General features: G+C 30.6%; 2 protein-coding genes across 3 annotated transcripts; one reads left to right on the plus strand and one right to left on the minus strand.

Annotated features, from left to right (window-relative positions):
* Positions 1–20,735: 20,735 nt before the first annotated feature.
* LOC130955608 (protein EMBRYONIC FLOWER 1-like) lies at positions 20,736–27,288 on the minus strand. 2 transcript variants are annotated; one of them, XM_057882504.1, is made up of 8 exons: positions 27,026–27,288; positions 26,509–26,678; positions 25,783–26,006; positions 25,040–25,425; positions 24,875–24,946; positions 23,405–24,753; positions 21,233–22,881; positions 20,736–21,129 (listed from the first exon to the last, which is right to left on the minus strand). In XM_057882504.1, the coding sequence occupies exons 3-7, from the start codon at positions 25,881–25,883 to the stop codon at positions 21,256–21,258; spliced, it is 3,534 nt and encodes a 1,177-aa protein (XP_057738487.1). In that variant the 5' UTR covers positions 25,884–26,006; positions 26,509–26,678; positions 27,026–27,288; the 3' UTR covers positions 20,736–21,129; positions 21,233–21,255. The 2 variants fall into 2 exon arrangements, with proteins under 2 accessions (XP_057738487.1, XP_057738486.1); XM_057882503.1 differs by having other exon boundaries at positions 25,037–25,425.
* A 16,140-nt stretch (positions 27,289–43,428) lies between these two features.
* Positions 43,429–43,761, plus strand: LOC130957554 (uncharacterized). Its single transcript, XM_057884400.1, has one exon. The coding sequence runs from the start codon at positions 43,429–43,431 to the stop codon at positions 43,759–43,761; it is 333 nt and encodes a 110-aa protein (XP_057740383.1).
* The last annotated feature ends 28,328 nt before the right edge of the window (positions 43,762–72,089 follow it).

Consider the following 72,089-nt stretch of genomic DNA (forward strand, 5'->3'; position numbering starts at 1 on the left):
AAAATTAACAAAATGCACCCAAAAATATTACTTACATTTTGGGTTATTTCCTTGTAGGTTCCTCTGAGTCTTCTTCCGACTCAGACTCAGAGGATACATCAACATCAGTCTCTGATGAATCATTCTCAAAGGAAGAACTTGGTTTTTTTTTTTGTTTTTTTTTTTCTTCTTTCTTTTCCTTTTCTTTCATTTTTTTTAGTTTCTTTTTTGTCTCCGCCATCTTGACGATGCCCTGAAATAGTAGAAATGTTAATTTATAGCATCTAGATAAATAAAACACACAAAATAGAGAACATATTCTGTTTGCTTACCATATGGCCATCTATCTCAGCTCTAATTCTTGCAACCAGCTGCTCTCTATTCCAGTTGCTAACCCAAGGCACTACAGCTCTTTCCTCTCTTTTCTTCTCCTTATTTTTAGAGAGATGGAAATATATTATCATCAAGGCATAGAGGTACTCGTCGATTGATTTTTTTCTTTTTTAGACGGAAATTTGTTATGCCTTTAATGATGAAATTCAGCATATGGGCTCTCCAGTTGCCCTCTGTTATTTTATCCATCTTAAAAATTAGAGCTATGTGCGCAGGTGATAGTTTGGTTATTGTACTTGACAGCAAGAACGCCATTTGAATATAAAGGATGAAAATCCTCTTAAACATCAGCTGATCTTGTTCATTTTCAACACCGATGCTCATTATCTCATCGGTCAACTGCTTCAGAGTGTTGCCCTGGAACCTTCTAAAAATGAGTTGGTTTTCTTCGGAGAGATTCTTATAACTCACTTTTTGAGGGAATAGATCTCCTACAAAAAAAAATAATTTATTACTTGAAATGCACCCAAATATGATTCATATGAACTCAAATATCACTCGTGTGCACCCAAATATCACTCAAATACACCCCAAATATCACTCATGTGCACCCCAAATATCACTCATATGCATCTAAATCTATTACTTGATTACATGAGATCAGAATAAGATATTGCGAAGAATATATTACAGATAATGGAACTATAGAGGTTTTCTGTAATCAGTTACTTGATGCATTGAGGCCAAGGGCATCGCCTATTGTTTTTGGTGTAATCTTAAAGGAACCATAGCTAGTTTCTAGTGTGCTTTTCCCCAATTTAAAGGAGTTAGCTAACTCCTTTAAAAGTTTGTGAGGCACATTCATAGGCGGGATGTGCATGAGTCCCCCAAATCCTAGTTCACGAACAATTGCTTTCTTCGGTTCACTTATCTTTTCAAATTTTTCGCTCAGTAGTCTGGTAGCACACTTCAAGTCTTTGGTTTGCTGTAAACAAAGCAAAATTAGAGTCATTTAAATAACCTATATTTGTATTAGAAAAAATTGACTTGTTGTAAGATATATATATATATATATATATATATATATTCACTTACGTTGTATTTTTTCCACTTTGGTTTTTGGTTGTCATTTTTACTACAAGAAAAAAGAAATACTATTAATAGATAAAAAATGTACCCAAATACCCGAGCTATACACCTAAAAACCAGTCACGTGCACCCAAATTCCAGCCATAAACACCCAAATCCAGTCTTATACACATTTTATTTTTTTCAATTAAACAAAATTAAATGAGTTCAAAATCACATTCAACTCAACCAAACAAGTAAAATCACAAATTAAACGATTTCAGAATGATATTTGGGTTCAAAATGTCACTAGAAGCACCAGTCACATTCTATACTGACATATACACCCAGAAATGCTCCATACACAGTTTATATGTATACAAACCTACTTAAAAGGCCTCCTAACATTCACAAAACAGAGTTTATATGTAAACACCCAAATATCATTTCACTAGAACTACGTAAAATAGCATAAATGAGTTGAACAGTTTCATTAGAATATTAATATGAGATTTAAACCAAGAACAGTGAAACGGAGAGAAAAATACCACGATATAGTACTTCGATTTCGAAAACTGAAACAGAAATGTGAAAAATCTAGAAGAAAATGAAATAGTACCTTAAATGATGTTTGTTCATTCTTTTTGGTATTTTTTGATGGAGATTTCAATATTTGCTTCTTGATTTGTTGTACTTTTTGCGATGACTTGGACAGTTTCTTCAGAGGTTTTTTTTTTGTTTTGAATGTCGCTTGAATCTCGAGGGTTTGTGTATAGATCGAGGAAGAAGAGCAAGAGTTTTTCATTATGAGCGCACTTTGGAGCAAGTGAAACAGCTGAGTAGCGCGTGTGGTTTTCACGTTCGAGTGTGGAGAGAGTGGGTGTGCATCGTTTTTTGTTGGGCTTGGGCAACTTGTATAACTTGTAAGGCAAAAAGGCTTGTATGTGTAGCAGGCCTGTTTAGATTATTATTATCATTATGGTTACTATATATGTATGTACATATAATATATGAAAAAAAACGTAATGTTGTATGTATTCTATAAATAGATGTAATAAAATATTTAATAGAATAATAGTTTAACCAGAAAAACAAAGGATCACCTCCATTTTACTTTATTTATAAGGTGTTATTAGATAGGTTAGACATATTTGTTTGATGTATGTAGAATAATATATTAAAGTAATGTTTTGGTCCCTAATCCGCGATGATAGGAGACTCGAACCCACAACCTCTTAAGCAAGTATGGTGAGATTATGACATCTAAGCTCTAGTTCATTGGCTGGTCTCTAACATTTTAATCGTCATATTTTTATCTCAAAACATTTAAAATGGCATTAATATTATCCCACCATCACTAACAATTAACGGAATTGATGTACTATTAATAATATTTTGTTAAAGCTACGCCCTTCTCCTATCTTCACCCTCTCAATAAGTCCAAATCTCATTCCCTGTTTTCTTTCGCACTTTTAGTTCTCCAAGTGGGGTTTGAGGAAGAACAAGAAAGGAGTAAGAGAATATGATTTGGACTTGTTGAAAGGGCGAAGGTGGGAGAGAGGCGTTGAACAAATGTAACTTTAACAAAAATATTATTAATAATACATCAATTTCATTAAGTATTAACGAAGAATTTGACTGTGAGATAACATTGATGTCATCTTAAACGTTTTTGGATAAAAATAGGACGATTAAAATATTAGAAACTAAAATATGATTCACCCTAAATATTACTTTACCCTAATATATTTTTATTATAGTTTGATAAGATTAAATTAAATTTTTGTATTTTTCAAGAAGATTACGTGTAGTTCAAAAGTACTCTATCTTTAATCATATTTAAAATGTCACAAAAAAATCATATTTAAAAATAAAAAATATTTGATCATTGAAAAAACTTACTTAAAATTAGTATAAATTTATTTTATTTAACAATAATTAATAAATATTAAATAAGATGAATTTTAAATTTTTTTTATCTATTTATTATTACTGTGTAAAAATATTTCTCTTCCTTAGATGCTGTATTTAGCATTATGAATGATGTATATATGAAATTCAAACAAAGCTTGCATATATAACTTTGTTTGCAACCATAGTTAGATCTGAGGCCTATGAATTTATTATTTAAATCAATGGCTCATTGACGTCATTGCCGCCCTTCTTTTGGTACTATTTTTTTATATAATAAAACATTATTTTAATTTTATTTTTGTTCAAATATTTTATTTTATCTTATAATTGATTATTTTTTTTAGAATAACAAAAATAATTATGAAAGAACAAGTTAAAGACAATAGGAATATTAGATACCGCTGTAAAAATGCTTAAATCAAGTTAATGTACTTTTAAAAAAATTATTGTTGTTGTTCACAATAAGATTAATTTCTCGTTGAATAATATATATTAAAGTACTTCATCTTCATATTTAAAAATATTTCTCATCTTTAACTGTTGTATTTATTATTATCCAGTAGATGTAAAATTTAAACAAAAACTTATATACATAAGTTTGTTTGCAGTGATAGGTAGATCTAAAAACTCCAAATTTACTAATTAAATCAATAATTTATTGACGATGTTGATATCCCTATTTTAGTATTATTAATTTTTTATAATAAAATATTATTTTAATTTTTAATATTTAAAATAATTTATTTTTATTCTAAATATTTTATTTTCCTTTGTTTTTATTCTCAGATCACGATTAAGTTTTTTCTTACAAATATGTTTTCTATTGTTATCTTTTTATTTTTCTAATTATGATTTTATTACTACTTAAAAATTTATAATAAAAAAATATTTTTTAAAGAATTTTTACTTTTGAATAAAGAACTAAAATAAAATTAAATAAGATTTTTGGAATAAAATAAAACATTTTAAATATTAAAGATAAAATTTAACCTAAATATTGCGAATTGGATAAGTACTTTATCCTTTTTTCTATTCCCAATCATTTGAATTGAATGTTGTAACTTTAAACCAATAATGAAAGTATTCAACAGTTTTCTTTGTATGTTAAGTTGAAAAATGACTCTCTATGTTAAGTTGAAAAATAGCACATTACCAAATTAGAAGCCTAATCATTTTGCCATAAGGTTGTCTTGTGTAAGCTACATCCTCCTTGAACTTCTAAATTAATATTAGAGGATCCACGCTTTTCAAGACTCAAATTAAACTTGCCACTTTGAGTACTATCAAGTTAGTGAAAAGAGCCCATAGGTGAAAACTAAAACTTAGGCTGCGTTTGGTTTGTGTATCTATTAAGACATAGACATTAAGACATAGACACTTGAGACATAGACATAAAATATTTGTATTTGTGTATAGTGTTTGGATATAATAGACATGACATTAAAATAATGTCTAATATTGTGTTTGTTATTAAGAACAAGACACTACATAATTAATAAAAGACCATTTTCTCCTTATAATTTAAATTAAAAATTAAATAGTTAAAAAAAACTACTTCAGGAACCCAAATTGGCTTCGAGGGTTTCTCCCCCTTCACCCCTACCCCCCAAAAATCTCCTCTTTTGGCCTCCTCCTTCTTCTTCGTTGGGTGGATCTTCTCTAGGCGCATCTCTGTGTGGTTCTCCTCCTCCTCCTCCTCCTCCTCCTTCTTATTCTCCTCCTTCTTCTTCTTCCTCTTAATTGTTGTGCGTGTTTGCAGGTCCATTTAGCCAGCGGTACTCACAGAGCACTGCTCATCGATGGAAAGCGCCGATGTTGATATTTGGTTTATTCATACATCGAAATACTCTGGAGGTTTCCATTGTCTTTCTAAATTCATATCAATATTTTTTGTTACTTCTACAGAGCATGATAAGTTCTGGTACCATGAAAGTGAATTAGTTACAAAGTTAATAATTCTCATTGCTTCTCAAAGTGTAATGGATAAATATCCTGACAAGGGTGAAAACTTAAAATGCTATTGCGTCTTGTATGACCCATTTAGGGTGGATACTACAAAATTCAATAAGATTTTTTACAATTAGCTGAAATTCATTACAAATAATGTTCAAAATTAATTAACTTCTGTCCTAGGACTTCTTTAAGCATATAACTCTTATTTTATATGCGTGTGAGTGTGATCCTTGCCACTATCCCATTCTTGAAGATTAATATAGTCCCAGAAGCATTCCAAGGACCATAACCAAGAATCTGGCAAGGTAACCAAATTTCATAGTACAATCTTCGAACTCTACAATTTTATATATATGGCAAAGTGATCCTTACATCAATAGTGAAGATTAAGCTTAAATTCTTACAATCATCTTTGTAACAAGCTAGGTTGATTTTGAATTCAAGGCCCAAGTTCTTGTTACCGCTCGGAGTATCTACAAGGCTCACCACTAATGGTGAAGACAGTGCTAACATCTGAAGAATCAAAGGGTGACCTGAAAAGTGGAAGAGGGAAGAGGGGAGAGATTGGATGCAGAGGAAAGTTGCAGGGTGGTTGGTGTGGCAAAAGTTGATCTGTTAATGATTTTCTCATGAATTCTTTCCTTGCCTTCCAACTGAGTGCCTCACTGGCCTCAATGCTGTGATCTCAATTTCTGCCTATTTTAATTCATTTCATAATCCAAGTTGAAAATATTGAGTAAAGGCTTCAGTGAATTACTCATACTATTAGTAAAGAAATTGCTTTATCTTTATAAAGTACTGAAGGTAATTGAACTTTATTTTTTTCTTTTGTTATTGAATTCTTTAGTTGTGAACTGTTCAATTTGTTGTATTACTTTTATCTCATTTCAGATAATTGAACTTGGATTATGCTCCTTATTGAATCCTTTGTTTGCTCCTTATGCATTCTTGAAGTCATATTTATCTGAAATGAGATAAAAGTAATACAACAAATTGAACGGTTCACAACTAAAGAATTCAATAACAAAAGAAAAAAATAAAGTTCAATTACCTTCAGTACTTTATAAAGATAAAGCAATTTCTTTACTAATAGTATGAGTAATTCACTGAAGCCTTTACTCAATATTTTCAACTTGGATTATGAAATGAATTAAAATAGGCAGAAATTGAGATCACAGCATTGAGGCCAGTGAGGCACTCAGTTGGAAGGCAAGGAAAGAATTCATGAGAAAATCATTAACAGATCAACTTTTGCCACACCAACCACCCTGCAACTTCCCTCTGCATCCAATCTCTCCCCTCTTCCCTCTTCCACTTTTCAGGTCACCCTTTGATTCTTCAGATGTTAGCACTGTCTTCACCATTAGTGGTGGAGCCTTGTAGATACTCCGAGCGGTAAACAAGAACTTGGGCCTTGAATTCAAAATCAACCTAGCTTGTTACAAAGATGATTGTAAGAATTTAAGCTTAATCTTCACTATTGATGTAAGGATCACTTTGCCATATATATAAAATTGTAGAGTTCGAAGATTGTACTATGAAATTAAATTGGTTACCTTGCCAGATTCTTGGTTAATGGTCCTTGGAATGCTTCTGGGACTATATTAATCTTCAAGAATGGGATAGTGGCAAGGATCACACTCACACGCATATATAAAATAAGAGTTATATGCTTAAAGAAGTCCTAGGAGTACAGAAGTTAATTAATTTTGAACATTATTTGTAATGAATTTCAGCTAATTGTAAAAAAATCTTATTGAATTTTGTAGTATCCACCCTAAATGGGTCATACAAGACGCAATAGCATTTTAAGTTTTCAACCCTTGTCAGGATATATTATCCATTACACTTTGAGAAGCAATGAGAAATTATTAACTTTGTAACTAATTCACTTTCATGGTACCAAGAACTTATCACATGCTCTGTAGAAAGTAACAAAAAAACATTGATATGAATTTAGAGAAAGACAATGGAAACCTCCAGAGTATTTCGATGGTAATGAATAAAACCAAATATCAACATACGGCGCTTTCCATCGATGAGCAGTGCTCTGTGAGTACCGCTGGCTAAATGGACCTGCAAACACACGCACAACAATTAAGAAGAGGAAGAAGAAGAAGGAGGAGAATAAGAAGGAGGAGGAGGAGGAGGAGGAGGAGGAGGAGGAGGAGAACCACACAGAGATGCGCCTAGAGAAGATCCACCCAACGAAGAAGAAGGAGGAGGCCAAAAGAGGAGATTTTTGGGGGGTAGGGGTGAAGGGGGAGAAACCCTCGAAGCCAATTTGGGGTTCCTGAAGTAGTTTTTTTTAACTATTTAATTTTTAATTTAAATTATAAGGAGAAAATGGTCTTTTATTAATTATGTAGTGTCTTGTTCTTAATAACAAACACAATATTAGACATTATTTTAATGTCATGTCTATTATATCCAAACACTATACACAAACACAAATATTTTATGTCTATGTCTCAAGTGTCTATGTCTTAATGTCTATGTCTTAATAGATACACAAACCAAACGCAGCCTTAGTGACTTCTTTTGGGATCAGAAAACTTCAAATTCAAAGGACAGTTGGGATGGACCCAAATTGTTCATCCTCAAATTATTTCCATCAAATGAAAGAGAGTAGTGAACAGGCTTTCTTTTGCAAGTCTTTAAATTCTCTCTTTCTACCATGTTATGTTTCTTAGGTATTCCATGGGATTTATCTTTCTGCCTCTCTTTTAATAATTTTACCCTTGTTTCATGCTTGGCAATGGCAGAAGTTATCTGTGCTTTTCTTCTAAGAGTTGATTTTTCCAACTTAGAGCTTCTATTTTCAATGTCAGGATCGGAAGACACCTCTCATATTGATTCTTTGCCATAAGTTCCACAATTTCCATCCGAATAGCATTCGGTGTTCCGAGCTCGGATAACTCTGTTGTCTTTTCACTGTATCTTTTCATACTACCTAGATTATCTGCAACTTTCTCTTTTTTGTGTTTTGGTATACGATTAGTCTTTTGATGTACATATTCATGTGTATTTTGGCAAATACTCATACTTATATTCATTATAGTATATTAATTTGGTATTGGCATATCATCTATGTTATGATAACAAGTGTAATAACCTGTACCATGCACGGGATAAGATTAAAATTATAATTTTAAGTTGTATTAAAATTAATTTGAATTATAATTTTTTTAATTAATAAAAAATAACATGTTATGTATTTTTTTTTTTCTTAATATAGTGTTAATTGTATTAACCGTAAAATAGTTATTAATCGATATTAGTAATTTACTTTTTTCAATAAATCAGATATATATACTCAATGTGACTATAAATAATCTAGTAATACTTAAATCCACCAACAAAATTTTATATGTTGGTTTACTATGAAATAAGAACATATCAAAATCAGCTCAAAATGAACAACAAATTAATAAAGAATTCTAATGCAGAAAGTTCTGCAATAAACAATAAATAATTTAAACCCACTGAATATCAACTCAACACTATCCTTTGATGTCGGTAAAATATATACCTGAAACAATATTATATCAATGTTAGTATATAAAATTATATGATTAACGTAATTATAAAATTGTTTATCAGGAGAATAAAATAATACGGATTTTTATGATAATTTTAATATTCTCAAGCTATTAATGTACAATAAGAATGCATTATCCATGAGCACCTAGAATTTGTTAATTTTTTAATAGATAGTAATAAATTTTAATAAATAAATAAATTTAAGTTAGAGATTTCGTTATTACCTTTTCGTTATAGGCTCTCAAAAACTTCTCTATATACGACATTCATCGTGCAGTTATCTTCCAAGTGCCCGTGATCTTGCAACAAAACTCGCAGACCATCTTTACTCGTTACTCTTGATAACGTAACATATAATTGACCATGGGTGAAAACTGGCCTTGGAAGGTATATTCCAACTTTCGATAGAGTTTGTCCCTGAGACTTATTTATTGTCATTGCAAATGACATAATAATTGGTAATTGTCTTTTTTGAAACCTGACCGGTAATGTTTTATTATTTGGAATTAAATTCAGTCTTGGGATAAGAACAATACTTCCAATTTTGTTACCGGTTAAAGTCTTGTATTCTATCACATGATTTTCCATTCTTCTAACTTGCATTCTCGTCCCATTGCACAAACCATTAGTTTAGTCAATATTCCGCAGCAATATAATAGGAGCGCCAACCTTCACAACCAACTTGTGTGGTGGTAGACCTGAATAATTTATTCTATTTAGAATCTCCGGCGAGAAAGCATCTAACTCAAATTCCATATTTTTCTCCTCAGCACACACAGAGTCAGAACTTAAGTAGACTCTTTCTTGTCCAAGTAACCCTACAGTCATCTTGTTGTTGACATCAGTGACAGAATCCAGAGTTGGTGCAAGAATTGCTCTATCCTTAAAATATTTTTCAATGGATAAATTGGATAACATATCTGGATACACAAAATCAATGATGTTATCCAAAACTGTCTCAGAGTTCTTAACCAAAATGTCAGATGGTATATGAACGATCGATTCACCATCTGTTGTATCACCAGCCAAATCATCACCAATTTTGAGTAGCCATTCTGCAAAATTTTTGAGTTCTTGTATATTGTTGTTTTCACCCAGTGACAATCTCATATTTTTTGTAAGCTTCAGAACCTTACAGTTATGCTACAAATATGAAAATTTAATAGAAGGCTGAATTATATCTTACCTTGAGCCTCTGGAAATCATAGGTAAAATTTGTTTAAAATCTCCTCTGAGAACAACAACTTTTCCTCCAAATGGCAAATGAGCATTATACGAATATGAGCACCTCAAGATGTCTCTGAGGCATTTATCTAAAGCTTCGTAACAATATTTACTTATCATTGGAGCTTCATCCCATATGATTAATTTAGCTTTAGTTATTCCTTGTAAGAGGACTTCCCTGTTTAATGCTACACAAAGAATCTTTATTTATGGTCAAAGAAATTTAAAATCTTGAATGCACAGTTCTTCCATTAGACAACAAAAGTGCAGCAATCCCACTCGAAACAACATTTAAAACTATACCTCCTTTAAACCTAATTGAACATGATATAGTTGACCATAAGAATATTTTTCCACAACCACCTTGAATATATAAAAAGAAAAGTCCACCCATATTACCGCTAACAGCACCAATTATTTGATCGTATGTAAGTTTTTGCTCATCAGTTAGCTTTTCTAAATACCTACCGAGTTCACTCGCAAGAGCATTAACGTCAAAGTTCAACTCTTCCATTATAATTCTGTCTTTTAAGCTGGACATCAAATTTTCTGGAGGATATGGCATTCCACAATATTCTTTCAATGACTTGCCATTTGACTAGAGCAAATCTTCAATTTTTGCAAGTGCAATATCTTTTATTTGGACTTCTGACATCATCAAATCTGTATTTTTTCAATTTAAAATAACATAAGTATTTAAAAAATTATTAAATAAGTCTCTGACAAAAAAAGTCTGAAATGTATTGTTGAATGATAAATAAGACTCTTTATTTTTGGTTTAAAAAATACTTCATTAGTAACATGTCCTTTTAAAAATTATTGTTGTGATTAACATGGATATCAAAATCAAGTAAGTGGATTTAGTTACTATATATATATATATATATATATAGTCTAATATAAGATAAAAAAGCAGGATGACCGTGTTCTATATCTCCATGAATCTAGGAACTTTTGCTTTTTATACAAAAAATTTTTTGAATTTCTCCTAGAAATTGATTCTCTGCCCCACTGTCTGTGGTAAGTCAATCAGGGTTTCTGACTCGTGTAAAGGAACTATTTCTTCTTTCACCTGCCAGGCAAGCTGCGATCACACTAGAGGTTCCCGAAAATATTAGATTCTTTATCTAAACTGGCAGGTACTTGTGGATTCAAAGGTACACGAAGGGGAACACCATTTGCCGCCCAAACCGCAGCAGGAAATGTTATTTGAACAGTAGCGATATACTCCAATTTTTGAGTAATAGGTTTGAATATATTTAGTTTTGTTATATTTTTTAAATATTATCAGAAAAAGAGAAAAAGTTAAAGTGAACACCAATAAACAATTTTGTCATATGTACGATAATTTTACTCCTAAGAAAAACATTTTGTTAAAGAACATCACTCTTAACATTCTTTATTCAATGTTTTTGTCATAATTATAAGCTAAATTGAATTCTACCATGGACATAAAAATTTATAATAGACTATAATTACCTTCTATTTGCAGTAATCTTCTTTGTTCATATAGTACATCATCAGAGAAAAAATTTAAAGTCTTTTGCCAAATAAAATCTGGTCTACTCATGTTATTTGATGTTAATAAAATAACAAAAAATTTCCTTAAAAAAGTTGTAGAGTGCCATGTTCCTGCTTCAAAGATTGCATCAACGAATTCTTTGTCATCCTGCAACAATTCTAGTGCATAGCATGCATCTTTGAAGAAGTCATAAACCACACCATCAATTATTGTTAGATCACTGAAACTCGTGCATCTCTTTTGAATGTTCAAAAGTAACTTTAGATAGTAATCTTTTTTATTCATTGGTGGTATATAAGATATCCTTCCTATGGCATAGCCTTGCTTTCTGAGTCCACATATGATGCTCTGCATTCCAAACAAATTATGTTGAAAACTCAAAATAAGTCAGATTTCTTGTATCATTATGGGCTTCATTTGCTTTGAATAATCCAATCAGCATAGATTTCTTGAAAAAAGAAGTCTCAACAACTGACTAAATTGTATCAGTATCTTTGTAAACAATTGACATATCATCAAAAAGATGGAATGACAATCTTATTACTGCTGGTTCCTTCATTTGAATAGGATAACCAAATAATCTCCATGCAGCTTCACATGCTAATATATATCTACAATCATAATAATTACGTATTTCATCTACCTGAGATACATTGTTTTGATAAAATGCAGCTGTCACCCTATCATTACTCTTGTGAAGATACTTGAACAGATATTTGATTGTTGAAGTTTGGCAAGTATACTCAACATTGATGTGATATCCAAATTTTAGAAAAAGACCGGCATTGTATGGAACTGTGAAGGAGTTGTCAACCTTGACAGTTTTTTTTTTTTGACACAGTTTGCCCATCATCTCTTCTTTGATATCTTGAAAAGCCTGCTTCGTCAATAATTGTCCTATCTCTGAATGCTTTGGGAAAAAACTTTGAGCATTTACCATTGTTCATGCATTAGCTCTTACTATTTAAATGACCGCATGGACCATGATTGAGTAGATAATTGGATAAGTATGTATTTAGTTACTTCGTGATCACGTAGATAATTGAGTAATTGAGTTTCAAATTGATCCCACAGTGTGCATCTTATTTTTTCCTCATTTCTAAATAAAAGCAAAAATTAAGAAAAATAAGTAGTAATATATAATAAAAAAATAAAAATTTTGCATATGAATAGATAATTGTTATAAAATAAATTCTAATTGTAAAATTTTAAATCTTCACATACTGCAAATCATAGAGATCAATCACAATGTAATGGCCACTTTTTTCTACTTTTGACCATGATATAAGTTATCTTTTTTCGGTCAAGAGTCCAATAACATTTAATTGAAAAAAAAAAAGAATTAAAAGCATAAAATTAAGGACAAATAAATGAACAACACAATAATAACAATACAAATTAACTACGTACCAAATAAGTTAAATTTTTCATTTGTTTGTCTCAATATATCAGCATGATTGAGAAAATTGAAATAATTGTTAGGAATTTTATGGTTAAAAATATTTTCAATTGATAATTAATAAGTAGTTTAATAATATATTAAATATTGATCTGATATAATTATAATATAATTATATTACTTAAAGATATTTTTTAAATTTTAAAGAGAAAATAATGCAATTATTTTAAAGAAAAAATGGATTCACCAAGACACATAATTATTATATATTTTCAAAAATGATATTTCTCTAAAATATTATATTAGTATATATTTTTCTTCCTTGGGAATAAGATTATAAAATTTATATAATATAAAATTTATAACATATATCGTTTAGTAATATATAAATAAAAATATCTGATCGAAATATTTGTTAAAATTAATAAATATCTTGATAAATATCTTTGACATTTAATGTGGTTAAAATTATAGTTATTACGTGATATATTTTATAACCCGATTATTTGTAATATATCATGAAAGGTTATATTTTAATTAAAGGTTTAAAATATATCACGTGAAAGATAAAAAAATAAAGGTTATATTTTATTAATATTATTATAATTTAAATATATTTTTCTTAAATATTTTTTGATAAATATTTATTAGTATCACTTGATATTAATGATATAATTATTTTAGGTTAAAAATTTTAACATGTTTCATTCAAAAGGTTATTAGTTTTTTTTATATTAATTAGTTTTAATAATCTACATTTTTAATAAATCATACATATTATTATTATTATTATTATTATTATTATTATTATTATTATTATTATAAATAAAATAATTAAAAAATTTTGCAATTGATAATTGATAAATAATTTAATAATACATTAAATATTGATTTGATATAATTATAATAAAGATAATTTATTAAATTAGTATAATTATGTATCATTCATTAAATACTAATTATAATATAATTATATTAATTAAAGATATTTTTTTAAAATAAATTTAGAAGAAAAAATAGTACAATTATTTTGGAGAAAAAATGAATTCACGAAGAAGTAACACCTCACCATCATAAATTGGGAAAAATCTAATTATAATATATTAAGTAGATGTCTAAAATTATTAATAAATAAAATAAATAAAAATCGTTCAAAGAAAATATATATCGTAATAAATTTTTGGTTCACGTATATTATTTATTATATTGCATGGCTATGTATTTTTTTTATTTTAGCAAATACCCATATTTCCTATATGGATATGTTTTGAGTACATATTAGGCATACAGTTAGATTTTTTTATTTTAAATTTTTTATTTTAAAACTATTTATATGTGTAGTTTCAGATATTAATTTAACTAGTTTAAACTATTTTGATATTATATCTAACAAAAACATATATTTTATTAGTTAAAATCATTATTTGTTGAGTATATCTCCAAATTAGTCTTTTGACAAATTTTATATCAAACATTTTGGTTCTTAACAAATTTTATATCAAATATTTTAGTCTTTAATAATTTTTTATTATTTTTTTCATACAATTTAATTTTTCTATCACTTAATATTTTTAATAAAATTTATTACAAAGTCACCAAAAAAAAATTATTACAAGATAATTTACCCTTATTTCAAGAAAATTTCTAACAATTTGTCTAAATTCTCCAAAAATGATGGCTTCAAACTCCTATTTTTGAATAGTGTCTATCTTAGGAGATTTTGAGCCATTTGCGCCCCTATTCACCTATGTTTTGCAAAAAAAAACATTTGCTATTTAAATTGTATTACATTATTCTAAAATTTCTTAAATACTCGAACAGTTTCCGACTCTCCGCAATTGCAGCAGCAACAGTACGAACCTAAAATTGCCAGGAATATGAAAAAATCAAATTTGGGTCAGAGTTCAGTATTCAAAGTATGAAAAAATAGGGGTGATCGAATTTCTGATTAATAAAAAACCTAAACAGATTAAATTGAAGAGAAATTCACTACATTCACAATAGCGGTGATAAAATGGTGATCGGAATTCTGAGGGAGAAGAAATCGTAAAGCGCGGTGGTGAGAGAAAGTGAGAGGATAGAGAGAGAAAGGAAGATGGGGGGAGGGCGCGGATTTAGATTCGGATTCTCCCCTTACCCGACGGCTTTAGCGAAAATTGAAATGTTTCACACTTATATTTACTGATAGCTTAAATCACAACGTTACAAACTTACAATCATTTATTTATAAATTAAATTTAATATTATTTTATTAAATTAAACCTGCCAAGGTATATATAATACGGTAAATTCTACGGTACTTATAACTTAGTGTTTAACTTATTTTTTTGATAATTTTTAAATATTTAATAATTTTTATTTTTATATTTTTAAAATTAAATATTAATTTTTAATCTTTTTTAATAAATTAGTCAAACACTTTAGTATCTAACTTATTTTTATAATAATTTTTAAATATTTAATAATTTTTATTTTTATATTTTTAAAATTAAATATTAATTTTTAATTTTTAATTTTTTTTAATAAATTAGCAAACACTTTAGACATCGTCACAATGACCATATAATATTTTATTAACGCCACAGTATCTTCTCCGTCGGTAATATTCTTGTTTCAAATGGCGCCAAGGTCGCGTCAAAACGTCGGTAACCGTCAGTGAACTAAATCCGCCAAAAAAAAATAACAACCTACTAATGTTCCGACGTCTTCGAGATTTACGTAGCCGCCAGTAACCTCCGCCTCCAAAATGGCCATCGGGGCTTCTGTCAGTAATCAAACAGTGTGTAATAATGATAACCGTGTTTTATCTAAGAAAATTTGTATCTCTTATAAGTATCTGTCTTCATGCAACTTAGGTTACCTACCAAAATCCAAAAATGCCTTCAACATATCGCTCAATTTAGCTCGCAAGAGGACTACACCAATACACCTATGATGAAGTGCAGCAGAGTATTATATTACTATTTCTGAAGCCGAAACACCACAACTTCACAAGACAAGGACACATCTATGTTGACCCATCCTAATTATCATTATTAGGCTGTGTTTGGTTTGGTGTTTCCAAATCATAAATACAGAATTAGAAATAGTAGATATAAAAAGTTGAAAAATACTATTTGTACATTAAAATTAGTCACTAAAATCAGTCATTAATGAATTTGTGTATAAATAAATGTATAATTTAATTTATTTTCAATATGTATTTATTTTTCAAAATATATTTTATACTGATAATTTATTTTAGTAACTGAATTGAGTGTACATATAATATTATTCTAAAAAGTTATTGGCCAATCTTTTTAGAAGTGGACAAAGATAAGGGTTTAACTAGATTTTATGATAAAATTTTATACGTACATAAACCTAATAATATTTAGATTTGTGATTTTAAAATAATAAAAATTTTATATACACAAGTATGATTTTTAGACTTTTGATTTAAACAAAAATGATAAACACAATTTTGACATTAAAATTTCTTATATCCAAATTTAACTTTTAGATTTTTTTAATTATCTTTTATAATTTCGTGATATACCTCTCGTTTTTATAATACAGCAAAAAATATATTTTTTTAATATTAAAAATAAAAAGTGTAAATTTATTCAATTATTAAAAATGAGGACATAAACTTTTTTTTAGATATTCATTCATTTTATATTTTTTACGTAGTTATCAAAAACAAACCGATAATTAATCTAGTCAGGATATTGGGTCACTAGTTGAACCGTCGGTTCAATTATAATTAAATAATTATATAAAATTTTAATTTTTTTATAATAAGTATTTTTTAATTATTTTAAATGTTAATAATTTATCAGTTAGTTTATACTTGTTATATTTTTAGTACTATAATTATTTATTGAAAAGATAATATTACTATACATCATATAATAAAAAAATAAATTGTGAATAATAAAAGGATTATTTATTTATTTTTTAATTTATTAGTATTTAATAAAATTTATATTTATATTTATATTGATAATTATATACAATTAAAATTAAAATAAAATAAAAAATTTATGTAATATAACTGAATGTTTGCAATATATATGTTAATTAGCACTTATAGTAATAACAAGCAATATAATTCAATAGCAAAAGAGTATCTCATTTAGATAAGATCCTTGATTCAAACCTTGGCCACCCCATTTTGAATTTATTTTTTATTGGCCCACTGCTACATCAGCGTCTCTTCCAAGCTTCTGCTGAGGCGCCGGTGTACCTAGACCCGGACGGGCCGGGTCAGAACGGATCCGGTTCATTTGAGTTTGACCGATTTTTGTTCGGTCATATCGGGTTTGACCGATTCAATAGCAAGAACGGTTTTTAGTTTAGATCGAATCAGTTGGGGTTCGGTTAGATAAGATCCTTGGTTCTAACTTTGGCCACCCCATTTTGGATTTATTTTCTACTGCGCTACTACTACATCAGCGTCTCTTCCACGCTTCTGCTGAGGCGCCGGTGCACCTATACCTGGGCGGGTCAGAACAGGTCTGGTTCATCTGAGTTTGACCCGTTTTCGTTCGGTCATACCGGATTTGACCAATTCAATAGCAAAAACGGTCTTTAGTTTGGATCGGATCAGTTGGGGTTCGGTTTACCGATTTTTCGATCAAACTGGTCAGTCTGGTCCGAGTTTGATAATTATGATTTTATAAGAATAAAATACAAAATAAGTTTTTTTATAATTTTAAAAAATGAATATTTTCTAAGAAAAAATACAAAACAAGTATTAAGTAAAAACTTACATATCGTTGTCTTTATATAAAGTTGATAGTTAAGAATCATTAAATAATTTGATTTCTTTGACTAAATTGTCATATAATATTTTTAACTATCAATTTTAGACAAAAATATTGAGAGCGACTTAGAATAAAGATGCTTAAAACATCTTTATAATAATTAAAATTTAACATATATAATCGATTAAACTGTATTATTTTTGTCAAAATTAGACTAGACAAATCGGTTTGACCGAGAAATCAGTAAACCAAACTTTGAATCGATATAAATTAATAATTTTTTAATAAAAAATTACTACAATACTCTTATTATAAAAAATAACTAAAATATCTCTATTATATATATTAATTTTAAAAATCTTATTTTAATCATTTTCTATAATAGGGATATTGTATTTTTTTATTAAAAAAATATTAATTTAGACCTGTTCAAAGTTTGGTTTGTCATTTTTTTAGCCAAACTAATTTATTCGGTCTAATTTTAACAAAAATAATATAATTTTATCGATTACATATATTAAATTTTTTAGATCACTTTATGCATATTAGTGGCTCCCAAAAATATTTGGATGTAAATTTTTATTAGTATTAGATACGATTACTCATTAAAATTTTTCACGTAAATATGATAAATATTATATTAAACAATTTAATGTAATATATTAAACTATTTAACCGTTACAAAATGATCATTTTTATGTGAAATGTTATTCTTTAAACGGCTTTTAAATCTAATAATTTAATTACAATAAATTTTTAATCACTAATTTTTCGATTCTTTAGGAAATTGTATTTATTAAGATTTAGTTTAATTTTTATATCCCTTAATTCTCTCTCATTTTTTAATTTTTTAAACTCTTATTAGTTATTTTATCTTGAAACGTTAAAAACACATTTTTTTAGAAAAAAAATATCTCAAACCAATTAACACATCACTATCTTTTTATATGTATTTGGCTTTATAGAATTTTTATTTATTTATTTTTTTTCTATTAAATATTGTTAGATACACATTTAAAATAATAAATAATAAATAAAATATTTTTAAAACACATCTAAAAATATATATAATATAATTTTGATGGTAAAATTAAATAAACACATCACATCTAAAATAACAAATAACAAACTAAATATTTTATAAACACATTTAAAATTATCAAAAATCATAAAAAGATGGTTGCTATCAAGCGTAAAGATAATAGTTCCTATATTTATTTAGCTATGATAGCTTCAAAATCATTCTCACAAGAATGAAGCTTTCTCCCTCAAATACAAATAAAAACATAGATTTAAAAAGATAGAATCTTTTATCATAAGAGGCCGAAAAAGTGTTATTTATAGTTTTTTAGTGGTGTCTTTTGTAAAAAATGATTTGATTTATAGTATAATTTTTAATTATATTCAAGACACATCCAAAATAATAAATAATAAATAAAATATTTTTAAAACACATCCGAAAATATATATATATATATATATATTATAAATTTTTTTGGTGAAATTAAATAAACACATCTAAAATAACAAATAACAAATCAAATATTTTGTAAACACAACTAAAATTATCAAAAATATAAAAAGATGGACGTGAAAATAACAGTTATTATATTTATTTAGCTATGATAGTTTTAAAGTCATTCTTACAAGAACAAAAATTTTTCTCTCAAATACAAACAAAATATATACGTTAGAAAGATAGAATCTTTTATTAGAGGAGGAATAACACATTATATATCCAAATTCCGACAGAAAATTAGAGCACGACGAAGATGGAAGGAGCACGGGATGAGGGAAGAGCACAGCTTGAGGAGGAGGAGTTTGAATAGGAGTGTTAATGAATCGGATCCGATTCGTATATCTGCGGTATTTATCCGAATTCAATCCGAAAATTGCAGATATAAATCTAATCCGCAAGGCTATGAATTCGATCCGCATACTAATCGAATCATATTGCCGATTTTGTACCGATCTCCGCATATCTGTAAAAATAAAAAAATAAATAAGTAAATATTCTTTTTATGTTTTATTTCAAATTTTTAACTAATATCATATATGTTGTATTATTTAAGAAAAAAGTATGTTTAATATCATTTTAAGAGTAACCATATTTAAAAGAATAAAAAAATAAATTTTATTGATATTGTTTAATAAAAATAAACTTTTAAAAAATTTTTATATTTTGCAGATATATTCGATAAGATCAAATCCAAATTTAAAAACTGTAAATATTAAATCTGATAATTTTAGTGCGAATCGAATCGAAATTTGAGCCATATCCGATCCTATCCGCGTTCACCCGTACATGTGAGGCGCTGCTAGATTTTACTGATACATAGATACATAGTCACATGGATGCAGAGACAGAGAGGGTAAGAGAGAATAGAGATTGTTACACAACATAACACAAAAGAAAGCATGAAACCCCATCAACCAAAGTTGAAGACGCAACTCTTCTCCTGCGCTTCTTCTGCCACTGTGCCCAAACCATTCTCAGCCCCACCGGCAACACCCTCCGCCCGCCACACCTCCGCATCACGCCACCACCATCTCACAACCTTCGCAACTCATGTGAGTCCTCCACCTCCTCTTCTTCCTCCACAACCTCCCAAAGGTTCACCAAATGGAGGTTCTCTCTCCCCACAACACCACCCTCCACCGCCACTGCCACCACCACTCCTCCGGCACAACAACCACCACCACGAACACCACTTCTTTTACTTCCCAACAACCTCGAAGAACTGTTCCACCTCTCCGAGCTTCAACTAACAACAGGCTCCGAATCCCCCAGCGCCGCAGCCATCCCCTTCTAGAATGTTCTCTCGTCCCAAGCCCTCCTCAGGACCAACCACCAAGATCCTCTTCGCTTAAGAATATATTACGATTAATTAGATTATTCTAACAATTTAACTAGCCACCTTAAGCCTTCACATACATGGAAAAATAAGTTAAACGACCTATTTTGATCAACATGGAATAAATTTAGGAAATAGGAAACTTCATAGAGATGGTCAAATTGGATCCAAGAGAGGAGTTACAAGTTCATTAAAAGGAATTCATATCTAAACAACAAATTATATCATTTAACTTGGTTTTTAGCACTCGTGTAAATGTAACCAGAGTATTACAAGTCTCAAAGGGGCTACTTTCCCCTTAAACTTTATGGCAGCAAAATGACTTTAACTCCCATAAATTTTATGACAAGAAACATAATACACCAACACATCTTTAGCTCACATCAAAACTAATTACAACAGGTTAATTATATATAGATTCTTGATATTGCCTTGGATTGTTTAATCATATATCACTTAGCCTTTCAACTTTTTCTGGCCAAGTCCGCTCAAATCGATGAATTTCAGTATCCGAGTCGAATATCAGCTGCTTCTACATTGAAAATGGTATCCATTTATGTTGTTGCATGAAAGGGCTCCACCTATTTGAAACTAATCAAGGCAGATAAAAGGAAAAGAAAGCACTGGTATCAATAAAAGATGTGCAATAAATTCAGAATTTTATAAAAATATTAAGGAAACTCTAGAAAGCTACCATATTGAGGACTAATGGCAGGTTTAATGGTTTGACAGCTCTTTCATTTTAGTACCCTTTGAATTCTTCTGCTGCTTGAATCCATGTGAAGTAGAGATGTGAGGTTTATTCTTAAGAATACTTTTCTCAAATTTCAGATCTTCTCCTCTGATCATGTAGACATTTCCAGTTGGCATGGTGAAATCAGCTGGGTTTTTGTTAACCATACACAAATTTCCAGAAATGATTTTCGGTGGCACTGGAGTTTCTTGAGCACTATGAACATCTATTTTACATTTCAGTGGAGTTTCTGTTTCAAAGCGAGGCCAGCTAAACGGTTTAGTAAACTGATTCTGCAGCATTGGGTTGGGACTCTTGATCTTTTCTTTCCTTCCTGACTTTGTTGAATTTTGACCATTGAATCCAGCAGCTTTTAATATTTTAGTATCATGCTGGGTTGATGAAGATGCACCAAAGGTAGGAGAGCCAAGAAAACAACTATGTGGTTTCTCTGACAAATAATTTTTTCTCAAATAATCAGAGGATTGCCTTTTCTGAATACTATGGGCCTTTGATGTACCTATCTCCAACGTAGTATTGCAATCACCAGGACAAGGGGATCTTTTAAGCATTTCACCATTTATACCACTGACATTGAATGGTGTACGTGACTGCATGCCTGCATCCATGAGGCTAAGTAAATGCATCGCAGGTATTGTTTCATTGGAATACAAATCAAGAGATCCCCTCAAATTTTGATGATGATCCATTCCCTTGTGTTTGCAAGGATATGGATATTCACCATTTATTCTGCTGAAAGTTCCAGCACTTCTATTCCTATTCAGCTTTTCTAGACTAGCAACATTCAGATTTATATAGTTAAGATCAACATCTCTCTTCATGTTCTGCTTATGAAGTGAATTAGATCTGAGTGAAGCCATGTCCATGTTACTACTGGTAGCCTGAGAAACAACCTTTTTGGGCACATCATATCCTAGGGAGATATGGTTCGGAGTCAAAGATGCCCAAATACGAGAAACCTCACCATCTTGCTGTAAGATTGTCTTGTGTAAGCTACATCCTCCCTGTCCTTCCAAATTAGAGGATCCACGCTCTTCAAGACTCGAATTAAACTTGCCACTTCGAGTACTATCAAGTTGGTGAGAAGGACCCATAGGTGAAAACTGGAATCCACTTGGTGACTTCTTTTGGGATTGGGAAACTTCAAATTCAAAGGGCAGTTGAGGTGGACACAGATTATTCATACTCAAATTGCTTCCATCAAATGGAAAAGAGTAGTGAACAGGCTTTCTTTTGCAAGGCTTCAAATTCTCTCTTTCTACCATGTTATGTTTCTTAGGTATTCCATGAGATTTATCCTTCTGACTCTCTTTTAACAACCTCACCCCCATCTCATGCATGGCACTGCCAGAAGTCATCTGTGCTTTCCTTCTAGCAGTCGATTTTTCCAACTTGGAGCTCCTATTTTCAACATCAGGAAGACACCTCTCATATTGATTCTTTGCCATAAGTTCCACAATTTCCATCGGTATATCATCCAGTGTTCCAGGCTCGGATAACTCTGTTGTCTTTTCACCGTATCTTTTCATACTACCTAGATTCTCTACACCTTCACCAGGTTTCTCTTTGATTCTTGCACCTGCGATTTCCTGAAAAGAATTGATAATCTTCTCATAAACATGTTTGCTATGAATACTTGATTGTCTCAAGATTCCAACTATTAGACATCCATGCATGTTGCACACAATGTGACATCTAAAAAAAACGAAAAGAATATATACTATAATAGAAAAGAAAGAAAGAAAGATATTTAGGTATTAATAACAAATACAATAAGAAAGTCTTATCTCCCTAGGAGGAGTCACCTACATAAATCAAATGACACCATTATGCACAATCATGAACCATATTTATACTCAGTTCATTTATACTTAAATCTCTTTTGATGAGCTCATTCAGAGTTTTATTGGGTAGTAACAATTCATTTCCAAAAATAAATAAATAGTTATAAAATAACTGCAGAAGAAATATTTAGTTATTTACAAGAAAACATCTCAGAGATTATTCAGAATGATAATAAATTAGCATAACATATGATTCATTTTCAGTTATGCTCATTTGACAGAATATGAAATCAAAAAGCATTCTGTGGGGATTTAACTAGCTACTTACTTCAAGATGAGCTCCTTTTCCTGCAGAGATAGAATTTGTGTGTTTAGAAGGAATGCTAGGCCCTCCAAAAGCATTGATTTCACTGTCTTTCCTTTTAAGCTGATGTATATTTGAAGTGCCTTCTTGTATTGTCAATGAGAGAGGTAGACGATTTTCAATTTGATGGATACATTTTGTGCTGTAAACCTGTGCTGCCAAATAGTTATTAAAAGAAAGATGAACTCCCTCTTCCAGTCCTTGGGAAGTCTGTCTACCATGGTGTAAAGGAACTGGAATATCACCAGGAATATTTGGAATGATTTTTCCCCCTGAAAAGGGATATGAATCTTCTAGAAGCATGTCAGTTTTCCGACAAAATAAGGGATCCAGCTCTGCTGCAGTTTGGGGTATCTTGCCTTTACCTTTGGAAAAATTGGAAAAATTAAACCCATTTTCAAATCTTACGCCATCATGGAAAGGAAAATTATCCATTCCTTTTCCTGTGAAAGCGCGAGGTGATAATTTTGAAGAAATAGTTTTAGATGCATATGCCTTGTATGCATCCACTGGATCATCATCTTCTCTATGGTGTCCCTGCTGTTGCTCAGGAATCAAGTGTTTATCAGTGACTTGAATTCTTCTATGCTTCTTCTTGCCCATTATATGACTTCTTTCAGTTTCATGTTTACTCCAGCAGGCCTTGGTGGCATCTTGCAAACCTATTCCTTGCAGTACATCTTTGGAATTGGCTCCACCATCCAGAACAGCATTATTTGTTTCTGCATCACGCTCTAAGTTTTGAACTTCAGTGTCAACCCTCTGTTCGCACATATCTGCAGGTCTCCGCCCCTCATCAGGGGGAAGCTTCCTTTTTTTCTGACCCAAATTATTTGTCAAACCTTGCATATCCACCTTCCCTGGGAAAATTAAGCGAGAATCAGATGCAGCAGAAGCTTTGGAAATACCATGGGAAGGGGATCCTTGTGTAGCAGTTTGCCCAATCTTCAGCTCACCATTTTCACTTAATAAGTCACTCATTAAGCGCACCTTCCGTGGTCTCCTACGGGACAATCCAGTGGACTTTTCTAAATGGTGATCATGATCCTGAAAATCATTTTCAACAATATTTTCCATACTAGCTGGCACAATATGATCACTATCAGCCAACTCTATATGATCTCCAACTGTGTCATTGTCTGCCTCCATTGTTGATGTGCCTTCCCTCAAAATTGTACAAGCTCCTTGTAATTCTTTCTGGCGTTGACTATCAACAGAAGATGGACCGCCATTGCAAATCTCAGCAGAACTATTCTCCATATATTTGAGATTGACAGTAGGATCAACATCAGAAACTTGTTCGCATTCAAAGCCTGTCACAGAGAAAGTTTTAATTTACAAAAGTTGATATATATATGAAATAATAAGGGATTACTACTACAATATACACAAAGCTATCAATAATACAAAAGTACTACTTGACAGTAGTAGTACCTCTTTTAGCTAGATGAAATTCTTGTACCAGGCCAAGCTGATTGGGATTATCATCCAAGCCAATCTCAAGGTCTAGATGACAAATTAATTAAAAAATAATAATTAGACCACATACAAAATACTGAACACAATATCGCATCATAGAGATGATACTGAATTTACCACCTATCATTCTGCTGAGTGAAAATCCGGGTTGCTTCTCTCTCTCGTTAGTAATGGGTAGGCAATCATTGACACAGTTGAGATTAGTATTAAGATCAATCTCCACTCTCTCAGAGATGTCAGGCATGGGATCTTGCTGAACACCAGACTTGACAGCTGCTTTACCACAGTTTGTATCAGATTTGCAACCGCTACTGCAACAATTAAAGTCTGTTTGGCCATCTTTATCCATGTCCTTAGTTACACTTTCTTGATGACAGCTCTCACAACCAAAACATCTGTATGTTGGTACATCAAGTGGTGGAAGTGATGGATTTTCCTCAGACTCATTTACTGGAAATGGCCAACATTTTTTCCAGTCTTTCTTTCTTATTTCAGATACATAACCACTGCAGCAACACCAAATCAGATATTATGGTGTTATGGGTTCTGAAAGGGAAGTAAAGAATTATTTCTGATTTCTAGAAAGGTTCATTAAATTTTGAAAGAAAATGATGAGAGTTATCAAAGTTAATTACTAAACAGTCTCAAACATAGTTGTGTTAACCACAAATTTCTATACTTAGATATGAACCGCTTAATTCAACCTATCCTTGTTGCCATTTATTAACCAGCCATTAATTAATTTGCTTCCAACTTTAAAATGTTATGAATAAAATTAAATCACACTACGATATCATCTAATAGCCTCAAGTTCCGAAACTTTCTTCCTGAGAAAATAAGATGGTATAAGCATCAATGCTTACCGTATCGAGAAGTGTTGGCAATTTCTAGACGATGCCTTATCCCCAATAGCATCGGCAAGATCTATGGAGATTGAGTTAACTTGGACGAAAGACCCCATCATTAACTCGATAACAGCAATACTACTAGGATATACTTTGAAATGTGCCCCGACAACCAGCCATTCACGCAAGCACACTAAAAAACCAAGAATTTCAAGAAGCAAGAGCAACAAATCCAATGTACCCTATTCACACAAAGCAAATCCAAATCAAATTTTGAAATAGTGAAAAAGAATATAAGAACTAAATGAAGCCATTATTTATCACATAAGAGTCACGGACTTCCATACATTTAAGGAAAACACCAGAAATAACATATATATATATATATATATATATATATATATATATATATATATATATATATATGATGTGATAACATCATACCCATGTTCTTTAATGAACTATTAGTTAGGGTTCATGCAAATCTACCTACTAACTTAAGTGAAAGACAACTAAAACAATGCCAAAATCAAACATAAAGTAAGCCACTACCAACAAAAGCTCCATACACAGTGAATAGTCACATAAAATAACAACCTCCAATATCCCGAGAGACACAAACCCTAGCTTTCAACTCAACAAAGCAACACAAACAGAAGCTCATAACCAAGAATTGAATGATAGAAGCACAACGCAAGAAACAAAACACATGAACACGAAGCTCATAAGACAAAAGCAAATTACCTAGGGTTTTCACAAGAAGTTCAACCATCGCAAGATTCACCACCATAACCAGCTTGTTTGGGAAGTGGTTCAAGAAAATCACCCCGAAAACACGCCAAAGAGCAAACAAGAAAGAAAAATTGACCCCAAACAACCAGCGAATTGGGAACATTAGGGCTCAGAAGCGCAACCTGCAATCACGCATTAAACATAATTAGCTCAAATTAATCAGTAATCAGAAAATTAAAGTACACATAACAGTGGGAGAGAAGATAATTAGAAAAAGCGCGAAACGACAACAATAAAGTAAAACCAGAAAATGGAAAAATAAAAAATTAAAAAAAGAAACGGTCGGGAGCTGAAGTGGACACAGCATAAACAGTACAGTCAAGTTAATATCTCAAACCCGAATTCGAAAAACGCGGTTGTCAGTAACTGAAAAACCGGGTCAAGATCGACCCGGAATAATGAACCGAAAATGAAGCGATAAGAAAGGGGGTAATAGAACCACGACGAAGAATGGCGCACGCGAACTCACCTGAAGGCAACGGCACTCGATCTCGCTCTCTAGCGAAGCTGGTCATCGATTCTTCAACGGCTAAGCCATAAAACGACGCCGTTTGATAGAGCGCTACTCCGATAAGGCACCGAGCTGAGCTGGGCGATGCGATTCGCAGCTCAGAGAGAAGAATTTGAGTGCGAAAATCACGAAAACCCTAGAGAGAGAAAGTGAGGAGAGAGAAGGAGTGAGAAATAAAAGATGGGGCTTTCGATTGTTTCGGGATGTGAGAGAGAGAAAGAGTGCGTGTCTGAAAGTGTGAGAGTTGGAGAGAGAATTTTTCTCTTTTTTTTACTGTCTTCTTAGTCTTTGGGACAAAGGATCCTTGTTGTCCCTATATTAAAAAATTAAGAGGAAAAATATTATAAAATAAATTGAGAATATTGTAATAGGTAAAAGAATTTAATTTTGAAGTATTGATAATTTAAAATTATTTAATTTGCGTATTTAATTACATAATACTACATTAATAAAAATAATTATTTTTTATACCATCAATACATTAAAATTAAATTCTATGCAAAAAATAAAGTATATTTTTTATATCAAAAGTTATAATTTTTTTAAAAAATATATTTAATTTAATATATTTAAAATAAATTTTAATTTTATTTATATCATCAATTATTTTTTTAAAAATATTAAAGAATTAATTAATTATTAATATTAAAAAATTAAAAATATTTTATTAAATTATTACATTAAAATAATTAAATTAATATATAAAAATAATGACTAAAAATAATAATTTTTAATTATTTTAAAATATTTTTTATTTTTTTAATAATTATTTAATTTTTTTAATTATTTTTTATATTTAAAATAAAAAAATTCAAATAAAATTATTTTTATATAAAATTAATAATTTAAAATTATTAAATAAATTAATAAATTTAACTAAATTATTATCTAAATATTTTTATCGTTTAAAATAAATTTTATATTTCATTATCTTTTATCATCATTATTCTAATATTCTCCTTCTATTGTCATTGACATTATCCCCCACCCAATAGCTGCTGTTATTACCTCAACCTCAAACCACCGCCACTGCCACTGCCACTCCAACCACACAACCTACGTTCTATCGAAAAAAACTGACAGCCGCCACCACAATCCCAAACCCACAACTACCAAAACTAGAAAAAGGCCAGTATACCACTTAATATAACTAACAAATAGAACCAATTTCAAAAGGAAAAAAAAAAAAAAAAAAAAAAACTCAAAACAGGATACAGCACGAAAAGCAAACCAAAATCAAAACCAGTAATTGGCAAGCAGGAAAATGATTCATACATAAGAGAAAAAAATTAGAAAAAAATAAAAGAATGAAGAACAAACTAAAATCCAGGAAATCAAGTAAAAGGAAGAGAGGAGGGAGCAAAGCAAAAAAGAAAAAGCCAGAAAGATGGAGACATGGGAAGAACGAGAAGAACAAAGGAGGCGCAATAGGGCACAGAAATAGCGGTGCTTGGCAAATTAAACTTGCAGAAAGAAGACCATGGCAAGATAAGGATTGACACAAAAACGACAATGATAATGACGACAAGTTAGGAACAAATAGCTAGAATGCTCGACAAACGTGAGATGAAGACAAAGGTGCTGGATGAAGGGGTGGTGATTATTGTTGTTGTTGGGGGTAGCCACGGCAGCGATAGATGGCGTTGACGGCGGTTGTTGTTGATGTTGTATTGGTAGTGTTTGTGATTGTGAATGTGTTTTGAGAGGTGAGAGAAGAGAGGAGTAAGAACGATTGAGAATGATGGCAATCATGGTTTAGGGTTAGGAGGGTAAATTTGAAAAAAAGTTTTGACTAAATGTTGACTACAAAAAATTGATATAGATAAAATTAAAACTTATATGGATTGTTAAAGAGAATATTACATTACTAATGAATTACGGTTCAAATGGCATCGTCTTTTTATATTTACTTAAATGGATTGGAGTTTCCTTATCTTTTGATTAAAAAAAGATAATATTAAATTAAATTAAATATTGTTAAGGATTTTTCTTTTAAATTATTGGATAATTTTAAGTATAAAAAGTATACTTTTTGATACTCCACAAATTATAGAAGAGAGTTGTTTTGTTTACTTCGAAAGTTTACATCCTTTAACTTTAGTCCATTTTCGGTGTTCTCCTTTACTAAATAGACTATTGTAAGTGTCTCTATAAGTCTTTGATATATCCTTAAAGTCACAGCTGGTTGAGAACTATCCTTGAATATGTTGTTGCGAACTACCATAGAGTATATATAGACCAGCAAAACAAAATTTGATTGTAAATTTTTTCAAGAATTTTTATTGCATTCTGATCCTAAGGTCCGAAACTCAACAAAAATGAATGTAGTATACAAAGTATGGAAATTGAAAGTATATAAACCTTATTTTGGATGTTGTTTCATGGGTCTTTATTGCTTTCAAACTCTAAACTATACTCAGAATTCATGTTAGACTGACGATATATATGTATACGGTAAGATCACAAGAATGCATAAGATATATACAAATCTAGAAACAACACGAGAACACAAAAATTATGCAAATAGCTAGAAAAATAACGAATAATGTATATGAAAAAGGTAGTAAATAATGCCTACATATAAGATATGCAAAATTGAAAATTGTAGCCAATACCAAATCTTTTTTATTATTGATGAATTTGAGCAACAAATTTTTTCCATCAGTAATTAGTGATAAACTTAGTCTAAATAGTGACGAAAATTTTGGAAATTTTTTTTTTCTAGAATTTAGCAACAGATAAACTGTTTTGTTGCAAAATTCGTTATTATATTCTTGCACCGTATGGTGGGAATTGTTTGCAGACATTTTACTTAGCGGTTGTATTTAAATTAAATTAGTAAACTCAAACGACATCGGTATGTTCATGGTAGCAACGTTTTTGTTTTAAAAGTCCATTGCAAATTAGCTTTTGACAAAAAACGCATTTCAATAAAAAATTAAAGACGACATTTTTCAATAGTGATGAATTTTATTAAACAATTTGTTACTGTTTTTATTACAAATTAGTAACTGACTTTAAATTTGACGCAAACTATTAGCAAAATCACTTTTAAGTTTTAATAATGGATTTTATGTGTTATTATTTTTGTCACTAATAACTAATTCCCTGCTAAACTTAAAAAAAATGGCCCTAAAACCTATCGCTAATTCGAAAAATTCTAGGACTGGCATATATGCAAAATCATAAACAAAAAACGCACGATTATATAAAAAGATAAAACAACTAACGTCCATAAATAAGATATTATAGAACCAAAAATAGTTATATACATCCACACAGCACACACATATATATAAACCAATTATACTGGGTCTAAGAGATACAGGTATTATAAATTATACATTATGTATAGGGTATAGTATACACAAAAGAAATAATAATAATCGCCCTAAAAAATTACGCATAGTCAAGGAGCCAATGAATATTTCCCATGTGTTCATAATAATTATATACCTAACGAAAAGCGGAAAAGGCAAATCCAATCTCTTTCTTAATTAAGTACGCATTTTTTTATTAATTAAAAAATAATTTAAATACACAATTAATTAATAATAATAGTATTTTCTAATATATATGCACACTGCAATCTATCTAATTAGATATCTCTTTTTGTATTATTATTGTGTCTCTTTATTTAATTGTTCTTTTCGTTTTGTACGTGGATATAAATTTGAAACTTATCAACGATAAAGAGAATGTATTTGTCATGTAGAAAAGAATATCTATATTCTATCATTACTTATTATGCCTCTTTTTGGTGCATAGTATTTGTTATATACTATTGTCGTATTTCAATGCAACATATATTGAACTAAAAATAAAATATTCATATTAAAACTAATTATTATATAACGACATTTTAGTAAATATAATTTGTGATTAATATTTTTATTTCAAATTTCGTAAATAGTGTGCAAGTGACAAACACTGTGAATTACGAAGGGAGAGAAAACAAGGTGTAAACTAATAAAATAGATTGTTATTTTGTCTAAAATTGAGACTTCTTAGATATTTATCTCAACTTTTCGTTTTAATCTAAAATGTGAAATTTTAAAATTGATAATCCAAGAGTTATTATTGATGTTACTTTCAATATATACATGTGAATATAAAAAGATACATATGACATCCTTTAATTTTAGTCTTAAAAAGATTCATGTAACATTAAAATTAATCCATGAAGGGAAAAAAGGGATCAAGTTGATCTCATCTTTTAAAATTAAATTGATGCGTTAGAAAGTTTATGAAGAATTAAAGTAAGAGAAATGTTAGGTGTCAAACAAATTTTATATTTTGTAGCCATTAATTAGTCATTATTAATTTTTAATGGTATGAGATTTAATTTTTTTTTTACTAATTAAGTATTGGCCAAATTTTAATAAAAGTACTACTCCTAAACTTTCTACATGAATAATAATTAAATTGTTATAACAAATTTTTCGAGACTAATTAATTCAATGATGTGTCCAGTAATTTTCAGGGATTATTTGCTAATTTGGCCTGTTTCCAACCTAATGAGACAGGGCCCTATGTTCATAAACATACAGGAAAGTGTCTGCATGGCCCATGTTGTCATATGAAATAAATGAAATCAATTATTATATGTATAATGAAAGGTGCTGCTACGATGAAAAAGAAAAACAATGAAAAAAATAAAAGTAAATTCTCTTTGATGGATGGATAAAAATAGTTATTACATAGAATATGTCATTTTATTTTTATTTATTTAAAATAAATTAAGTGTTATTTTTCATTTTATATATATACAAAATTTTCTTCCTCGTAAAAACGGCTATAATAAAATTAGTAAAAGGACGTACAAAAATTCACTTGTCCAAAACCATCCTTCCTCTCCACGTTCTACAATCATATCTTTATCCAAATAAAATGACGCATCTATATAACCCAAAAAAAGGTTTCATTTATTTATTCTATTTTAATATATAATATTAAATACTGAAATCTACTACTGCATATTAGTTTGAATATATGGGGAATAAATTTTGTCATGTAGGTAGACGAATATTAATCCGTTCACTGTTATTTGATGTAACAAATAAAGTAGCAGGTTATAAACTTTAATTTTGTGTTTTTTTTTTTGTGAAAAAAAAAAGCTAACCTAATTAGAGGTTATTTTTAAAATTTTAATTATTTATATAAAATATAATAAAATAAAAAATAAATTTATTTGATTAATAAATACAATATACTTTGTAAACAATTTTAAGAATGAACTCGGATTAAGCCTCCTACCTCCCAATGCAATAGTAAAAGAAAAATGTTAAAGAGTTATTAAATTTTATTATTTTTTATTAATAATTAATTATTAATATTTAAAAATATAGATTAAAATATATTGTTAGATTATTAAATTAAAAAAATTAATTCAATAGTTAAAAATAATGATTTAAAATAACAAATTTTAATAATTCTCTAATATTTTTCATCATAAAATTAAGATTAAAGATCTAATTTGATTTCTATTTATTTTTATAAAAGATAATGTAATTTCTTATAGGTGATACTTTTGGCCCCTAACATTATTATTTTGGAATAATATTAATTCTCTGTTGAAAAATTTATCATAACAAAAATTAATTTTGTAAAAAATTTTAACAGAAGATCAAAATTAAAAAATTTGTTACTATTTTATGGATTTTAAATAGATAATTCGTATTATCCTAAAAGAGTAAAGTATCGTTTTTATTCCCAACGTTTAAGATAAGTTTTATTTGTGTCTCTAACGTTTATAAAGTCCTATTTATATTCCTAACGTTTGTAAAAGTGATTCAATGTTATCCTACCATCAATTCCAGATCATGAGATTTAGCAGGAGTTCTGAAAATCTCTTCTTGAAGTTAGAATACAAATGTTTAGGACAGAATCGATAATCCACTCAGAATAATAGCTCATCAAAAATTAAAACTAATCCTTACAATATTTACATAATTCACCTTTTTAGGGATATAATTGAACCTGAACACAAATAGTGAGTATAATATTGAAATTGGACACATCAAAGCGAGACCTAATTGAGAATGAATACATTCAAGTGAGAATAATTGAAAAATACAAATATACAATCTGATCTGTTAGTGTAATTGAAGGTATGATAACATTGAATCACTTGTATAAACGTTAGGGATACAAATAGGACGATTTAAATGTTAAGGACACAAATAAAACTTACTCCAAACATTTGGGACAAAAACGATACTTTACTCTATCATAAAATAATAATATTAAAAGCTAAAATATCTATTTTTTAAATAAAAATTAAATTATCTTTAAATTTGTGCAAAATAGACTGGACCAGAATTGATATTTATTATAAAATTAAGAAAAAAAATCTTAAACGTCATTGACAATTATCTCGAAAGACAACGAGACCCTCAACAAAAAATATCTTTTTTGGAAAAATATCTTTTTTGGCTTCTGATTTTTATTTTTATGAGATTAATTAACTCTTCTATTAATATTTTCTCTTTGTATTAACGGAATAAGCCTACATAACATATTAAACTGCTGATTTATTTATTAAGAACTAACTAAAATTGACAAATTCTTTTTTTGTTGAAAGTCTCGTTATCTTTTAAAGATAATTGTCAATGCCGTTTAATTTTTTCTATATTTTTTGTTGATTTTAATCCACTTAAACAAGTGTAAGAATTTAAATTTTGTATTATATATACAGTAATTTATTGATTAAAAATATTTTTTATATTATTATTAATATTATTTTAATAATAAAATAATAATACAAAATAAATTTGTTATTATAATATATTTTATTTATTTTTAATCTTTTATCATTAATCATGAAATATATAAAAGTTTCAGATTAAATATTTTATATTATGTAATAATAATAATAATAATAATCATATATTTATTCTTAAAGTAATAAGTTATATTTATTTTTAATGTTTTATCATTAATCATGAAATATGTTAAAAATTTTAAATTAAATATCTTGTAAAAAGTTAAAATATTACAAATAAGTTAAATTTATTATATTAATAATAAATATATATTTTATATTATTATTACTAATATATAATTAAAATAATTATTTAAAAATAGTTTAGTTAAATAGATTAAAGTGTATATTATTTAATTATTATAAAAATTATATATTTTTTAAAAATAGAAAAAACGTGTTATTTAGACATTTTATGAGAATAAAAAATGTTATGTTCTCAAAAAATATATAGTAGTTCATTGTATCAAGAAACATTAAAACGATAATTACTTTAAAATAGGAGAAATTATTATTGTCAACTAATTAATTAAAGTGAGTTATATGATACAAATTTAAATTTACAAATTTTCGCAATACGTGTACAATTTTATCTTTATATTGGGGAAGCAGCTTGACAAGCTGCGGTAGTCTACAAAGCTAGCAGCTTAGGCGCAAGGAAGGGAAAGTCATTCATGTTGGACCCTTCTTTGTGTATGGGTTAGTCCTTGACTTCTTAGATTATTTTTTTTTTTTTCTTTAACGATCCTGAAAGAAAAATAAAAAAAGAGTTTTAATATCAATAATAATATTAATTAACTAAGACAAAAAGTATATTAATTAGTTAAAATATAAATTTAATTTTAATTGATGTAATTTTTTTAAAAAAATTAAAACATGGGCTTTTTAATTGATAAATAAATTTAGTAACTAATTTCATATATTATATATTAAAGAGATTTTTTTTTCTTGTATAATTCAAAAAAGAAAATTTTTATGTGACTTTCTTTAATTCATTTGTAAATTAATATTTTAAGAGAAATTTTTGGGATTAATAATTTTTAGTAGTTTTAGTTATTATTTAATTAGTATAAATACTAAATTATTTTTAACAAATAAATTTATTAATTTATATGTGTAAATTTTAAAAAATATGGATACAAATTATATTAATTCATATGTGTAAAATTCTAATAAATAATTAAATATAGATACAAACTATATATTTTTATATGTAAAATATCTATAAATATAAATGTAAATTATTACTAGTAAAAAATAATAATATTTACTAGCAGTCATATAACATTGCTCATATTCTAATTCAACTTACAATTTCTCTATCCATGATTCTATATTCTTTTTAATTACTTGCAAATATATTTTTTCATATATTTATATTGTGTCATATATATAATGCTTAAAATTGTTAATAATAATAATAACATTTTATTTATTCAATTATTAAGTATATTTAAAAATTGACATATTTTTAATTATTTACATACTTATTTAATTATTTTTTTATTAATATGTTAAAAGCTTCTAAATTCTAATAGTATTTAATTTATATACTGGTACATGTATTAAAATAGCTAAAAAACACAAACAACCAGAAATTTTATAAGAAAAGTCTAATTATATGTAATGTTTATATGTAAATGCACCTTGAGTTTGACACTGGTGAAATTGACTTGAATTTTTTTTTAATTCGTAATTAAGTAAAGTACTTACATGAGTGAATAAATTTGAAATAAAAAATTAAAGAGTTATGTATTTAAAATGTACATTGTCTTTGATTTTTAATTAGACTAAAAAGCACAATTCAACTCTTTTATAAATATGTTTTAGACTTTTTTAATTTTATTCTTGTATTGTTATTATGTAGAATATTCCTTTAATTATTTAGCTTTGATTTTACGGTAGAATTACATTAAAGTTAAATGATACTTTTTTAAATTTAAATATGACATTTTAAATATTAAGAACCAAAACAGAATTATATCCAAATGTAAGAGATCAATTTAATACTTTAATCTTTTTGAATTATATAAGAAAAAGCTCTCTTTGATTATAATATATAAAATTTAGTTACTAATTTTCTTCATCAATAAAAAATGTATATGCCATAATTTTTTTTAAAAATAATTATATCAATTAAAATTAAATCTATATTTTAGCTAATTAATATTTTTTTGTCTTAGCTAATTAATATTGTTATTGGTATTATTAAAACTCTTTTTTTATTTTTGTTGCAGACTCGTTAGGGAAAAAAATTTAAGGAATTAAAAACTAATTCATATACAAAGAAGGGTCCAACATGAATTGACTTCTTTTTCTTTATATGATATCTAATTAAATCACCAACTTTTCAAGCCACCCAGTTGCCAAACTGCTTTTCTAATATAAAAACAAAATACACATGTTAAAAGGAGAGCTAAATTATAAAAATATCTATAAATTTAAATCTAATCTGTAAATTTAAATCTGTATCGTAACATGACCCATTAATTAACACCCATTAATTCAAGAACGGTACATCTAATGAAGTCATCACTTTATATATAGTTATAGTGTCCGAGTCTCTTTTTCAATTGAAACAGCTCATTTGAGTAATAAATAATTGTGTTATAGGTAGATTATTCCGGAACATTGTCCCAGTGAGATACAAAGCAGATGAAAATCTTTATCCGATGTGGTATTTATACGTTGAGTCTGAGAATTTATTTACTTAGGTATTATCGCTAAAATTTTTTAGATTTATATTTATAAATTATAAATTATAAATTATTATTTGTTTAGATTATTATTTTCAAATTTTAAATTATTTATTTGGATTGTTATACTTAGATTGTTACTTTTTAAATTTTAAATTATTTTATTTAGATGGTTATTTTTAAATTTTAATACTATTTTTTAAAAATTTGTTGATTCTTTTTAATATAATTTTTTAAATTTTTGTAAATTATTTTAAAAATTACAACTACATACGTAAATTTAAATATATTTACGTTAATTTAGAATTTTAAAAATTGTTAATATATTTATTTACTCTGTAAATTAATTTAAATTTAGATTAAAGTCAATCAAATTTAAAAAATTTTAGCTATGAGTCAACTATAAAAGTATAAATTATGAGGAGGGATGACAAAATCCGAGAAGGCGGGTGTTTGCAGAAATTTACCTGCCGGGGCGGATATGGGGAGAAATTTTTACCTGCGGGGACGGAGGCGGGCCCGTATAATAAACGGGCGGAGTGGAGATAGTGGTCCCCGCCCTGTTGAGATCCATTTGATCCCCGCCTATGTAAAATAACTAAAATGTCCCTCTATAATAGAAATGAGGAGCTTTTGTGCTAACGTAGCGCTCATACGTTGAGTTTGGGAATTTATTTGTTTAGGTGTCGTCACTAGAAATTTTTAGATTTATATTTATATATTATAAATTATTATTTGCTTAGGTTGTTATTTTTAAATTTTAAATTATTTGTTTGAGTTATTTTACTTAGGTTGTTACTTTTTAAATTTTAAATTATTTTATTTAAGTTGTTATTTTTAAATTTTATATTGTTGTACTTAGGTTGTTATTTTTTTTAAATTTTAAATTATTTTACTTAGGTTGTTATTTTTTAAATTTTAACACTATTTTTTTAAAATTTATTAATTCTTTTTAACACTATTTTTTAATATTTTGTTGATTTTTTTTTAAATTGCAACTACAAACGTTCTTTACATATATTTTTTTTAAAAAATTACAGTTATATATGTTTTTTTATGTTAATTTAGAGTTTTAAAAATTGTTAATATATTTATTTACTTTATCTGTAAATTTAATTTAAATTTAAATTAAAATTAATCAAATTTAAAAAATTTTAGTTATGAGTCAATTATAAAAGTTATGAGATATATATAGTACCACAATTCAAAGTACATCAATCCATTTCTTTACCTATATCCAAAATCTCTTTACTTATTCCAATGGCTGGTATTTACAAAATTGCAGACATCAATCCTACAATCGACAATTTATGTATACGTATACGAGTGATACGGTTATAGACACTATCAAATTACGGAAATTCTCTATTGCCATACTCAATTGAGATGGTTTAGCTCGACGAAGATGTGAGTTTTCTATTAATATTTTTCTATTTTATTTTAAATTTATATTATTTATATTTTAAATTTATTTGTTTATTCCATCTAATTGTTCTTTAATTTTTGTTTATCAATTATAGGGAGGAAAAATACACGCTTCAGTTAAGATGACTCTTGTGTCTCGATTCGTAAATTTGCTAAAGGAAAAAATATCTTACCAAATAAGATATTTTAGTATTGGACTCAATCATGGTAACTTCAATACTACACATCATGAGTATGTGGTTAATTTAAACCAATGTACCAATGTGCACAGACTTTCAGAATCGTCAAGTATCCCACGATATGAATTTAATTTTAAGTTTTGACACTCTTAATGCTCTTAGATACGACTACACCTATTTAGTTAGTAAGTTTATTATTTTAGAAAAAGTATAATTTATTTATAAATTTATTTATTTTATTAATAATTTTAACTGTGTTTTTTTAACAAATTTATTGACAATAATTTTTTTATTTTAAATTATTTTAAATATTATTGAATATCTTATTGGAGTTAAAAATGAAAGAATTCTTGAAAAATATGACAAATTTACCAAATACACTATTATTAAATTAGAGATTAATAATAAATAATTATATATTTATTTTTATAAATATAAAATTTTGTTAATCTCATCTTTATAAATTGTGAAATTAACTTATTTTATTATAAATATTTTTATTAATATTATTAATAAGTAACAAATGTATCTTAATTAACATTAAGCTTACTTATATTTTTTAGATTCAAAGGCACCGTTTTTAAACGTCAAGTATTTGAATTTTTTGAAAAATCAAATTCGGATTGATTTTGAAAAAAAAAAAGTACTTTATTTTTTTAACAAAAATTTTTTAATAAAAAACATTCTTTCGGTAGTTTGTTTCTTATGAATTTAAAATAATTAATTAACTAATTATTAATTTTTTTTAAACTGTATTTGACATTTTAACTTTATTGATAATTTTTAAATTTTAAAAATATAATATATATATATATATATATATATATATATAATTTGATATTATTTTATTGGTAGTTATTTTTTTATTATAATTATTTTTTGTTTATTTTATTATAAAAAATATATTTAACATTAAAACATTCTATTTAACATAGAAAAATAATGGAATGTACACTTTTTGACAATTGTGCACATGAATTAAATATTTTTTTGGGATCCGACAATGAAAATGGAGCTGTTGTCGACTTTTCGTCTTACAATTTGTTAAGGTGAAGTTATATAACGGTAATATTTATCCATAATTTTTTAACAATATATTTTTATATGTGAGCTTTTACTCATTTTTTTTACGTGAATTTTTACTTATTTTGGATTAAATTAAATTTTTCAAAAAAGATTATTTTACAAAATTCTATGTATGGCACAAAGATGTTCTTCAATCTTAAAGATACAACTGTCATTCAATTTAAAAATAGGTGGATATATATTTTTTTAATTCTTTAGTTTAATACTATGTGTGTAGTATCTAACGTAGTTTTTTTTCGCTTTATTTATCTAGCTTTGTAAGATTTGAAGAACTTAGGGATAATATCGGCGGAATTCCAAATGAGACTGCATTCTTAAAAATTTATCAAGGCAAAACTATTGAGCAGTTAAAAGAATTAGATACGGTAATTTTCTTCTCTAAAAAAAAGTTGAAAAAAAAAAGAAAATTCGTTGTACATGGACTATTTTTTATTATTCATCTTATTTATTTAGGTATATCTTTTTAATTTAAAAACTCACCAAATTCATAAAATTTAAATCATTAATTTTTTTTCAAAATGCTGTTTGTGTTGTCTTGGCTACTATAAATCATATTATGGATATTCCAGATTAGTGGTACGGCCGATGTAAATGCAGCAGGTCCACATATACTTTTACAAAAACTTTCAAATGTTCAAGTTGTGGTCGTCTCCTTTTATCCATAATTCTAAGGTTATTTATTTATTTTTTTTAATATAAAGTCTATGTACATTGGATTAGATCGATATTGAATAAGTCTATATTTAACTTTTTTTATACTATTTTTTTATTAAACAGGTACCAAATAAAGCTTGGTGTCATTGATGACTCTAACTGTGCATGTTTCGTAGTCTTTGACAAGGAGACAAAATAAGTTTTGGGAAAGAGTTGTGTAGAGATACTTGATCTACTCTTGGTAAGTTCTAACCAATATTTATTTCTAAATACGTTAGTGAAGATATTTTTAATGGTAATTTTTATATTATTTATTATTAATATATTATATAATACTCTGCAGAAAGGAGATTTATCAGATACACCTACACTTTTACTCAACCTAATTGATAAGACCTTTCTCTTCATCGTTGAAATTCAAATATCTGATAATCCATATTTTTCACCTTCTTATAAAGTTAAGAAGATGACTGATAATGCGGACCTTATAAATAAATTCAAAGAGGCTCACCATATTCAAATTGTGAGTACATTTATAAGTGTACTTTCTATTAAAAATCTGTTTATTTTTTGCTTCCTTGGTCATTAGTAGTATCTAATTTATAAATAATAATTAACAACTAATTATAATTTTAGGATATTGACTACACCGGTAGTTTGCTTCCAACTTCAAAGACATCATCAATCATTGAAGGGGAGAAAGTAGAAGGTGCTAAGGTATTTGTTCAAAAAATGATTTTTTTTGTTTGTTTGTTCTCTCAAAATTAGATCTTAATTTTATTAAAAAAATATTATTGAGATAAAATCAAAGGTGAGAAAGAAGTCTTTAATTTTACGTGGTATTTTGTACAAAATTTGTTGCTTGAATTCTCCAATAAAGTTGCGGACAATGATGAATTCGAAGTGTTGGAAAATGCTATTACACCAACCAAGTGACTGTCCTCGGAGTCGGAAGATTCGAAAGTGGAAGGAGATACCTCAACTTGCAAGAAGATCAAGATTGAGAATAAAACTTGAGAATTTGGATGCACATGTTTTGGAATCCCTTTTAAAGTCTATCTAATAGAATAATGCCAAGCATATGTTTGTTTTGGTAAAAACATTGTCTTTTTTGAGTTGTTATTTTTTTTTGTTCTTTTTTAATTTTATTTTTGGAATTTATAATTTTTTTAAATATAATTTAAAGTTATTTAGTTATTACTTGTGATTTTATTTTTAATTTGATTCACACCGTTGATATTCTATTAATTTCTAATTTAGTATTTAATGTCATAAATTAATAAATTTCTTTTTTGAATTATTGTTAATATAATTAAGTTTGTTATTAATTTTTTATGTGTACTTATTTAAAAAAAATCTGATTATAATTTTTAATTAAAGTATTATGTTTAAAATTTTAAATTTAAATTCAAATATACTTTTTTTGAATTTTTAAGTAAGCAATTGAGTTTGAGAATATTTTTTAAAAATTTATATAATTTATAAGCTACTATGTTAGTTACAAAAGATTATATTAAAGTAAATAGAATTATCAATCTTATTAAAATGTGAGGTTATTTATACTATTTAAAAGAAAATTTTAATAGCAGACCAGAAAAGCAAACACTTTAAAGATAATATAAGAACTTATAATAACATATTTTGTTTCACGTCCCTGGGGAGTAAAATAGAGACTTCTATCAATGATGGGACAGGTTCTCTCCAGTTCATTGTGAGTGGACAAAACTACCATAGAATTGGAAGCTTGGTGCCAATTGAGGGACAAAAACCAAAATTCGTGCAGTTATATATTTATGATACAGAAAACGAGGTCTTAAACAGGATAGAAATTTTCAGGTTTATATCATACATTCTAAACTGATTAAAAACATATTAAAGTAGTTTGTACTTTGATTTTGGTTAATTATGAATACTAATATTTTTCAATTAATGTTTTATATAGTTCAAGAACAACCAACAACAACATTGACCAGTCCTTAATTCTAGACCTCAAGGATATGATCGATCAACATAATGTTCTTGCTCACATGTTTAGGATAGTGAGAAACTACCTGAATTAAGGACATATCACAAATATAAGGTTACAGTTGTACCGGAAAAGATCAAAAGACGCGAGAGTCTACAATTTACCAACTTTTAACAAGGTCACAGTTCTAATAGTAGGAGATTTTGATTCTGGAGATTCAGGGTGTGATATTATAGTTCAATTAAAGTCCGGATATCTGCAAAGGACTAAACATGACTGATGACGAATTGAAAAATCTCTGCCTTCCTTATTGAGATTAAGAAGATACTCAATAGCAATGCGAGATCTTTAAGAGACTATCAATCAATGTCATATCCTGAGATGTCTGATGTTTATCTTTTTCAGAATAAGCTAATAGAGGAGGAGTTAGCATATGATACAAATAAGTTGACTCATACAAACTTATATACGGAACAAAAGATAACTCATGAGCAAAGGTTAGTATTTGATGAGATACTCAATGCTGTTATTACAGATTCTGGTGGTTTTTACTTCGTTTATGGGCATGGTGGGGCTGGTAAGATATTTATTTGAAATGAACTTTCTTCTGCTATTCAGTCTAGAGAAAAGATTGTTTTAAATATCACATCCAGTGAAATTGCATCTTTACTCCTACCTGGTGGCAGAACGGCTCATTCTAGATTTTCAATACCCATTACACTTATTGATGAATCTACTTGCAACATCAAGCATGGCAGTTTGAAGGCTGAGCTGCTCATCTAAAGTAGCTTAATAATTTGAATGAAGCTCCAATGCTCAATAAAATGTGCTTTGAAGTACTTGATCGGACGCTCAGAGATATTGTATTAGTTACCGATCAACATAAGACACATCAACCATTTGGTGGTAAGGTTGTTGTTCTAGGAGGTGATTTCAGACATACTTTCAGTGATTTCGAAAGGAAGTAGACACAATATATTAGCATCCGCTATTAACTCATCCCATCTGAGTCATTTTGTAAGGTTTTGAAACTGCATACGAATATGAGGCTTCTAATGTCTTATTCGGATCAAGATGAAGGTGAAATGAAGAGATTTGATAATTGGATACTTGATGTTGGAAATTGAAATATTGGCTCTGTTGTTCGTGATGAATCAGAAATTAAAATTCTAGATGATTTATTGATTATAACTACTGATGACACTCTCTCTCATTTGGTAAACTTTGCATATCCAAATTTGTTGCAAAACATGTCAGATTACAGGTATTTTCAGAGTAGCGCAATTCTTGCACTAACGCTTGGGAGTGTCGAGAAGGTAAACAATTTTGTCTTGACAATCTTTCCAAGGATAGAAAAGGAGTATTTGAGTTCTGACACAACATGTCAAGCTGATGAGAATGAAGATATACAACAAGAGTGGTTCACACCAGAGTTCCTAAAGGACATCAAATATTCGGGACTACCCAATCACAAGTTGACTTTGAAGCCAGGAGTCGCTGTAATACTACTGTAAAACATAGACCATACTTCAGGTTTATGCAATGGGATAAGATTAATAGTTAACGAACTTGGCAGCAATGTAATTGGAGCGATGGTAGTGACCGGTAGAAATATTGGAGATAAAGTGTACATTTCAAGAATGAACTTGATCCCTTCAGATTCAGGATTGTCATTTAAGTTCCAACGGAGACAATTTCCATTAACAGTATGCTTTGTAATGACCATTAACAAGAGTCAGGGTCAATCATTATCACATGTAGGATTTTATTTGTCAAAATCAGTGTTCACCAATGGACAACTTCATGTTGCTTTGTCAAGAGTTAAGAGTCGCAGTGGCCTCAGGATTTTAATTCTAGTCAAAGACGGCATTCCAAAGTCATCAACAACAAATGTCGTGTTTAAAGAGGTTTTCAATAGTATTTAGATAAGAATAATATTGGTTTTTTATATAAATAAATATCATAAATATATTATTTCTCAAAATACGCATGAAGAGAAATAATTTTGAAAATGCGCAAGGCCAGATGGAGCACATGCGAATTGAATTTACACTCTAATTCAGGTATGGTGACCACAAAATAAAACTGACAGAAACAGGAGGCATTTCTGATTCAACACCCACGAAATAAGCGGGAAAGTCATTTTGTGGCTGACGCCCGTAAAATGGCCAATTCCGGTGGGACATCCACAAATTGGAGTCCAAGTCACTGGAACATACAAGAAAATAGATTATTAGATTATATACTATTGCTCTTCAAATTTTAAGAAAGGGATAAACTTAGTTATCATGATATGATTTAATGGTTAAATTATCACTCATTAAAAATTATTCAACAGATCATTGGTCTTCATCTATTTAATCATTATGATAATTATGTTATATGAACACGAAAAAATAATTACTAAATCAACCACTAATATTAAATAGAGAATACACATTCAAAATATATAAAATAATATATAAAAATATATAATAGTTAATATTTTTAACATATAATTTTTTTATTATAAAAATAAAAATTAGAGTTTTCATTTGTTTTTTTATCACCATTAATGTAAAATCATTTATACAATTAATTAATAGAATTTGAGAGGAAAAAAAATGCTAACAAAACATATATAAAGCTACATTTGATTATAAAGACAATGCAACACAAAGGATAAAGATATAAAATTTAGTGTTAATTTTTTTATATTTTATTTGATAATAAATTAAACATAAAAAACTAAATTATAAAAGTTTATTTATTATTTTTTTTCATACAAAAATTTAAAATATATATATAATGATAAAAAATATAATTACAAAAAATTGTTAAGAATAATAAAAAATTAAAACTAAGTTATATTCTTTATTAATATTTTGTGTCTTTTTTATTAAAACAAACATAAAATATATTAATTTATTTTAAATATAATATATATTTATATTCCATCTACTAAATATAATTTTATATTTTTATATTTTTGTTTTAATCTTATGTATCGGTAAACAAACATAGCTCAATAACTGATATTATAATAAATAGTCATTTTACTACAATTTTACACATTTTCTCAAATTTTATTGACTAATTAATAAAATAAACATACTGTTAACTTATTTATATATTTACAAAATTTATTATAAAGTTTAACTATTTAGGCCTGCGAAAGAGAAGGGAGACTCAAATAACTGCACTGCATGATTGGCTGAAAATATTTATTTTGTTTTCATTAATTTAAATTTTAAAATTGTTTCTCAATTTATGTTAAAACAATAAAAAAAATTTGGGGTACACAAATTAAAGTTTTCGATTTGGGTTTACAAAATAAAAAAAATTAGAATACATAAATCGAATGGTCCAATTTATTAAATCAATATTAAAAATATCACAGTAGTTCACAACTAAAAGAAACACCATTATTAGTCACCAAAAAAAGAAACACCATTATTAATTCAATATTAAAAATAAAAATTTGGAAATATAAAGTAAAAGTGTTTGATAATAGTCATTAAAGTTGGCCCAGGCAAAAAGAAAAAAGAAATCTTTGACTTCTGCTTGAACTCCAATTCGTGGATACCCTATTGGAATTGGCCATTTCATTGACACCGCCACAAAATAGTCTCTTCACCCATTTTGTGGGCGTCGAGCTAGAAATGCCTCCTACTCTTATCAGTCTTATTTAGTGACCACCACACATGAATTAGAGTATAAATTCAATTTGCATGCGCTTTGGCTGAAGTGGTCTTGCATATTTTTTGAACCATTTCTCTTTGTGCATATTTTGAAAAATAATATCTTTATGATATTTATTTATATAAAAAAGTCGAATAATATTTTTTTAATTTTAATATCATGTTATGATTTACACTTTTTTATAAATATTTACTGTAGATATAACTAATTTATCTATAACTCTGTTTTCAGATTTAAAATGAAATGTGTAACAAGGAGCACAACATCATATGCCAATTGCTTTTCTAATGAAGTTATTAAGATATTAGGTTGTCAATAAATTTTTACTAGACTTTTGATATAAAGTTTAATGTAAAATTGACATGCTATTATTTTCATGTCTCCCTCCTTATGGTTCAAGAATATTATAAACTTCAAACTCTTCTATTTACATTTTACTTTGAATAAAGATAAAACAGCATATTTAACACGTTTATTATATAATAACGATAATAATATTATACTGAACTTAAAAAATTTATGATTATAAAATATTATTTTTAATTTAACTTATCAAATTTAAATATAAGTTCGTGCATCCCACGGGATATATATATATATATACACACGACGAATTCTATTCTTTTTTTTAAATAACATGTAATTTATTTTTATGATGTGTTATTTTTTAATTAAATATTATTTTAACTTAATAATTAACTATATTTATAATTTGAATTATTTTAATTTAATAAAAATTAATATCTTAATTATAATTGAACTATTTTATAATTAAATTATTATTTAAAATAAATAATTATATAATTTATTAAAATATTAATAACTAAATTTATTTTTGTTTTTTCAAAATTCAAATCATTCTTTTTAAGAACGTACACTTCTAGTTTTTCTTATTTGAAAGTTCAAGTCATCAACACTCCTTACTTATTATGGGACTAAATTGTTATATCTTTTGGAAAAAAAAAATAGGCAAGGCCACCAATTTCACCACACATTTCACCTTCTTCATTAACACACCAAACGAAAGTTACAATTCAAATGACATCACATTCTATCTAGCTCAACCCAACTTTTCTCTTCCAACTCCAAGATTTGGCAGTAGCATTGGTCTCCTGTCACGTGCTCAAATGCAATTATTATTTCAATTATTATTAAAATAGAAGTTTAGATTCTTATCTATTTAAAATTAGTGAAGCAATTATTATTCTAATTATCTATTTGCATTTCAATTAACTCAATTTTAGAGAGAGGAGTGAAAGTCATTACGAAGAGAGAGTTAGGGTACCTAATTTGAAAAAAAAAATTGTTTAATTTTTTACCTTTTTGTTTTGTTAAGGAAAAAATTAAATTTAATTATTAAAATTCTAATAAATTATATAATTATTTATTTTAAATAATAATTTAATTATAAAATGGTCCAACTATAATTAAGATATTAACTCTTATTAAACTAAAATAAATTAAATTACAAGTATAGTTAGTTATTAAATTAGGATATTATTCAATTAGAAAGTGACACATCATAGAAGCTAAATTACATGTTATTTTAGAGAAAATTAGATAGAATTTATATATATACATAATTATTAAATACATATAAATATCTTTCATCAAATAGTTTACTTCTATTTAATTTATTTTAATTTTAGTTAAAAACTCACTCATTCTTAAATTAATTATATTTTTATTTAATAATAATAATAATTATAAATTCACTTGTTTTTTTCTTTTCATAATTATATAATATCTATTAATATTATTTTTCAATAAATACTTGTAGTATATAATAGTATAATAGATATAAATTATTAAAATAATAATTATTTTAATATAAAAAAAATAAAATATTTATGATAGAGTAAAATTAACAAAATACTTATTGTTCCTGCTCCATATTATTTTAGGATAACTAGATCTTTTTAAAATGTTAGTAAAAATATGTATTTTTCATTTTTTATTTATATAAGACCGTGTCAACCAGTGATCCAGTGACCCAATAACCTGATCAGTTGGATCACCGGTTCGGTTTTCACAACTACGCATTATATATATATATATATATATATATATATATATATATATATTACAGATGGCCCGAAGTGGATCAAGGAGGGAAAGGGGAAGAAGGAGATAGCAGTCAGTATAAATGCAGTTTGATGTGCAAGAACAGGGAAGTAAATATGAAGTTAGATGCGGCGGTAGTCCGCACGCATATGCAAATTAGTTATGTAGTTAGATGTGGCGGTAGTCCGCACACATATGCAACTGCAGTAATGTAAATATGGAAACACAAATATGAAGAACTGAATAAAAGATTTTTATTGAATGTATTGAAAAGGGAGAAGAGGGTAGAGGAGCTGAAGAGCTTACAAGGGGAAATCTCAGAGCATCTCTCTCTAACTTCTCTCTATGTTTTTGTAAAATGAAAAGGGTGCCTTACTATGAAAGCGTAGCCTCCTTTTATAATTGAAAAAATACTGTTTCTACAGTGCCGGTTATGTTAACCGGAACTATTTCTACAGAACAAGTTGATACAATTTATTTTGCAAATTGTCTTCTAATCTTCTCCTAGATTGATTCCAAAGCAATCGTCTTCATTTTGATTGTAATCACTTGATGATTCTTCTGAGGGAGTAGGATCATCTTTGTGTTTTTTGTCTTCTTCGATCATCTGCATGATTTCTTGAAGGTGTCTTGCTAAGGTTTCTTTTGATTGGGCCCCTGCAAGGGCTGCTGCAATTTGGGCTTTCTGGTTGAGAAATACTGATTCTTCATGGTCGAATGGTTTGGTGAACTTGGGGTGCTCTTTAAACCAATTACGAACTTTGTCTGGATGAGCCATGGAGGCGTCAAACTGAGACCACCATTTTACATAGGCATTCCTTTGAAGCATAGGTGGTGATTTTGGATGTTCTTGTTTGCCGTACCTGTACTGCCATGAGAATACCCAGGCCAGGGAGAAAACAGAGAAAATTGGAGATCTGCAGGAATGCTTGTTTCCTGTTGGTCAAATTTTTTGGTGAAAATTTTGAACCCCTCATCGACAGGTGGGGGCAAGATTTCTGGTAGAGGGCCAAAGTAATCCCACCATTGGGTGAACCAATTTGGGAATTGATAATTGGTATTTTTCTTGAAATAAATGAGCCAAGAATGTCTATTCTGATTATTTTGCAACCAAAATACTCTTGTCCAGGCATCCACATAATCCCAATAGGAATATCCCATCGGGTCATAAGGATTAGAAAATTTTTTTGTATTGTTTGGGTTTTTACCAAATTGATTAGGGGTGAGTACTTTGAGAATTTGAAGGGTTGAATGAGTTATGTTGGTGGCATCTTTAGGATCTTTGTAATGTTTTATTGAGACTGAATCTGAATCCACTAATATGAATTCATAAAACTGTCTGGTTTTATTCAAGGCTGTTGGTTTAAAATGGAATCCTGGTGGAAAGACTTTAGGAATGACTTTAAAAGGTGATTTTTCCCAAAACTCAGGTTCCATTAGAAGAACAGAAGAGAACTTGTTTTTTGAAATGTATGTGGTTGGTTGTTTTAATTGAGTGTTGACAGGATGGGTTTGGTTTGATTGAGGTGGCATGGTTTGGGCAATTGTTTTTCCTTTTGGATCATTGCAAATGGTTTTTTTGAGTTGCCATTTGTGATATAAGTTTGGTAAGGTCTATTTCATCTTCATCTGAGCTGTCACATATGTCAGCCCAGGATTTTTTATGAAGTTTTGTAAGGCCCGCATCTTGTAAGGCCAACAAGGTTTGGATTGGGAAGGCATAGTCTGCCTTTGTTTGTTTTGCTGTTTGGCTGCTTGGGGGTTGAGTAGATGACTCAACTACATTTTTTGTGATCTGAGTAGATGACCCAGTCGGTTCTTGGGTTAAAGGGGAAGGTTGTTGGGTAGATGACCCAGTCGGGTACTTGACCCAGACCTCTTTGTTGGCCCAGGAAGGGCTAAGCGAATTCCTCTGCCTCTTACCGAGGCTAGTGCTGCCTTTCTAGGCATCTTTTCCTTGATTATCTCCCTGCAAATATTCACGTGTGAGAAAGTCAGGGAGAGAGTTTGAGTTACCCTTGATGTGCTCAATGTCGAAATCAAAGACACTTAAAATTGCTTGCCATCTGGCAAAAATTTGTTTTGATGCAAGATTTTTTACATCATTTTGTAACACGTCTTTAGCTGATTTACAATCAACTCGGACTAAAAATTTTTGATTGAGTAAATCTGATTGAAATTTTGTGATGCATAAAACAATGGCTAAAATTTCTTTTTTGATAGTGGAATATTTTTGTTGAGTAGAATTTCAGTGTTTGGATGTAAATGCAATGATACCTTCTTTATCATGCAGTTTTTGTTTTAATATACCACCATATCCTAAATCTGATGCATCAGTTTCTACGATTTTGAATGCATGAGGAATGGGTAGGTAAAGACATGGAAGATTGCGAACTTTGGTTTTAAGAAATCTGATGATATCCGAATGTTTGTCCGTCCAAGGTGGGGGATTTTTCTTAAGCCTATCATGGAGGGGCTTAAGGAGGTTGTTCAGATTCGGGATGAAATCTGAAACATAATTAAGACATCCTAGGAACCTCTGGAGCTGAGGTTTATCGAGGATATAATCTGGAAACTTTTCTGCAAACAGAATTGATCTTTCAATAGGAGTTATTGTTCCTTGGAAAATAATGTGACCAAGAAATCGGATTTTTGTTTGAAAAAGAACAATTTTTGGTTTAGAAACAGCAAGTCCATTTTTTTGGATGATGTACATAAAAGTTTTAACATGTTTGAAATGTTCATCCAGAGTTTGGGAAAAAATTAAGACATCATCAATATAGACAATTGCAAAGTTTGAGTATGGATTGAAAATATCATTCATGATTTTTTGAAATTCTGAAGGGGCATTTTTCAGGCCAAAAGGCATTACATTCCATTCATATTGCCCGAATGGAACTGTAAAAGCTGTTTTATATCGATCTGATTCAGTAATTTGGATTTACCAAAAGCCTGACTTCATATCAAATTTTGAAAAAATATTTGCCGAGTTTAGCCTGTTAAGCAAATCCTTTTTATTTGGGATGGGATAACGAATCCACTGTAAAGCTTGATTCAAAGGTTTATAATTGATAACAAGCCTGGGAGTTCCTCTTTCTATCTCAGCTTGTTTATTAACGTAAAAAGCAGAGCAAGACCAAGGACTTTTGCTAGGCCTGATTAATTTTTTATCCAAGAGATCATTAATTTCTTGTTGACAATGCTGCAAAAGCTGCTCATTCATTTGAATGGGACGGGCTTTTGTAGGGATTTTAGATTCTTTGAAATCCTTTTCATATGGAAGATCAACTATATGTTGTTTCCTATCCCAGAAGGCATGAGGCAAATCAGAACAAATAGATGTTTCAATTTGGTTTAAAAGATTTTTTATTTTTTCTTGAACCTTTGGTTGTGAAAGCTGCGATTCAAGAGTTTTGAAAGAGATTTCTTGTTTTAGAAAACAAATCTGTTTGGTTTTGGATTCGATTAGGTTTAAAGATCTTTGCTTTGGTGAGTCTAAGAACTCAAAGAAAGTTATTTGTCCTCCTACAAAAGAGGTAAGTCCAGGCCAATCTGCCAGATAAGGAAACAAAAGATTTATAAAAGGTGTCCCCAAAACTACATCATTTTTTATCTCTTTTGAGATGATGAAATCGGTGGGAATACTGATATTTCCTTTTTCAATAAAAACATTGGTTATTTTAAAATTGATACTTAGCCTTTCACCCGTTATTGAGCTAAGGCGTTCAGTAGTTTTTTCAAAATATTTTGTGGGGACCAGACCTTCCATAATACAGTTTGAATCTGCACCTGAATCAAAGAGTGCAATGGTATCAAAAACAAAATCTTTAACGACAATTCGGACATTAACACGATGCTTCATGAAGGAGAATACATTTATTATTCTCAAAATTTGTTTTACCTCGTTGTCGTTAGAAATTTTGTTTTCTTGTTCCTTAGAGGACTCAGTTTGGTTTAAAAGAGAACCAAGATCCTCATCACCAGATTCTTCTTCTTGTACTAATTGTGAGAGAATATGATGATGATCGCTTTGGTTTCTTTTAATTTCCTGTATTTCTCTTTTAAGGTTGTTAACCTCACTTTGGAGGTCCTGAATGGTTATAGGACGAATAACTTGTTTTTCTAATTTTTTGAAAATAGGTTTGACATCATATTTGTTATTAAGGACCAAACTTTTGGGTTTTTTCTCCTTTTGTAAAGATCTTTTTAGTTTCAAAAGAAAATCTTTCTTTTGTTCTGGATTGTCAATAGCCTCGATTGCATCGAATAAGAGATCTTGATCTTTGGATAAAACATTAATTTGCTTGATATCTGAATCTGAGGATGACTCAATATCATCAACTTGGATGTTGTTGATATTATTATTATCAGAAGATTCGGGTCCAGAATTATCATCTGAACTTTCAATCATAAGATTATTAATCTGGTCCTCAATCTGAGGATCAAGGTTCAGATTATTAATCTTTCCTTTTAACCGACAATATTTGCTAACATGACCTGGTTTTTTACATGTGTAACAGATAATGGGATTTTTCTGGGGATACTTTTGGAAATTCTTTTGGAAACCTGTTTCATTTTTAGGTTTTTGAAAATTCCTTTTGAAGCGTCTGAAATTCTTTTCAGGGTTAGGTTTAAAAACTTTTCGGTTGGAAGGTCTTTTAGATTTCCTTGGATGACAAGCAGGAAGACCAAATTGTTCACAGAAAGTGCCCAAATCGATACGATTTTGAGTTTTCTCACGAGCAAGTTGCCTTTGGATTTTATCATCTTGACAAATCTTTAGGGAAACCTTTTGGATAAAAGAAATGAGTTGGCCATAACTTAACTCATCATAGGGTATTATCCCGTCTGGAGTTAAGCTACGAATTTTGTCCCTTACCTTATCTCCAAGTGATTTGGGGAGTCCAGCAAGGAATTTTTCTTTCCAGAAAGGTTGCTGACTGTCTTCTCTGGTATAAACCCTAGTAAGAAAGGTATCTTTATACCATCGAAAGTCAGACAAAGTTTTGCATCTAAGATTGGAAAGTAGTTCCGCAGAACGATCTTTCCAAAGAGATGGATCACCAATGAAGTGGCTTGCTATGGTAAAAATCAAGGTATTGACAGCATCAGGGATAGGTTCCCCATCGTCACTAATGATGGGTTCGTTCTGGTCGTTGACTTTTATGGCAGAAAAGATTGAGTGTTTTTGGTTATCGAAAGGTAGTTATCCCACCATCCCTTCAGCTGGCCACTAAACCCAGAAACAATAACATTGGCTATAGCTTCTTCAGAGGTGTCATGGGCTGCTTGATAGGCTGTACCTACCATTGTCATGTGCTGGAGCATACTCATGATATTATATTCCGTTTTGCCATCTATATTCCATTCATAGACATTATTGGCATTGAAGCTAACAAAACCTAGTTCTCTTTCTTCAAGAGCTAGATCTGGAGCGGATACACGATTATAACCATACGTAGAGGGTTTAGTTAAACCCTTCCACTTGGTTAGGGAGTTGGTCAGAATGGGACTGATCTTGAGGGATGATTTGCCAGAATCATCACTTTGCTCAGAGCAAGATTCATTGGACTCAAGGCCAAGGGCATTAATAGCCTTAGAAGCGCGTGTTTGAATACGAGAAGTAGATTCACCTGAGTTTGTAGGAGTTTCAGGGATAGTAGTAAAACGGCTCAAAAGTTGGTCAATCTTTTGAATAACTTCCGAATCACTAGATTGTTGTTTTAAAATGGAGGTTTTAAGACTTTGCTTAGCCTTGCTACTTATTTTAAAAGGTTTAAAAAGAGGTTTCTCAATACTTTTAGAAGTAGATGTTTCAGAAACATTTTTCAAGGAGAAAGTAGATCCTGAAGATGAAAGATTGTCACCCAAGCATTGTAAAAATTTGTTGGTATAATTTGATTGTTCAATGAGATTTTTAATATCTTTAGGGGCGACAGCTTCATCTATATTCTTTGTTTTAAAGGGAGGCCATAACAGGATTATGTCCTTCCGTATTTGAAATAATAAAAGCTCCTTTTGGAGGAAACTCAGATCTAACTAAGTTCCCATCTTTGACTTTCCATGTTGAAATAACATTTGCTGAAAATGAAGTTTGTTTATTTTTAAAAGGATACTCAATGTTGTTTTTTATGGAATAAGCATGAAACCATTCAAAAAAGGAATATGCAATCTAACATCATTTAAAATTTGTAATATTTTTCTTTGAATGATGAAATTTGAGAAGCTGTATAATTACTTAAATACCATTCTCTTTGGAGATCATACTCTTTAGAGTTAAGGTTTTTAAGTAAGGATTCCTATAGATTCAAATTTTCTACTTAAAAAATTTTCTCATTACAAGTATATTCCTACTTGTAACTCCAGAGTCCTTCTTAAGTCCCAAGATCGTGAAACCACTTTCTTTGTCACAGACATGACAAAGGCTAACGTTATGATCCCAAGGCTCATAAGATGGGATGAAATTGACCTCCCACAATCATGGTCAATTGACCGAGCCATTCCAACGCAACCTAGACAAGCACCTCTTTTACGAGAAGTAAAACAAGATGAATCAGGGAAAGTAGAGATTTTCTTTGATAGACGAAACTCTTTTTCTTCCAGATCTGAAGCAGGAACTTCTAATGATTTTGCTTCAGCAAGAAGATCTTTTTCAGTAACTTCCCAATCTCAGTTTTCAAAAATGTCAAGACCAGCTAATTCTGAAATACATATTTCTGGATTACAAAATAATTCAAGCATTTCTCAAGCAGTTTACCAAGAAGATGATGGTGATGTAGAATTTGAAGTTGAATCTTCTATTCCATCCCATCAATCTCCAACATATTCTTCTTTGAATGGTAAATGAATAACACGGAATTTACTATAAACAGAGAAGCCTTACTTAAAAACCTTAACTCTAAAGAGTATGATCTCCAAAGAGAATGGTATTTAAGTAATTATACAGCTTCTCAAATTTCATCATTCAAAGAAAAATATTACAAATTTTTAAATGATGTTAGATTGCATATTCCTTTTTTGAATGGTTTCATGCTTATTCCATAAAAAACAACATTGAGTATCCTTTTAAAAATAAACAAACTTCATTTTCAGCAAATGTTATTTCAACATGGAAAGTCAAAGATGGGAACTTAGTTAGATCTGAGTTTCCTCCAAAAGGAGCTTTTATTATTTCAAATACGGAAGGACATAATCCTGTTATGGCCTCTCCCTTTAAAACAAAGAATATAGATGAAGCTGTCGCCCCTAAAGATATTAAAAATCTCATTGAACAATCAAATTATACCAACAAATTTTTACAATGCTTGGGTGACAATCTTTCATCTTCAGGATCTACTTTCTCCTTGAAAAATGTTTCTGAAACATCTACTTCTAAAAGTATTGAGAAACCTCTTTTTAAACCTTTTAAAATAAGTAGCAAGGCTAAGCAAAGTCTTAAAACCTCCATTTTAAAACAACAATCTAGTGATTCGGAAGTTATTCAAAAGATTGACCAACTTTTGAGCCGTTTTACTACTATCCCTGAAACTCCTACAAACTCAGGTGAATCTACTTCTCGTATTCAAACACGCGCTTCTAAGGCTATTAATGCCCTTGGCCTTGAGTCCAATGAATCTTGCTCTGAGCAAAGTGATGATTCTGGCAAATCATCCCTCAAGATCAGTCCCATTCTGACCAACTCCCTAACCAAGTGGAAGGGTTTAACTAAACCCTCTACGTATGGTTATAATCGTGTATCCGCTCCAGATCTAGCTCTTGAAGAAAGAGAACTAGGTTTTGTTAGCTTCAATGCCAATAATGTCTATGAATGGAATATAGATGGCAAAACGGAATATAATATCATGAGTATGCTCCAGCACATGACAATGGTAGGTACAGCCTATCAAGCAGCCCATGACACCTCTGAAGAAGCTATAGCCAATGTTATTGTTTCTGGGTTTAGTGGCCAGCTGAAGGGATGGTGGGATAACTACCTTTCCGATAACCAAAAACACTCAATCTTTTCTGCCATAAAAGTCAACGACCAGAACGAACCCATCATTAGTGACGATGGGGAACCTATCCCTGATGCTGTCAATACCTTGATTTTTACCATAGCAAGCCACTTCATTGGTGATCCATCTCTTTGGAAAGATCGTTCTGCGGAACTACTTTCCAATCTTAGATGCAAAACTTTGTCTGACTTTCGATGGTATAAAGATACCTTTCTTACTAGGGTTTATACCAGAGAAGACAGTCAGCAACCTTTCTGGAAAGAAAAATTCCTTGCTGGACTCCCCAAATCACTTGGAGATAAGGTAAGGGACAAAATTCGTAGCTTAACTCCAGACGGATAATACCCTATGATGAGTTAAGTTATGGCCAACTCATTTCTTTTATCCAAAAGGTTGCCCTAAAGATTTGTCAAGATGAAAATCCAAAGGCAACTTGCTCGTGAGAAAACTCAAAATCGTATCGATTTGGGCACTTTCTGTGAACAATTTGGTCTTCCTGCTTGTCATCCAAGGAAATCTAAAAGACCTTCCAACCGAAAAGTTTTTAAACCTAACCCTGAAAAGAATTTCAGACGCTTCAAAGGAATTTTCAAAAACCTAAAAATGAAACAGGTTTCCAAAAGAATTTCCAAAAGTATCCCCAGAAAAATCCCATTATCTGTTACACATGTAAAAAACCAGGTTATGTTAGCAAATATTGTCGGTTAAAAGGAAAGATTAATAATCTGAACCTTGATCCTCAGATTGAGGACCAGATTAATAATCTTATGATTGAAAGTTCAGATGATAATTCTGGACCCGAATCTTCTGATAATAATAATATCAACAACATCCAAGTTGATGATATTGAGTCATCCTCAGATTCAGATATCAAGCAAATTAATGTTTTATCCAAAGATCAAGATCTCTTATTTGATGCAATCGAGGCTATTGACAATCCAGAACAAAAGAAAGATTTTCTTTTGAAACTAAAAAGATCTTTACAAAAGGAGAAAAAACCCAAAAGTTTGGTCCTTAATAACAAATATGATGTCAAACCTATTTTCAAAAAATTAGAAAAACAAGTTATTCGTCCTATAACCATTCAGGACCTCCAAAGTGAGGTTAACAACCTTAAAAGAGAAATACAGGAAATTAAAAGAAACCAAAGCGATCATCATCATATTCTCTCACAATTAGTACAAGAAGAAGAATCTGGTGATGAGGATCTTGGTTCTCTTTTAAACCAAACTGAGTCCTCTAAGGAACAAGAAAACAAAATTTCTAACGACAACGAGGTAAAACAAATTTTGAGAATAATAAATGTATTCTCCTTCATGAAGCATCGTGTTAATGTCCGAATTGTCGTTAAAGATTTTGTTTTTGATACCATTGCACTCTTTGATTCAGGTGCAGATTCAAACTGTATTATGGAAGGTCTGGTCCCCACAAAATATTTTGAAAAAACTACTGAACGCCTTAGCTCAATAACGGGTGAAAGGCTAAGTATCAATTTTAAAATAACCAATGTTTTTATTGAAAAAGGAAATATCAGTATTCCCACCGATTTCATCATCTCAAAAGAGATAAAAAATGATGTAGTTTTGGGGACACCTTTTATAAATCTTTTGTTTCCTTATCTGGCAGATTGGCCTGGACTTACCTCTTTTGTAGGAGGACAAATAACTTTCTTTGAGTTCTTAGACTCACCAAAGCAAAGATCTTTAAACCTAATCGAATCCAAAACCAAACAGATTTGTTTTCTAAAACAAGAAATCTCTTTCAAAACTCTTGAATCGCAGCTTTCACAACCAAAGGTTCAAGAAAAAATAAAAAATCTTTTAAACCAAATTGAAACATCTATTTGTTCTGATTTGCCTCATGCCTTCTGGGATAGGAAACAACATATAGTTGATCTTCCATATGAAAAGGATTTCAAAGAATCTAAAATCCCTACAAAAGCCCGTCCCATTCAAATGAATGAGCAGCTTTTGCAGCATTGTCAACAAGAAATTAATGATCTCTTGGATAAAAAATTATCAGGCCTAGCAAAAGTCCTTGGTCTTGCTCTGCTTTTTACGTTAATAAACAAGCTGAGATAGAAAGAGGAACTCCCAGGCTTGTTATCAATTATAAACCTTTGAATCAAGCTTTACAGTGGATTCGTTATCCCATCCCAAATAAAAAGGATTTGCTTAACAGGCTAAACTCGGCAAATATTTTTTCAAAATTTGATATGAAGTCAGGCTTTTGGCAAATCCAAATTACTGAATCAGATCGATATAAAACAGCTTTTACAGTTCCATTCGGGCAATATAAATGGAATGTAATGCCTTTTGGCCTGAAAAATGCCCCTTCAGAATTTCAAAAATCATGAATGATATTTTCAATCCATACTCAAACTTTGCAATTGTCTATATTGATGATGTCTTAATTTTTCCCAAACTCTGGATGAACATTTCAAACATGTTAAAACTTTTATGTACATCATCCAAAAAATGGACTTGCTGTTTCTAAACCAAAAATTGTTCTTTTTCAAACAAAAATCCGATTTCTTGGTCACATTATTTTCCAAGGAACAATAACTCCTATTGAAAGATCAATTCTGTTTGCAGAAAAGTTTCCAGATTATATCCTCGATAAACCTCAGCTCCAGAGGTTCCTAGGATGTCTTAATTATGTTTCAGATTTCATCCCGAATCTGAACAACCTCCTTAAGCCCCTCCATGATAGGCTTAAGAAAAATCCCCCACCTTGGACGGACAAACATTCGGATATCATCAGATTTCTTAAAACCAAAGTTCGCAATCTTCCATGTCTTTACCTACCCATTCCTCATGCATTCAAAATCGTAGAAACTGATGCATCAGATTTAGGATATGGTGGTATATTAAAACAAAAACTGCATGATAAAGAAGGTATCATTGCATTTACATCCAACACTGGAATTCTACTCAACAAAAATATTCCACTATCAAAAAAGAAATTTTAGCCATTGTTTTATGCATCACAAAATTTCAATCAGATTTACTCAATCAAAAATTTTTAGTCCGAGTTGATTGTAAATCAGCTAAAGACGTGTTACAAAATGATGTAAAAAATCTTGCATCAAAACAAATTTTTGCCAGATGGCAAGCAATTTTAAGTGTCTTTGATTTCGACATTGAGCACATCAAGGGTAACTCAACTCTCTCCCTGACTTTCTCACACGTGAATATTTGCAGGGAGATAATCAAGGAAAAGATGCCTAGAAAGGCAGCACTAGCCTCGGTAAGAGGCAGAGGAATTCGCTTAGCCCTTCCTGGGCCAACAAAGAGGTCTGGGTCAAGTACCCCGACTGGGTCATCTACCCAACAACCTTCCCCTTTAACCCAAGAACCGACTGGGTCATCTACTCAGATCACAAAAAATGTAGTTGAGTCATCTACTCAACCCCCAAGCAGCCAAACAGCAAAACAAACAAAGGCAGACTATGCCTTCCCAATCCAAACCTTGTTGGCCTTACAAGATGCGGGCCTTACAAAACTTCATAAAAATCCTGGGCTGACATATGTGACAGCTCAGATGAAGATGAAATAGACCTTACCAAACTTATATCACAAATGGCAACTCAAAAAACCATTTGCAATGATCCAAAAGGAAAAACAATTGCCCAAACCATGCCACCTCAATCAAACCAAACCCATCCTGTCAACACTCAATTAAAACAACCAACCACATACATTTCAAAAAACAAGTTCTCTTCTGTTCTTCTAATGGAACCTGAGTTTTGGGAAAAATCACCTTTTAAAGTCATTCCTAAAGTCTTTCCACCAGGATTCCATTTTAAACCAACAGCCTTGAATAAAACCAGACAGTTTTATGAATTCATATTAGTGGATTCAGATTCAGTCTCAATAAAACATTACAAAGATCCTAAAGATGCCACCAACATAACTCATTCAACCCTTCAAATTCTCAAAGTACTCACCCCTAATCAATTTGGTAAAAACCCAAACAATACAAAAAAATTAATGATAATATGTATATTCCTGGCCTGGGTATTCTCATGGCAGTACAGGTACGGCAAACAAGAACATCCAAAATCACCACCTATGCTTCAAAGGAATGCCTATGTAAAATGGTGGTCTCAGTTTGACGCCTCCATGGCTCATCCAGACAAAGTTCGTAATTGGTTTAAAAGATTTTTTATTTTTTCTTGAACCTTTGGTTGTGAAAGCTGCGATTCAAGAGTTTTGAAAGAGATTTCTTGTTTTAGAAAACAAATCTGTTTGGTTTTGGATTCGATTAGGTTTAAAGATCTTTGCTTTGGTGAGTCTAAGAACTCAAAGAAAGTTATTTGTCCTCCTACAAAAGAGGTAAGTCCAGGCCAATCTGCCAGATAAGGAAACAAAAGATTTATAAAAGGTGTCCCCAAAACTACATCATTTTTTATCTCTTTTGAGATGATGAAATCGGTGGGAATACTGATATTTCCTTTTTCAATAAAAACATTGGTTATTTTAAAATTGATACTTAGCCTTTCACCCGTTATTGAGCTAAGGCGTTCAGTAGTTTTTTCAAAATATTTTGTGGGGACCAGACCTTCCATAATACAGTTTGAATCTGCACCTGAATCAAAGAGTGCAATGGTATCAAAAACAAAATCTTTAACGACAATTCGGACATTAACACAATGCTTCATGAAGGAGAATACATTTATTATTCTCAAAATTTGTTTTACCTCGTTGTCGTTAGAAATTTTGTTTTCTTGTTCCTTAGAGGACTCAGTTTGGTTTAAAAGAGAACCAAGATCCTCATCACCAGATTCTTCTTCTTGTACTAATTGTGAGAGAATATGATGATGATCGCTTTGGTTTCTTTTAATTTCCTGTATTTCTCTTTTAAGGTTGTTAACCTCACTTTGGAGGTCCTGAATGGTTATAGGACGAATAACTTGTTTTTCTAATTTTTTGAAAATAGGTTTGACATCATATTTGTTATTAAGGACCAAACTTTTGGGTTTTTTCTCCTTTTGTAAAGATCTTTTTAGTTTCAAAAGAAAATCTTTCTTTTGTTCTGGATTGTCAATAGCCTCGATTGCATCAAATAAGAGATCTTGATCTTTGGATAAAACATTAATTTGCTTGATATCTGAATCTGAGGATGACTCAATATCATCAACTTGGATGTTGTTGATATTATTATTATCAGAAGATTCGGGTCCAGAATTATCATCTGAACTTTCAATCATAAGATTATTAATCTGGTCCTCATCTGAGGATCAAGGTTCAGATTATTAATCTTTCCTTTTAACCGACAATATTTGCTAACATGACCTGGTTTTTTACATGTGTAACAGATAATGGGATTTATCTGGGGATACTTTTGGAAATTCTTTTGGAAACCTGTTTCATTTTTAGGTTTTTGAAAATTCCTTTTGAAGCGTCTGAAATTCTTTTCAGGGTTAGGTTTAAAAACTTTTCGGTTGGAAGGTCTTTTAGATTTCCTTGGATGACAAGCAGGAAGACCAAATTGTTCACAGAAAGTGCCCAAATCGATACGATTTTGAGTTTTCTCACGAGCAAGTTGCCTTTGGATTTTATCATCTTGACAATCTTTAGGGCAACCTTTTGGATAAAAGAAATGAGTTGGCCATAACTTAACTCATCATAGGGTATTATCCCGTCTGGAGTTAAGCTACGAATTTTGTCCCTTACCTTATCTCCAAGTGATTTGGGGAGTCCAGCAAGGAATTTTTCTTTCCAGAAAGGTTGCTGACTGTCTTCTCTGGTATAAACCCTAGTAAGAAAGGTATCTTTATACCATCGAAAGTCAGACAAAGTTTTGCATCTAAGATTGGAAAGTAGTTCCGCAGAACGACCTTTCCAAAGAGATGGATCACCAATGAAGTGGCTTGCTATGGTAAAAATCAAGGTATTGACAGCATCAGGGATAGGTTCCCCATCGTCACTAATGATGGGTTCGTTCTGGTCGTTGACTTTTATGGCAGAAAAGATTGAGTGTTTTTGGTTATCGGAAAGGTAGTTATCCCACCATCCCTTCAGCTGGCCACTAAACCCAGAAACAATAACATTGGCTATAGCTTCTTCAGAGGTGTCATGGGCTGCTTGATAGGCTGTACCTACCATTGTCATGTGCTGGAGCATACTCATGATATTATATTCCGTTTTGCCATCTAATTCCATTCATAGACATTATTGGCATTGAAGCTAACAAAACCTAGTTCTCTTTCTTCAAGAGCTAGATCTGGAGCGGATACACGATTATAACCATACGTAGAGGGTTTAGTTAAACCCTTCCACTTGGTTAGGGAGTTGGTCAGAATGGGACTGATCTTGAGGGATGATTTGCCAGAATCATCACTTTGCTCAGAGCAAGATTCATTGGACTCAAGGCCAAGGGCATTAATAGCCTTAGAAGCGCGTGTTTGAATACGAGAAGTAGATTCACCTGAGTTTGTAGGAGTTTCAGGGATAGTAGTAAAACGGCTCAAAAGTTGGTCAATCTTTTGAATAACTTCCGAATCACTAGATTGTTGTTTTAAAATGGAGGTTTTAAGACTTTGCTTAGCCTTGCTACTTATTTTAAAAGGTTTAAAAAGAGGTTTCTCAATACTTTTAGAAGTAGATGTTTCAGAAACATTTTTCAAGGAGAAAGTAGATCCTGAAGATGAAAGATTGTCACCCAAGCATTGTAAAAATTTGTTGGTATAATTTGATTGTTCAATGAGATTTTTAATATCTTTAGGGGCGACAGCTTCATCTATATTCTTTGTTTTAAAGGGAGAGGCCATAACAGGATTATGTCCTTCCGTATTTGAAATAATAAAAGCTCCTTTTGGAGGAAACTCAGATCTAACTAAGTTCCCATCTTTGACTTTCCATGTTGAAATAACATTTGCTGAAAATGAAGTTTGTTTATTTTTAAAAGGATACTCAATGTTGTTTTTTATGGAATAAGCATGAAACCATTCAAAAAAGGAATATGCAATCTAACATCATTTAAAAATTTGTAATATTTTTCTTTGAATGATGAAATTTGAGAAGCTGTATAATTACTTAAATACCATTCTCTTTGGAGATCATACTCTTTAGAGTTAAGGTTTTTAAGTAAGGCTTCTCTGTTTATAGTAAATTCCGTGTTATTCATTTACCATTCAAAGAAGAATATGTTGGAGATTGATGGGATGGAATAGAAGATTCAACTTCAAATTCTACATCACCATCATCTTCTTGGTAAACTGCTTGAGAAATGCTTGAATTATTTTGTAATCCAGAAATATGTATTTCAGAATTAGCTGGTCTTGACATTTTTGAAAACTGAGATTGGGAAGTTACTGAAAAGATCTTCTTGCTGAAGCAAAATCATTAGAAGTTCCTGCTTCAGATCTGGAAGAAAAAGAGTTTCGTCTATCAAGAAAATCTCTACTTTCCCTGATTCATCTTGTTTTACTTCTCGTAAAAGAGTGCTTGTCTAGGTTGCGTTGGAATGGCTCGGTCAATTGACCATGATTGTGGGAGGTCAATTTCATCCCATCTTATGAGCCTTGGGATCATAACGTTAGCCTTGTCATGTCTGTGACAAACAAAGTGGTTTCACGATCTTGGGACTTAAGAAGGACTCTGGAGTTACAAGTGTTCATGACCTTGTATTGAATCCTATAGATTAAAGCGGCTGGAATGGAACCTTCTTTCATGTTAAGACCATGAATTCGGATGTTTAGAAAAAGAGAGTCAAGAATATTAAGGTCTAACAGGCTGACCGTCTTGTTTGGGAAACAGTTGAAGTAAACTGGACCATGTCCTAGACTTGTTTCAACTGTTCCGATTAAGGAGTCTTGGAAGTCATTGTGTCTGATATCTCTAAGACACATGAGGATAGAGGCATTCAAACCTTCTCGGATGAGTGGTTTGACTGCAACTTGGACACACCCTATGTGAAGATATCTGTAGTGGCGGGCATGTTCTCTAACTGATTGTTTAGTCAGAAGATGAAATTCCTCACCGGAATCGGGTCCTAGAGGAATATTATTTTCAGCCGTTTTGATGATATATCAGATTTTCTCTTGTTATCATCAGGGACATATAACTCATCTTGAGGGATTTTGGGTATTTCCCAATTGTCAATGGCTTGATTGATATCTTCGAAGCAGACTTCTTCTTCAAAGATATTGTGTTTGGGGGAAAGTTCCTCAGGGCGAGTAACTTTCTGAGTAAGGGGATTGGAAGAAGAATGGATTGAAGAGGAGGAAGAAGAGGATGGTGAAGAAAAGGAAAGGCGTCTAGAGAGAGAGCGAAAGAGTTTAGACATGATTACATAAAATCTGATATCATAGCCCTCCTTTGGTTCAGAGAGAACATATATATTATCACTAAACTATCACTCAAATTTTGAATCTGGGTTTTTAACTCTTTTTTTTTTTTTTTTTTATTAAAGCTTTAAATCTATAGCCACCAGGAGTTCTTATGTTTGGACCATTATTACCTTTGGGAACATCATCAAGCTAGTCTTACTGCCCGAATTCCAGGGTCTTACTGCTACAGTTCCTTTGAGTAATAGGGTTAAACGGCCTGTACTTCCAGATTTAAAGTATTGTTTCTTATGTACAAAATGACAGCGAATAAGAACATTAACAGTAATAAGAATGTGAACAGTAAAATCCCAGATCCATGAATCTCAGAGAAAGTTTAATGATAATATGTATATTCCTACTTCCCCATCAGGCTCTGATACCAGATGGCCCGAAGTGGATCAAGGAGGGAAAGGGGAAGAAGGATAGCAGTCAGTATAATGCAGTTTGATGTGCAAGAACAGGAAGTAAATATGAAGTTAGATGCGGCGGTAGTCCGCACGCATATGCAAATTAGTTATGTAGTTAGATGTGGCGGTAGTCCGCACACATATGCAACTGCAGTAATGTAATATGGAAACACAAATATGAAGAACTGAATAAAAGATTTTTATTGAATGTATTGAAAAGGGAGAAGAGGGTAGAGGAGCTGAAGAGCTTACAAGGGGAAATCTCAGAGCATCTCTCTCTAACTTCTCTCTATGTTTTTGTAAAATGAAAAGGGTGCCTTACTATGAAAGCGTAGCCTCCTTTTATAATTGAAAAAATACTGTTTCTACAGTGCCGGTTATGTTAACCGGAACTATTTCTACAGAACAAGTTGATACAATTTATTTTGCAAATTGTCTTCTAATCTTCTCCTAGATTGATTCCAAAGCAATCGTCTTCATTTTGATTGTAATCACTTGATGATTCTTCTGAGGGAGTAGGATCATCTTTGTGTTTTTTGTCTTCTTCGATCATCTGCATGATTTCTTGAAGGTGTCTTGCTAAGGTTTCTTTTGATTGGGCCCCTGCAAGGGCTGCTGCAATTTGGGCTTTCTGGTTGAGAAATACTGATTCTTCATGGTCGAATGGTTTGGTGAACTTGGGGTGCTCTTTAAACCAATTACGAACTTTGTCTGGATGAGCCATGGAGGCGTCAAACTGAGACCACCATTTTACATAGGCATTCCTTTGAAGCATAGGTGGTGATTTTGGATGTTCTTGTTTGCCGTACCTGTACTGCCATGAGAATACCCAGGCCAGGGAGAAAACAGAGAAAAATTGGAGATCTGCAGGAATGCTTGTTTCCTGTTGGTCAAATTTTTTGGTGAAAATTTTGAACCCCTCATCGACAGGTGGGGGCAAGATTTCTGGTAGAGGGCCAAAGTAATCCCACCATTGGGTGAACCAATTTGGGAATTGATAATTGGTATTTTTCTTGAAATAAATGAGCCAAGAATGTCTATTCTGATTATTTTGCAACCAAAATACTCTTGTCCAGGCATCCACATAATCCCAATAGGAATATCCCATCGGGTCATAAGGATTAGAAAATTTTTTTGTATTGTTTGGGTTTTTACCAAATTGATTAGGGGTGAGTACTTTGAGAATTTGAAGGGTTGAATGAGTTATGTTGGTGGCATCTTTAGGATCTTTGTAATGTTTTATTGAGACTGAATCTGAATCCACTAATATGAATTCATAAAACTGTCTGGTTTTATTCAAGGCTGTTGGTTTTAAAATGGAATCCTGGTGGAAAGACTTTAGGAATGACTTTAAAAGGTGATTTTTCCCAAACTCAGGTTCCATTAGAAGAACAGAAGAGAACTTGTTTTTTGAAATGTATGTGGTTGGTTGTTTTAATTGAGTGTTGACAGGATGGGTTTGGTTTGATTGAGGTGGCATGGTTTGGGCAATTGTTTTTTCCTTTTGGATCATTGCAAATGGTTTTTTGAGTTGCCATTTGTGATATAAGTTTGGTAAGGTCTATTTCATCTTCATCTGAGCTGTCACATATGTCAGCCCAGGATTTTTTATGAAGTTTTGTAAGGCCCGCATCTTGTAAGGCCAACAAGGTTTGGATTGGGAAGGCATAGTCTGCCTTTGTTTGTTTTGCTGTTTGGCTGCTTGGGGGTTGAGTAGATGACTCAACTACATTTTTTGTGATCTGAGTAGATGACCCAGTCGGTTCTTGGGTTAAAGGGGAAGGTTGTTGGGTAGATGACCCAGTCGGGGTACTTGACCCAGACCTCTTTGTTGGCCAGGAAGGGCTAAGCGAATTCCTCTGCCTCTTACCGAGGCTAGTGCTGCCTTTCTAGGCATCTTTTCCTTGATTATCTCCCTGCAAATATTCACGTGTGAGAAAGTCAGGGAGAGAGTTTGAGTTACCCTTGATGTGCTCAATGTCGAAATCAAAGACACTTAAAATTGCTTGCCATCTGGCAAAAATTTGTTTTGATGCAAGATTTTTTACATCATTTTGTAACACGTCTTTAGCTGATTTACAATCAACTCAGACTAAAAATTTTTGATTGAGTAAATCTGATTGAAATTTTGTGATGCATAAAACAATGGCTAAAATTTCTTTTTTGATAGTGGAATATTTTTGTTGAGTAGAATTCCAGTGTTCGGATGTAAATGCAATGATACCTTCTTTATCATGCAGTTTTTGTTTTAATATACCACCATATCCTAAATCTGATGCATCAGTTTCTACGATTTTGAATGCATGAGGAATGGGTAGGTAAAGACATGGAAGATTGCGAACTTTGGTTTTAAGAAATCTGATGATATCCGAATGTTTGTCCGTCCAAGGTGGGGGATTTTTCTTAAGCCTATCATGGAGGGGCTTAAGGAGGTTGTTCAGATTCGGGATGAAATCTGAAACATAATTAAGACATCCTAGGAACCTCTGGAGCTGAGGTTTATCGAGGATATAATCTGGAAACTTTTCTGCAAACAGAATTGATCTTTCAATAGGAGTTATTGTTCCTTGGAAAATAATGTGACCAAGAAATCGGATTTTTGTTTGAAAAAGAACAATTTTTGGTTTAGAAACAGCAAGTCCATTTTTTGGATGATGTACATAAAGTTTTAACATGTTTGAAATGTTCATCCAGAGTTTGGGAAAAAATTAAGACATCATCAATATAGACAATTGCAAAGTTTGAGTATGGATTGAAAATATCATTCATGATTTTTTTGAAATTCTGAAGGGGCATTTTTCAGGCCAAAAGGCATTACATTCCATTCATATTGCCCGAATGGAACTGTAAAAGCTGTTTTATATCGATCTGATTCAGTAATTTGGATTTGCCAAAAGCCTGACTTCATATCAAATTTTGAAAAAATATTTGCCGAGTTTAGCCTGTTAAGCAAATCCTTTTTATTTGGGATGGGATAACGAATCCACTGTAAAGCTTGATTCAAAGGTTTATAATTGATAACAAGCCTGGGAGTTCCTCTTTCTATCTCAGCTTGTTTATTAACGTAAAAAGCAGAGCAAGACCAAGGACTTTTGCTAGGCCTGATTAATTTTTATCCAAGAGATCATTAATTTCTTGTTGACAATGCTGCAAAAGCTGCTCATTCATTTGAATGGGACGGGCTTTTGTAGGGATTTTAGATTCTTTGAAATCCTTTTCATATGGAAGATCAACTATATGTTGTTTCCTATCCCAGAAGGCATGAGGCAAATCAGAACAAATAGATGTTTCAATTTGGTTTAAAAGATTTTTTATTTTTTCTTGAACCTTTGGTTGTGAAAGCTGCGATTCAAGAGTTTTGAAAGAGATTTCTTGTTTTAGAAAACAAATCTGTTTGGTTTTGGATTCGATTAGGTTTAAAGATCTTTGCTTTGGTGAGTCTAAGAACTCAAAGAAAGTTATTTGTCCTCCTACAAAAGAGGTAAGTCCAGGCCAATCTGCCAGATAAGGAAACAAAAGATTTATAAAGGTGTCCCCAAACTACATCATTTTTTATCTCTTTTGAGATGATGAAATCGGTGGGAATACTGATATTTCCTTTTTCAATAAAAAATTGGTTATTTTAAAATTGATACTTAGCCTTTCACCCGTTATTGAGCTAAGGCGTTCAGTAGTTTTTTCAAAATATTTTGTGGGGACCAGACCTTCCATAATACAGTTTGAATCTGCACCTGAATCAAAGAGTGCAATGGTATCAAAAACAAAATCTTTAACGACAATTCGAACATTAACACGATGCTTCATGAAGGAGAATACATTTATTATTCTCAAAATTTGTTTTACCGTTGTCGTTAGAAATTTTGTTTTCTTGTTCCTTAGAGGACTCAGTTTGGTTTAAAAGAGAACCAAGATCCTCATCACCAGATTCTTCTTCTTGTACTAATTGTGAGAGAATATGATGATGATCGCTTTGGTTTCTTTTAATTTCCTGTATTTCTCTTTTAAGGTTGTTAACCTCACTTTGGAGGTCCTGAATGGTTATAGGACGAATAACTTGTTTTCTAATTTTTTGAAAATAGGTTTGACATCATATTTGTTATTAAGGACCAAACTTTTGGGTTTTTTCTCCTTTTGTAAAGATCTTTTTAGTTTCAAAAGAAAATCTTTCTTTTGTTCTGGATTGTCAATAGCCTCGATTGCATCAAATAAAGATCTTGATCTTTGGATAAAACATTAATTTGCTTGATATCTGAATCTGAGGATGACTCAATCATCAACTTGGATGTTGTTGATATTATTATTATCAGAAGATTCGGGTCCAGAATTATCATCTGAACTTTCAATCATAAGATTATTAATCTGGTCCTCAATCTGAGGATCAAGGTTCAGATTATTAATCTTTCCTTTTAACCGACAATATTTGCTAACATGACCTGGTTTTTTACATGTGTAACAGATAATGGGATTTTCTGGGGATACTTTTGGAAATTCTTTTGGAAACCTGTTTCATTTTTAGGTTTTTGAAAATTCCTTTTGAAGCGTCTGAAATTCTTTTCAGGTTAGGTTTAAAAACTTTTCGGTTGGAAGGTCTTTTAGATTTCCTTGGATGACAAGCAGGAAGACCAAATTGTTCACAGAAAGTGCCCAAATCGATACGATTTTGAGTTTTCTCACGAGCAAGTTGCCTTTGGATTTTATCATCTTGACAAATCTTTAGGGCAACCTTTTGGATAAAAGAAATGAGTTGGCCATAACTTAACTCATCATAGGGTATTATCCCGTCTGGAGTTAAGCTACGAATTTTGTCCCTTACCTTATCTCCAAGTGATTTGGGGAGTCCAGCAAGGAATTTTTCTTTCCAGAAAGGTTGCTGACTGTCTTCTCTGGTATAAACCCTAGTAAGAAAGGTATCTTTATACCATCGAAAGTCAGACAAAGTTTTGCATCTAAGATTGGAAAGTAGTTCCGCAGAACGATCTTTCCAAAGAGATGGATCACCAATGAAGTGGCTTGCTATGGTAAAAATCAAGGTATTGACAGCATCAGGGATAGGTTCCCCATCGTCACTAATGATGGGTTCGTTCTGGTCGTTGACTTTTATGGCAGAAAAGATTGAGTGTTTTTGGTTATCGAAAGGTAGTTATCCCACCATCCCTTCAGCTGGCCACTAAACCCAGAAACAATAACATTGGCTATAGCTTCTTCAGAGGTGTCATGGGCTGCTTGATAGGCTGTACCTACCATTGTCATGTGCTGGAGCATACTCATGATATTATATTCCGTTTTGCCATCTATATTCCATTCATAGACATTATTGGCATTGAAGCTAACAAAACCTAGTTCTCTTTCTTCAAGAGCTAGATCTGGAGCGGATACACGATTATAACCATACGTAGAGGGTTTAGTTAAACCCTTCCACTTGGTTAGGGAGTTGGTCAGAATGGGACTGATCTTGAGGGATGATTTGCCAGAATCATCACTTTGCTCAGAGCAAGATTCATTGGACTCAAGGCCAAGGGCATTAATAGCCTTAGAAGCGCGTGTTTGAATACGAGAAGTAGATTCACCTGAGTTTGTAGGAGTTTCAGGGATAGTAGTAAAACGGCTCAAAAGTTGGTCAATTTTTTGAATAACTTCCGAATCACTAGATTGTTGTTTTAAAATGGAGGTTTTAAGACTTTGCTTAGCCTTGCTACTTATTTTAAAAGGTTTAAAAAGAGGTTTCTCAATACTTTTAGAAGTAGATGTTTCAGAAACATTTTTCAAGGAGAAAGTAGATCCTGAAGATGAAAGATTGTCACCCAAGCATTGTAAAAATTTGTTGGTATAATTTGATTGTTCAATGAGATTTTTAATATCTTTAGGGGCGACAGCTTCATCTATATTCTTTGTTTTAAAGGGAGAGGCCATAACAGGATTATGTCCTTCCGTATTTGAAATAATAAAGCTCCTTTTGGAGGAAACTCAGATCTAACTAAGTTCCCATCTTTGACTTTCCATGTTGAAATAACATTTGCTGAAAATGAAGTTTGTTTATTTTTAAAAGGATACTCATGTTGTTTTTTATGGAATAAGCATGAAACCATTCAAAAAGGAATATGCAATCTAACATCATTTAAAAATTTGTAATATTTTTCTTTGAATGATGAAATTTGAGAAGCTGTATAATTACTTAAATACCATTCTCTTTGGAGATCATACTCTTTAGAGTTAAGGTTTTTAAGTAAGGCTTCTCTGTTTATAGTAAATTCCGTGTTATTCATTTACCATTCAAAGAAGAATATGTTGGAGATTGATGGGATGGAATAGAAGATTCAACTTCAAATTCTACATCACCATCATCTTCTTGGTAACTGCTTGAGAAATGCTTGAATTATTTTGTAATCCAGAAATATGTATTTCAGAATTAGCTGGTCTTGACATTTTTGAAAACTGAGATTGGGAAGTTACTGAAAAAGATCTTCTTGCTGAAGCAAAATCATTAGAAGTTCCTGCTTCAGATCTGGAAGAAAAAGAGTTTCGTCTATCAAAGAAAATCTCTACTTTCCTGATTCATCTTGTTTTACTTCTCGTAAAAGAGGTGCTTGTCTAGGTTGCGTTGGAATGGCTCGGTCAATTGACCATGATTGTGGGAGGTCAATTTCATCCCATCTTATGAGCCTTGGGATCATAACGTTAGCCTTTGTCATGTCTGTGACAAACAAAGTGGTTTCACGATCTTGGGACTTAAGAAGGACTCTGGAGTTACAAGTGTTCATGACCTTGTATTGAATCCTATAGATTAAAGCGGCTGGAATGGAACCTTCTTTCATGTTAAGACCATGAATTCGGATGTTTAGAAAAAGAGAGTCAAGAATATTAAGGTCTAACAGGCTGACCGTCTTGTTTGGGAAACAGTTGAAGTAAACTGGACCATGTCCTAGACTTGTTTCAACTGTTCCGATTAAGGAGTCTTGGAAGTCATTGTGTCTGATATCTCTAAGACACATGAGGATAGAGGCATTCAAACCTTCTCGGATGAGTGGTTTGACTGCAACTTGGACACACCCTATGTGAAGATATCTGTAGTGGCGGGCATGTTCTCTAACTGATTGTTTAGTCAGAAGATGAAATTCCTCACCGAATCGGGTCCTAGAGGAATATTATTTTCAGCCGTTTTGATGATATAATCAGATTTTCTCTTGTTATCATCAGGGACATATAACTCATCTTGAGGGATTTTGGGTATTTCCCAATTGTCAATGGCTTGATTGATATCTTCGAAGCAGACTTCTTCTTCAAAGATATTGTGTTTTGGGGGAAAGTTCCTCAGGGCGAGTAACTTCTCAGTAAGGGGATTGGAAGAATGGATTGAAGAGGAGGAGAAGAGGATGGTGAAGAAAAGGAAAGGCGTCTAGAGAGAGCGAAAGAGTTTAGACATGATTACATAAAATCTGATATCATAGCCCTCCTTTGGTTCAGAGAGAACATATATATTATCACTAAACTATCACTCAAATTTTGAATCTGGGTTTTTAACTCTTTTTTTTTTTTTTTTATTAAGCTTAAATCTATAGCCACCAGGAGTTCTTATGTTTGGACCATTATTACCTTTGGGAACATCATCAAGCTAGTCTTACTGCCCGAATTCCAGGGTCTTACTGCTACAGTTCCTTTGAGTAATAGGGTTAAACGGCCTGTACTTCCAGATTTAAAGTATTGTTTCTTATGTACAAAATGAACAGCGAATAAGAACATTAACAGTAAATAGAATGTGAACAGTAAAATCCCAG

Source organism: Arachis stenosperma, chromosome 10 (assembly GCF_014773155.1).
Source record: "Arachis stenosperma cultivar V10309 chromosome 10, arast.V10309.gnm1.PFL2, whole genome shotgun sequence".
In the NCBI taxonomy this organism is placed as follows: domain Eukaryota; kingdom Viridiplantae; phylum Streptophyta; class Magnoliopsida; order Fabales; family Fabaceae; genus Arachis; species Arachis stenosperma.

Coding starts and splice junctions, on each gene's coding strand:
- LOC130955608 (XM_057882503.1), bottom strand. CDS start 25,883: ATGATGGGGTCTTTCGTCCAAGTTAACTCAATCTCCATAGATCTTGCC. Junction 24,947..25,036: donor ACTCAGCAGAATGATAGGTG/GTAAATTCAGTA, acceptor TTTGTCATCTAG/ACCTTGAGATTGGCTTGGAT. Junction 24,754..24,874: donor ATTTCATCTAGCTAAAAGAG/GTACTACTACTG, acceptor TCTCTGTGACAG/GCTTTGAATGCGAACAAGTT.
- LOC130957554 (XM_057884400.1), top strand. CDS start 43,429: ATGGTAGTGACCGGTAGAAATATTGGAGATAAAGTGTACATTTCAAGA.